Source organism: Physcomitrium patens, chromosome 1, assembly GCF_059467195.1.
Source record: "Physcomitrium patens ecotype Gransden chromosome 1, ASM5946719v1, whole genome shotgun sequence".
NCBI lineage: Eukaryota > Viridiplantae > Streptophyta > Bryopsida > Funariales > Funariaceae > Physcomitrium > Physcomitrium patens.
In genome coordinates, this window is record NC_143410.1 from 15,568,607 (window position 1) to 15,640,695 (window position 72,089).

Below are 72,089 nucleotides of genomic sequence, written 5' to 3' on the forward strand. Positions count from 1 at the left end.
ATCACCAGATGTGGGGCAAAGTATAAGATTAACATTACCCACCAATCAGCATGGAAGGAGGCCCTTACTTGTAGAGAATACAGAGGAGCAATCGATGTACAACATCTATGAATGGGCAATCTTGAATGCAACAGAATTTCGATCCTTTTTACAGTGCCGAATCCTCCCACAACGAACTTTGAAGCTCAGAATCTCGTAGCTGCTTAACAACACTCGCTAGAGTTTTGTCATCTTCGCAAATGACCAGTTATGGTGAGTTTATTGCCAGGTTGCGGGCTTCCCCAGAACAGTCTAACGTCAAATCCTAAATCTCAAGCATGAAGCTCATACAGAGTGATGGAGATGATAGCTTTACTTAAGCATGGCGGACCCTAATTCGAGAAGAATGCTCTATTGCCGAAAATACATACACAAAATATAGATATCGTTTTTAAAGGACTTGAAACGATATATCTGAAATAGAAATGGCACGCCAGAGGCCCGCGAGGTAGACTGAGTCCGAGGATGTGACGCTCGAAACTTTGCGTCAGGGATCCCGTACCCTTCTCCCATTATAACACGCACGCTCTCATTACCCCACTGCGACTCCCAGCCCATGAGCAACGCCTGGCTTGCTGGTACTCCCTCGCGCTCTCTCTCTCTCTCTCTCGCCAACTCTGTAGCCCCATGGCATAGCAATGATGGTGCTCTCGTACGAATACTACGTCAATCCTCGCACAGTACAGTGACTCAGAAGAGTGAGAAAGAAGTAACGCACCACCGGCAGCGAAATGCACGGCCCCACCTGCACTAGCACCCCCTCCCTTGGCTTCCCGAACACAGAGAAAGAGTCAGAGACAGACACGGGCTGCGGAGTCGATGATGATGGGGGGGGGGGAGGGGGTTGCGAAGGAATTGAGGGAGGAGGGGGGATGGACTGACTGCACGAGGTCTTCTTCTGCCACACTCTGACTGACTGACTGCAGTAGTATTAATAGTAGTAGTACTGCCACTACTACTACTAAGTTACTTACTGCCCTGGAAGTGTGCGATCAATCCCTCCGGCTCTGTCTGTCCGTCTGTTTGTCCTGTCCTGCCCCACCCTCTGCTGCTGCTGTTGCTGGTTGCTGGCTGCACCATGGCTGTCCTCCCTGGCCCAGCTCTGACTGCTCCGTGAAACCCAACTCCCCTCGCGGAGCTCCATCGCCGGGGCTGCGCTGCAATTAGGGTTTTGCCGTGTGTGTGTGTGTCTGTATGAGACGTGGCATGGAGTGCTTCAATGCATGCTGGAATAGAGCCTGCCTGCGTGGATTTTGGCTGCCACTACCCCCTCCTTCGTCTTCTTCTTTCTTCTAAGCAAAATCACAATAACATTCATGTATTATATATATATATATATATATATATATATTTATTTAGTTCCATTAACGCACCATTATAATCCACTGAAATCTTTCATGCGTAATTATAACTTCTTTCTTATGCTTGGATTTTTTTAATTTTTTTGGGAAGAGCTGGATTGGATTTGTGTTGGTGTGGTTTTGAACTGTATTTTGTGACTTGATATTTAATATTGGGTTTTGAATGATGTGATGATTTTTGTTGTGTTTAGTTATAGTACTTTAATTATTTTATTTATTTATTTATGTATGTGTGTAGAAACTGGATGAATTTATTTGTACCATTTTTATACAAAAATATTCATACGTAAAACACTTGTGCTGTTCAAGCATGTAACATGAATGGTGATGGTTTGTTAGCCAATAGACTGATGAAGCACATTATCTATTTTCTGACACATTACTTTTAATGAACAAGAGTAAACCTTCTTTTCTAATTGTTGCAGTGTTTTTTTTTTTTTTTTTTTTTTTTAATAAATGAAAAACTGTAATATAATATAACATGATAATCACCCTTTTTCAGACCCGAGAATATGGTATCCCAAAAATTAGATAATATCTTATGACTATAAAAATGGTTAGAGCAGTAAAAATGCTCTAGTTATTTGCAGCAGTTTAAAGTTTAAGATATCTGGGATAAAACGATTATGAAAACAGAGTATCAACACATATCATGAAGTAAACTAGAAAAGTAACAAAACAAATTTGGGGTTTGAATTTTGAAACTTTTCAAAGACATTATGTACCTTTGATTTAAGAAGTACAGTGTAAAAAGATTTAAAACCAAATAAAAACTAAGTTAAAAGAAATTTGTGATACACTATATTTATGGTGATGTTTTCATCTTCATTATTTTTAGGATGTAAGTTCTTGATCATATTTGGAGAAAATGGAATTTGTGCCATTGATCACAAAAAAAAAAAAAAAAAATGTTTGTATATTCTTGAGAGTTTCTATGGATTCATGTATGTTCTTATGAATTCCTTAGGTTCCTATGCATTCCATGAATTCTAGTAGATTCTTATGCATTTCTTGAGTTCTTATTAAATATAATCATTTTTTTTAAAACTTTTGGTGTTGTAATTGATTATGCTTATAAAACATGTATTATTAATAATTTATTGTTTAAAATCAATGTATTTATTAATTTATTGTTCAAAATTAGTCTTATCATTAATTCAATGTTCAAAATTAAGTAGAATTTATTTGTTAGGTTTATATAATCCTTAGTTGTTACATCTAAAAGATTTTTTTTTATAAATAACATCTCCATAAGACAATAAATAACCATCTATTACTTCTACATACAAAAGTTTGATTTTCTTGACTAAGAATAATTCATATTTTTTGATAACATTTAGGTCTATAAAATAGGCTAAGGCTTCTAAATCTAATAAGACAAAGATTTTGTGATTTTTTGGTCTTAAACAAAAATCTATTGTAAAACAAGGTGAATGATCTAAAGAGAGAATAAAACCTTTATTAGGTATTGCACTAGATTCTAGCTACATAGTCCTTATTGTAGTTGAAGAAACTTGTTCTTTGACATATTACCTTCTTTGGCATATGTGTTTTTTTTTTTTTTTTTTTTTTTTTTTGTAATTATATTTTTTTTTTGAATAATGTTAGCCAATATGCTTGGATTTTTCACAATATAAGTAGAAACTTTCTTGACAATATTAAGTCTTTTTTTCCTCAATAAGAAGTTTGAAACATATTGTATCAATTTGCATAGGCTTTGGTCTAAATGAATAAGCTTCCAAAACTTTAGAAGATATCACCATGACTTTACTTGCACTTCTCCAACCAAATCTTTGTTCTTAACATCTTTCAAAGAATCAATTGTTGTACGCAATCACTTAAACAATAAACTACTCCAATGAATCTATTCTTGGCGTTGTCAATAATAAATCTTTGACATTATCTTTCAATCTATATTCAAATTCATTGAAAATGACTTTGTCATTCCAATCTATCTTGCTAGTAAGGCTTTAGAATTCAACAACATATATGGTGGTTGAATTTGATCTTTCTTGTAAAAATACAAGTTTAGTCTCTATTACATTTTTTTTATTTTTTTCTTTGAATGTATTCAAAAGCACTTCTAATAATGAATTTATACTATTAAAAAGTAGTGAATTATTTTCCATCAATGATACAAATCAAGAAAGAGTACTTTGAAATAGAAATGTATATATAAATCTGACTTGAATAAATTCATTAGAATATTATAATTGATGCAAATTTAGATAAAGCTTCATTTGTTGTAGAAACCCTTGAAACTTTGATTTTATTCCATCAAACTTCTTTTAGACATATTTATCTTTACCTCCATTATACTTGAAGTAACAAAACATCTTAGATTTTATTCTAAACTTGATTTACTTGTTTTTCTTAATTGCACAACTTCTTAGAATAGACTTTGAATTTTATTGTTGACTTCTTCCATGGACATAGGAATAGTACCTCTATGATTCATATTAGAAAAACTTGAGATTTTTAGTCCAAAAATATTAAAAAGTTTGTAAAGATTTGCTATAGTTGCAAATCTATTTTCACTTTTGCAAAGAGTAATATCTATAATTTTTTTCTTCTATAGACAATTCAAACAAATTTAGAAGTCAAATTCGAAGAAAATAATTTGGAGCCTTGAATATTAAATTAAATTTCTACAAAGAGGAATAATCTTCTCTTTTTAAGAAAAAAATCAGCATTAGAAAATTAAATGTTAGTTTATAGGTAGATAGTCTACAACCTTCAAAAACACAACAATAGAAGTGGGATAACTCATTCACTTTTAAAACAAAACAAAAACAATGAATTAACACTCTTGTCAAATTATCAAGGATATGAATCTTAAAGAACTAAAATATTAATACATTCTTTTGTGATACAAAAAGACTAAATAATCACTCAAAGATGATATGATATTAAACTAGAATGACTATTGGCAAAGACAAAAAAATTGGAAAGTCTTGAAACAAAACTGAGGACTAAACAGGCATAGATAAGAGTGAAGAAGGTTTTATTCTTGCCTCCATATATACTATCTAATTAAAAGTTATGTGACAATGTTTCATAGGTTCTCTAACACATATCCAACTTACAAGACACGTGTCTTAGCTTGGAAGGCAAGTTTTCTATATGTGCATCATATAATTAATGAGTACCACAAGCTACTAATACATGCAACACATGATTAATTTATTGGCTAAGTTTCCAACCTATCAATTAATTATAAACATATATAAAATCAGAGTTGCATTTATGAAGCTTTTAAGAAGCTTTTCTATAAGAAATTATCAAATTTATCTACTTTAATCTACTTCTATCTATTCATATTATCTAGGTAATTATTGGAGTAAATATGTATGTCCATGATATCTATATATACAAAGTACTTCATTGCGTATCTATATTATGTAGTATGCTAGATATGGTTTAGGCAAAATTTGTTTGAAAGTATTTTTTTTCTTGTTATTGTAAATGCATTGATGTTGTTAAATTGAGGTATATGATAGAACATATGTATTGAAGTTGAAGAATTGTGAACTATGGATGTTTTTGGATTAAAGATTTCTTGAATGAGTTTGATAATGTATGTACATTATGATTTGAATGAGCTATATATGTATTATGAATTAATTACATACCAATACAAAGTCAAATAATTCTATCTATCTATCTATTAGGAGGTGTTTGTTTATCTCATGGTGTCTTGGCTTCTACTTAGATTTTTTTCAATACAAACATATCTATTAAGGATGCATCTAATGAAGAACTATAATATAAAATTGTAGTAACCTAGACATAAGGAACTTATAATAGTAGGCCAAGCGGAGCTAGAAAGACTTTAGAATGTTGAAATTGAAAGTTTATTGATATTATAAATATCATCGACATGGATATATAAAATAAAAAATATATTTATTTTTAAAATAATAATTTAAATAGTATTTTTATGATTAGGTTTATTTTTGTCATTATTTTAAATATATGATATCAAAGAAAATATTACATTAAATTTCTATAACATAAAATAATATTGTATGATGAATTGATATATTTTATTTTATTCTTTTTATATATTTGATGCTTAAATTTTTTTAAAAATACAATGATTATAATCTTTAAAAAATATTAAAAATTTTAAATACATTAAGTTTATTTTTTAATAGAATTATTTATTTTTTAATTTTTTAATTCATATATATAGCTTATTTTAAATATTTTATTTTATTTTTGTTTTTTAGAATTTATTTTAAAATAAAAAAAAACATACCAAATTATTAGCTATAGCAAATAATAATTTCAATTCTTTTTATTGAAGATCCTACAATCTACAAGTCTAATTGGATTTTTCATCTTGTCTTACAAGAAGAATCATCAAAATAAACTATATACTTTGCAATTATGGACAAAATCTACAAAATTCATCATAATACTTTTCTTGCTATAGCTAGCTTGATTATCAATGTTATATAGTGCACGAATAATAAACCAATTAAGCTTCAATGTCCTTGACCTTACAAACTCTTTTCATGTATGTTATAAAAATAGGGTCATCTTTTACAATATACACCATATCTATTTTTGATGGTAAAAAAATTACAAGATATATTTTTAGTTAATATCAAGATTATCAAGATATTTTCTAAAAATAAATAGAGATATTCTTCTAGAGCATCATTCTTATGAATTTTTTATTTACCTTTAAAAAAGAGCTCAACCACCATTTGGACCAATTTATAATTTATTGTAGAATAAGTTGGCTGCATTCAAGAAATATATTGACAAGAACTTGCTAAAAACTTCACACAACATTTTAAATCTCTAGTTGGAGCTCCTATTTTATTTTTAAAGAAAAAAGACAGATTATTTTGAATATTTATAGATTATTGAAGACTCAACAAAATTATTTTAAAAAATAAATATCATTTATCTCTAATTTTAAGTTTTTTTAATCAATTCAATGAAACAAAGGTCTATAGAAAAATAAATATACAAGGAGCATACAACCTAACATGTATTAAAAAAAGAGATGAATGAAAGATTACATTTTGAATTATGTATGGATATTTCAAATATATTTTCATGTCTTTTGGACTCACAAATGTACAAATTTCTTTTCAACATCTAATGAATGGTATTTTTCAAGAGTTTTTTTTGATGATTTTATTGCTATTATCTAGACAACATTTTAATTTATTTTAAAAATATGGAAAAAAATAAATTTTATATTTATTATGTGTTACAAAAAATAAGAGATGCAAGATTATATTGTAAGATAGAAAAGTGTGTATTTTATACTACTCAAGTTGACTATTTAGGATACATCATTTCAAATAATAGTCTTATGATGGATCTTGAAAAAATTTAGACTATTATAGATTGAAAGATTTCAAAAATAATAAGAGATGTGTAATATTTTTTGAGATTTTTTAATAATTATTGGATCTTTATTAATATTTTTTTTTCAAATTTTAGCTCTTCTTATACATCTAGTATGTAAAAACAAACTTAAGTAGAGTAAAGAAGCTAAAACAACTTTTGAAGCTTTAAAAACAACATTTATTTTTGCACTAATCTTATATCTCATTGACTTTTATAAGGCATTTTTTATAGAAACAAATCCATTAATTTTTGCCATGGATGCAATGTTGTCACAAATGGAAGCAGATGACAAATTCCACCTAATAGCTTTTGATTTTAGAAAATTTTATATATTCTTTAAGCTCATTGAAACTTTCTAATAATTAGATATTTTGATTACAATAAGATTTTGAAGCTAATACCAAGAAATTTTTGGTGGCTTCAAATGTAAAAAGTAATCAAAAACTTTTTACAATCATATAATATTTGTTTAAAATAAAAAATTCCTTATCATTAACCTTATAGACTTCTTCAACCATTACCTATTTCAAAACAGTTATAGTTTTTTGTTTCTATAAATTGTATCTTGGATCTTCTCATTTCAATTTTTTATGATTTTATAATTTAAGATCATAGATCAATTCATCAAAATGATACATTTTGTACTATGTACAAAATCTATGACATGTAAAAAAACAACTAAGTTTTTCTTTGACAACATTTATTGCTATTGTAGATTCTTTAAGATATTGTATCAAATTGAGGGACTCAATTTGTATCAAGATTTTTAAGAATTCATTTTATAATTCTAAAAATAGATATAAAACTATCTTTGGATTTTTATCTTCAAATTAATGAATAAATAGAGGACATAAATCAAGTTTTGAAGTAATATTTAAGCTGTATCATCAATTACTAATAAGATGATTGGATAATTTTTTTGACATTAATAGATTTTAAAAATAATAATATATTATATTTTTATATATAATGAATAATTTTTTTATTAATTATAGCTATCATCTATAATTTGATGCTTTTGACTTTTCAAAAATTAATAATCTTATGGCTGAAGATTTAGCAATTTTTTTATCTAAACTACATACAATCATAAAGGCACAATTAAAAGAAACTCAAGAATAATAAAAAATTAATACAAATGTCTATTATAAGGAGCAATCTCAATTCCATATTAGCAATAAGGTATAGTCATTTTGTCATAATATCAAGATTAATCACTCTTGTGATAAGTTAGATTAATATAAGCTTTGACATTTATTATTTATAAACAAATCAAGTCAATTGCTTATTAATTATATCTACTAATGTTGTGTTGTAATACAACTATATGATAAAAATATAATCAAAAATAAAATTTTAATTAATATTTAATAATTATAATTTAATAATAATTCAAGATATTTAAATATGGCTTTTATAAAAGCATCTTAGTTTTATTTTTTTTTATTTTTTTTATCTTAATAGCTAATAGATTAAAAATTGATTAATAATTTTATCTTCTAAATTATAGGAATTCTTTTATTGCCTTAAAAATATCATAAATTAATAAAATTAGATTAAAAAGAATAAATAATTAGTATGGTTGATACTAAGATTAAGTTGAGGATAGGGTTGGACTAAAAAATTCCTAAGATAAGTTAGATTGATACTTATGGGTCGACTATTTGTAGGATTAGGTCAAAATCAGACCTCCACCTACTAAAACGACCGCCTAGGGCATAATAGGGGAGCATTCAGAGATCAACAATTAGAGTTTGTGAACTAGCTTTAAGTTAATTCCAAAGTTATAAGGCTTATATTCAGAAGGCTTGAAATGACTTTGTAATTGTTGTTCAAAGTCAAGGTTTGTATCAGTGATTTGGAATTTATGTACTACAATTAGGGCTAGCACTCTTAACTAGTTCTTACAATTGGTATTACATCTATATTTCAAAATTTGATAATACTTGGTTGATTGAATGTACTAAGTATGTGTAATTTTTTTTGTTAATCTAACGATGTAATTGAGAGATATCTGGATTTTGATATAAGAAGATATTAAAAATTAGCAGTTTGGATTAGTTAGGATTTCTATGATATGTGAAGATCTACTAGGTGGATCAAGAGGAAAATTTGGCATGGTAGTGGAGGACTTCAAGATCAAGCTAAAAATTAATTTTGACTTGAAGTCAACAGTTGAAGAAGGAGAAATTGCTACTGGAATATCTGCACCAACTTTTAAATTGGCAGCCAAATAATGTCAATGCAGTTTTTGGACTTTTTCTCAAAATTTGTAAGTTAGTTTGGACTAATTTTTTTAGAGCATTTAAAAGACTTGTAGTTGCATTTGTATGCAAAATTTTGGACTAAGTGGATAATTAGATTAGGAATTACAACTTACCAAAGTTCATTAATTATGATTAGGACTTGCAAAGAAAAATCAAAATTACCTAATTATGAAAGTAATAAGGCAATTGGAATTTATGTATGATTGAGGTTTTTAAGAAGAGTATTTTTGAGCACTTTGTACTAGCTTTAAGCACTTTTGAATTAAAATTAAAATTGCATTCTTCTTATATGGGCATAATCTATTAAGATTTCTTGGATATTTATAAAAATACAACTTCACCTTCCACAACCAGGTACCCAATGCATTTCCAAACAAGACAACATGTATTGCAACACTAAAGTTTATAAAGATTCATCTTAGATTCTATATATCTCTTTTTTAAGCCATATAAGATAGTAAATATCTCAAAAAGAAGAAAAATGCTACTCTCTCATAGAAAAGTAAATAACAATCACGAATTTGAGGTAGAAGAAGTCTAAGATTCAAAGAGGTGCCAAAGCTTAGAATATCTTCTTCATTAACACACATACAATATTAATAAATACACATAAAAGTCAACTAAAAATCTTACAAATATAAAAAAAGAATGTTGATACTTTTTATTGATGACATCTATCAAAACTAATATAAATAATATGAAATATTTTCTATAAAAGTAACAAGTTCTAAAAAAGATTGCATTCTACCTTCTATCTTTGTTTGTAGTTTTTATGTATTTATAATAGTAATGTAATAAAAAAGAAAAAATAACACATTCCACACATGAACTATTATTTGTTAACCTATTAGATAAGACATTGCAATTGATATAGCCTTGAAGACAATGTAGTAGAGATGAAGATCTTCAAGAATATATTCTCCTTCAAATAAATAGCAAGATATAATATATTTGGCATCATAATCTTAGAAGAAATTTTCAATATTTGGTGATTTTATTGGAGATAGAAACAACTCATCGTGCTGTTACAAATATTTTGTTTAGAAGAAGTTACAAAGGCTTCAACAACAATCAAATAACTCGGTGGTCTTCTTGCCCTAAAATGAGATATTATTAAAAGCTAAGATGACATATGAACTATCTTTAAAGAAAAAAAGATCAGAGTATATAACAAATATATTCTGTCACATCTTAGACTTCATCAACATGTAATTATTGTTATGTGTGGAATCCATCTCTAAAAAAAGAAATATTTTTATAAATATATATATATTCAAATAATTATTTGGATAATATGAATAGATAGAAATAAATTAAAATAAATAAATTTGATAATTACTTATAGAATAGCTTTTTAAAAGCTTTATAGATGTGACTTTGATTTTACACATATTTGTAATTAATTGATAGGTTAGAAACTTGACTAATAAGTTAGTTATGTATTGGCAGCTTGTGATATAAGCAAACTATGTGGCATACATAAATAAAACTTGCCTTCTAAGTTAAGTCATGTGTTTTGCAAGTTAAACATATGTTGGAGGTCCTATAGAACATTACTACATAGCTCCTAGTTAAATAATATATGTGAAAGCAAGAGTAAAGCATTCTTCATTCTTCTTAACACCTTTTTAATTTTTAGTCTTTTTTAAGATTTTTTAATCTTTTGTCTTTGGCAACAATCAATTCAGTTTAATATAATATCATCTTTGAGTGATTATCTAGTTTATAACAGAGTATAGATAAGATATTTAGGACAGTTATCTAAGAAGGATCCATTATTTAAGAATATTTTAGAAAGTCCAAGGTGATTGGCTAGGGCTTTTCGGGCATTTAATCAAATATAGCTTTGGATCTTTTTTCTTAGTAAAATTTGGATTTACATCTTCTTGTTCAATTTTGTTCTATTCTATTTTCGTTTGCTCAATTTTGTCTTTTGTGTCGTATTCTATTTAGCTTTGTTTAATTTTATTCTAGTCTATTTTGTCTTACTTTATGATGAGGTTTTATATTGCTATGGATTAGAAGGGCGTTAGACTCTTAAGATATATTAGTCCTATTTTATAGACGTTTTATGTCGTACAAGAGTACAATGATCTTTTAATTGTTTGAGATTCATGACCTTGATAATAGATTGCTATCACAAAGAACTTCACTATTTTCAACATCTTTAAATCATATTTTTCGATTCTTTTTTTGCTCCCATTTTCACTCTTTAATTTCTCTACTATAATATCATAATTTTTCTATAGTAATAATTCTTTGTTGAAGAACCAATATCACCAAATAATTATAAAGCCACTATGTTTTTTTGCAAATGGTTTTAAATTAATCAAAATAAAAAAAACTAATATAATCAATAACTTTAATAAGATAAAGATGTCATCTACACATTAGAATATTAAATTTTAAAAAACTTTTAGATAAAGTGGATTATAACCTAAACATCATTACTCTTAAGATATCATAATTTTTTACTTACATAAAAAGTCTCAAATTTTAGCATTTCACATTCTATATTGAATTATTCTTTCATCTTTTTAGTGATAAACATAAGATATTCAACTTATCTAACCATGTATTTTTTGTTATTTATTAAAAAATCCACTTTGGTCTATAAAAAAGTCATATTTCATCTTTTATACATGCTTATATATTAATAAACAACTTTTCTTTCATAAGCTCCTTTATCTTCTCTTCTAATATTATTTGCACTTAGTAGTATTAGAAGATCATTCAATCGCTCTTAACTTTGTAGTAGTGAAAAACATATGGAACATAATTCTAATGTGATCTTATAATACAACACAATGATTATATATTTTGTAGTCATTTCTAAATCAAAAAATAACATCCATTGCAACATTACAAATATATGTTCTTTCTCTTCATACAAGAGCTTTTTAATGTCTAATGTGAATTCTATGAATTTTTTTTTGAATATATTTTTAACACCATAATTTGCACAATTTGTCTAATTTGTTTCCTTCACTTTCTCTAGATCCTTCATTAAACAATCAATCCAATTTTGTTACCTCTTGCCCTTAACCTCAATCTAAATCTTCACACTTTCTATAGATCCTTTCAATTCCTCAAGCACTATTTGTAAGTCTACAATTTTTGCATTGTTTGCATTGTGATGTATATTTTGTAAAATATGTATTTATTTGTACTAAAAAATGACATCATATAATTTTAAGGTATTTCAATATAATTATTTAAGAAAACTATGAAATTACTTGGATTTAAAATATATATTAAGAATTGGTTTATTAAATAATAATCATATGTATCAAAATCTGATAATTGATCAAGTTTAGTTATCAAAATAGTTGTCATCCTTTGCATTTGCTTTAAAAATATTATACATGCAATCTAAAATGTAGACTTAAGAGTTGCTTCTAATTAATATGTTTTAAAATATATTTTAGAGTTACTATTGTATACAATTTGAATCAATAATTGATGTTATAAAAAGCATTAAATATAAAGTTATTCTTTTTTCCAAATTGTAATACAATTGTGATATTCTAAATGTATTTGTCTATGATTGTTTATACGACGTCTGTTTTCTACATCCAAGTGTGTTATTATTGAGCGAACTTCCGAAAGAATAGAAAAGAACTAAAAAAATAAAAAAAATAAAAAAATGACCGGGAGTTAATCAGCGTCACATTACACATCGTTTAGGTATCCTCCAAGGGCAGAAGCAGGCGGATGAACGAATGGATGGATGAAAACCCACAACAGTTCATCCTAATATGAATGCATGGCATTATACACTTCACATCTGTCACCTCCCCTTTCTCTTCCATTTTTTACACATTTGTGGATGTGAGGGGAAAAGAGGCTTTTCTAAAGTCCACATGGACAGGAAAAAAGACGGGTGATAAGCTGGAAAGTGCCAATGTGCAATAGGTGAATCCAGGTTCAAACTTATCTGTTCACCTTTCACGAACTTTCATCCATAGTCCGACGCCTACGCTCTTTGAATTTAGCTCGTTTACATCAAACGAATGAATGATCATCCATCACCCCCATCACCGCCCTGGATTTGATTTGCATGTCCCAGTTTGGGAACGAAGGGTTGGGAACGAGAATGTTAAGGATTGGGAACGAAAGGTTGTGAACGAGAATGCTCAAATAAAGGGTGGGGATCAAACACTACCCTCCAAAATCCACGTGGACGTCCACGTAGACCGTGTTAGGAGCGTGCCCCATCTCTCTATTCTGGGACATGCGCACGCTCTTCGGATTTGCTTGGGAGCGTGCGCTGTTGCTCCGAGTTCCCGTGTGCGCACGATTTGTGCCCGCCTCCATGCCCAGAATAGGTGAATATTAGGGTTAGGGTTTGCAGTCCGAAGCGATAATCTGAAGACTGGATGAGGTGTACTTTTAGTTTTATGACAGCGGGGACATATTCACAACTGTTGTTTTTGTTTTTGTTTTTTTTGTTAAACCGGGTTTCTCCTGTTGAAAGACCATTTAAATTTCCCACTTCGAGGAAGCAGTTTGTTGTTTATTGTTCCCTCTCTAGAAACTTCCCTCGTTGTTTTCATGGAGGCTGAAGAATTGGGCGCAGAATTTTGTACCTGTGATGACACTAGCTTGCGTGGTTTATTCGAACATTTGTTAGTTTATTTTGCGTGCTTATTTTGCAGTGTAGTACTAATCCTCCTAAGTTTATATCCCAATCGTGCAGCCGCCTGGAATATAGAGGGAGCCCTAAGAATGACGATTATAGATGAACGTGACACAACTGATGATTTCCGTTCTCCGAACACTGCAAGGAAGCACTTCACAATAGACACACCAATTTGGGGCTCTCCTATTTCCGACCCTACATTCTTTCCATTTCTGCCCTGGTTGAGTCATCGAGTGGTGGGTTGACAGCTCCAGCCCGAGTTAGCTTTCTCGCTTTGTCAAAGAGAGCTCTGTCTCTTTTGGTTTTTTTTGGGGGCCTGCCCGGGATGAGTGGATAACACAGAGGCAGGCGAATGTGGGCCTCATTACTTGCCTCTCAGACTGGGAGTCCAACCATAAAGCAACTGTCAGTGAGGTCTAGATACAAACAATATGCTTTTTATCATTTGTTCTCAGCAGAACGCACCCCCAGGGGCTGGGGGGTAAAGCAGATAAAAAAAAAGGGGGGACGGGAACCGGTGGGGAACGGTGCTTTTGTTCTCTCACCGCGGACGGGCATCGGCTGGATGACCGGATACTGCCGGTGACCCGTTCTGCTGGGGCATATAGACACCTGCACTGTGAGGAGGGGTGAAGGCTGGATGAGAGTAGGAGTGCCCATCTTCGAGTTGCCAATTCCTCTTCTCGCCTCCACTTCTTTGCCCATCGTCGTTTCGCTCTTGCCTCTGGTGATTCTCGCACGTTCTCGGCGTTGTAGGGGAAATGGTGCTCTGTTTCAGGTGGTTTGAATGGCTTTGGTTTCGATTGATTTGGTGGAAAATGGGGGCGTTGCGAGGAATTTCAGTTGTGGACTAACCCTTGAGTATCGGTTTGCAGAGAGGTAAAGTAGCCGGTCAGGCGTCGTGGTTTGTTGGAGGCTTGAAGGAATTGGTCAATTCTTAGAAGAGCTTCGAAAATCAACGTTGATCGGCTTAGCTTGTTGTGAAGAGGGCCTTTTTCTACGGCCTTCGCGTATTCTTTCCTCTCATATTTTCGGTTGCAAAGGTAAGCGTGTTCCCATGAAGGCTACGATCGATTTGTGCTTGTCGCTGACATTTGTGCTTCAGTGCCGACACGGTTGATGATGAGCGTGTTCAGTTTGATCAGTCCATGTATGCGAAGTTTTGCTGGTGACTATTTTCGCGGAGACTTTAACCGTACAGATTTGAGAGATGCTTTAGTTTCTTAATTGGTGAGGTGATCGGTGAGGATAACTTTGGCTTGCTTAAGCCGCTTGCTGATGGCCGTTACTTGTGTTACTGTCTTTGTCCGATCTGAATTTGATTAGTGGGTGAAACATGCAGGTGATTTTATTGCACCTCAGGAATTTGCATCTCTATCAACGGAAGGTTTTGTTGACGCTGCCGTGAGAGTCGATATAGTGAGCACAGTTTGGTGGCTTGAGTCCACTAAGAAGAGGATGACATTGCTTGAGCAGATGCACATCGTTTCAGGCGTTCCTGTAGAGATTTTTGCATGCAGAGAGGGACGGGCCCCTGTGCGATTAATCTACCCATTTAAACTGATTCTGTGAGCAGTGGGTTTCTCTTTTTTCCTTCACCTTTTCTGTACTATTTTGTACATTTAGGGGCTGTGCAATATATTGTAAAGAAGTTCTCGAAGTGTGAACGAAAAGGGGGTTGGAACACATCAGAAAACTTTTAAGGCTAGCCTGATCCCCGAGACACATTCATTTTTTGTGTTTGTGGGGGGGGGGTGGCAGTCGATGTAGAGAGCACACTCCTATAGAGGTGACATCTGAGCATGCGAGAGGATGTCCTCCGGGAATTACAGCAGACCGGAGTAACATTTGCGTTGTAAAAAAAAAGAAAAGAAAAAGAAGAGTCGGAACCTATTACTTTCAGGGCTGTCTGAAGGAGAATCACCAACCAATTGACTGAGATCCTGAAGGTAGTTCAAGAAGTTTCCGAGAGAGCATCTATTGGGAAGTTATTTCCAGCTAAGAGCAGTGGCACACAGGGCGGAAGTCAGTAATACGAAACAAGACGCTGCGCTTGGGATGTCTCTTCAGCAACAGCATCGGCAACATGCTCCCGAGATACGGCTCCCTGCAGATGTGGACTGGCATATGCTTGACAAGTCCAAGTTTTTCGTGTTGGGAGCTGCACTTTTCTCCGGAGTCTCGGCCACACTTTATCCGGTTGTGGTTCTTAAAACTCGACAACAGGTTATGGCCGTGAACCAGTCTTGCACAATCATGGGCTTGAACATACTGAGAACACAGGGTATCCCTGGTCTTTACAAAGGTTTCACCACCTCTCTCATGGGAACCATCCCGGCTCGTGCGCTGTACATGTCAACTCTGGAAATTACAAAAACAAATGTGACTACTCTCGCTACGAAATTTGGAGGAATGTCCGAGCCTACTGCAGCGGCTGTGGCCAATGCTGCAGCAGGCTTGACGGCCTCTGCTGCTGCCCAGCTTGTATGGACTCCTATCGATGTGGTCACTCAGAGACTCATGGTACAAGGTGGCCAAGGGGGACTTGCAGTAAAGTACAAAAGTGGTTTTGATGCGTTTCGGACCATCATGAGACAGGGCGGTGTGCGGGGTCTGTACAGAGGGTTGGGCATGTCGGTATTGACATATGCTCCATCTAATGCACTTTGGTGGGCCTCCTATTGTGTCACTCAGAGGTCTATTTGGATGTCCCTAGGATATCGCGGGAAAGATGGCGAGCTTTGTGTGCCCAGTTCAGCCATGCTTGTCGGTGTGCAGGGATTCAGTGCAGCCTGTGCTGGGGGTTTTGCAGCGGTTGTCACGACCCCATTTGATACTGTGAAAACCCGAATTCAGGTTTTAGAAAATGAGGCTGGTAAGCGTGCGACTGTCGGACAGACTTTGAAAACTCTTGTTAAAGACGGTGGTTGGAAAGCACTTTACAGGGGCTTTGGCCCACGGTGGGCTAGCATGTCAATGTCTGCTACTACCATGATTACAACTTACGAATTTCTTAAGCGCTTATCTGCCAAACCACAAGAGTGAAGCAGTGACGTGACCAGGTACGTTTAGATATCTTGTACTGTATTGTTCATCGTTTGCTGCTAAATCATCGTATAGATCATTTGCATGTAATTATGTGCGATTTAAAAATAAATAAATCTTTTGGAATAAAAACCTCCCGAATTTACCTGAAAATATATGTATACTGGATTGTCAAGTCGAATGTTTCTAACGAATGAAATGAATCTGAGGCAAGTATGGTTTATGGTTTTTTCAGGGTGAAGCCGGTAAATTAGGAGCGGCGAGCTTGAGATTAAGCACAGGAATTTGCTGCCCTTCGACTCTTTAAATGGGAGTTATTAGGGAAGTAATTTGTTAGGGCATTCGCTCGAGTTGAATGTATAGGAACTCTTGAATTTTTCTTTCTGGAGTGGTGATAGGGGATTTGTTGTAGAGCTTGCTTGAGCAGACCAGGAAATTGATTGGCAGGATAGAATGGGTGTGAAAATGGTCAGTTGATATCTGGGGTACTTCTTGAGGGTGTGCGTGTGTGAGAGCTAAAGTGCTACATATTTAATTGTATATTAATCACAGGTTAGGGTGAGAAGGGTGCATTCAGCATTATAGAATGTATTATGTCAATGATGGTACTCACACAGACATGGACTGCCTCTCCAGGTAGTTGGCTGTAAAGTTTATCTCCTGCAATGTATACTACGATCATATGGATGAGAAGTTGTAATTTTTAAAAACATTGAAGAATACTATATTCTCCAATGTATCTCTTGTATTCGTACCTATGATGCAGTGATTATAATTGGCTTTTCGAAGTCTATCAAGGAAGTCCTGGTGCTCATGAGTGAATCTCTCATGCTGCTTGAGTTCCCCACTGTGTATATCTGGCAATTTGGCTAGATACTCGTTAATTGTGGACGGTGTGCAATTTATTTGCTGGAAATGTTGAACATGACATCCTTCCAGGGTCGTGAGATTCTGATTTTGTGACTGAGATAATGTAGTGCAGGCTGTTGCAGTTTTTTTCTTCAAAGACATCTAGCTCTTTCTGATCACCAGTGTGAAGTATTCATTCTGTTCAAGCAATCTAGCAAAAGAAAGGAGTCTTAAGTACTAACTTCCAGCACTTGTTAGTACTCTTCCATCTTCTAAGCATGGAACACCAATGGGACATAATTCCATGTTGGCACTACGTGTATCTGTCAATCTGTACAAGGGACAACAGAGATGTAATGGAACACCTTCATCGTGTCACGCAGCACGCAGTGATCATCGACACAAACGTATTCTACTCTAAACGATGCACAACACGCACAAACTCCAAGTCAAAAGGGACACAACTCCCGTTGTCCAAGAGAATTGGTGTGAAGCATGCAACACACCGACTGCAAATTGTTACCCGAAAGATGCATCATTCGAGTGATCCCACAACAAAAATAGGCTACTGATTCTGATTTCACCCACCCCAACCAACAAAACTGCTTCGAAATTAACAACTCTTCCTCCTCAGATCACGACCTGCTTCCAAATCCACAATCGTCGACGGCCAGTTCTGCTCAACAAACCCAACACTGGGTGTTGTCTACAGAGAAGCAATCCTAGTCTACAATTTCCACACCCTTTTGGAACATATGAGAAAATTTGGGATATTTCGGAACGAAAAAGCAATTGACGAAAAAGGAGGCCTCTTGTCTCCTTCTTGTCTCCGTCTTCTCGACCATTTTCATTCCTTGTTCGGGATGTAGGAAACATTGAAAATCCATCAGGGAACGATGAGGAACTTGTGTGGAATTAAAAGCGAACAAGAGGAAACAGAGTTAGGGTTACGTAGGGAACGAGCCGGTGCGCGCGGTGTCGGCAACCGGCGATGGAGAGTGGCCCCTCGCCGCCCCGGCAAGCATCCTAGATACAAGTGTCGTCGCCACCAGCTCGCGCACGGTCCCACTCTCGACACCTCCCCACTCTTCTTCTTCCTCCTCAGATCGCAAGCTACTCATAATATCCATCCCCCCGCTGCCATCACCCAACTTTCCCTTGCTTCTCTTTCGATCTCCAGCTCTTCGGAAGCGCTCTTCGGGTGCGCCATTGAGTCGCATTGTCTCTGCTGCGTTTGCTGTGAGTACATTCGCCTTGTGGGTCTGTGAGTCATTCCGCTCTTGTTTAATTCCCCCTCTTACCGGTCGGTTCCTTTGCGCTCAAACTGCCCATTGTGTGTAGCTTTTCTTTTTTCTACAGTCAAGAGGTGGCCATGGTGTTATGTGGTGTGGGGCCGAGTGTTGCGTTGTGGTTGTTGGTCGCTTTTTCTGCGCGAGAGGTTTCTTGGGGTGTCAGGGTTAATGGAGGACTGGAGTGCTGTCGCCACAGGGTGTGCGTTGTTACGGGATCTTTGTGGAAGGTCTCTATTATTTGTCAATTCTGGAAGCATTTGTTAATTTTCGCGGAGTGGATCTGGTTTCTGCTCTGGTGTGGCTCTGCTGGCTTGTTTATGAATTAAGCGATGTTTTGCAAGACAGAGAAAGGTTTCTTTCTTTGTTTCTTCTGTGAGTTGGATGTGCTGCGAATCAGACACGATGCGCTGATTTGTAAATCACGGGTTGGGTCCTCGTGTCGTGTGTATAGATCATGCGAGAATAGGATTTGTTGAACGTAATCGGCTTATCTGGACTTGTCAACTTCGTGTTTTATAGCGCGGATCAGTGTTCCATATTTCTTTCTTGCCTTTGGGGTCTCAATCGAGCCTTCTTTGCAGAATTCTCCTCTATGCCCTGCAGACTATGTTTCTGCTCGTCCTTTTTCTTCTTCTTACGCGCACGCTTACACTTACCAATAACATTGCGTCTCCTCATTTTCTTTTACTCATTTTTACATGGGTATTGAGAAACTTAACTTGGGCCACATTTGTCCTGGTACCTAATCGCAACAATCGCCCAAGGGTAATTGTGCTTACGTTTCTACAGTTCAAATTTGTTCAAGCTTCTGACCTATCCTAGTAGCAATGTCTTAACTTCTTGACATTCTTTAAAACCTTGCTTTGAAAAATGGTCAAAAATATTATCGTACCCTGATATTGATCTCAATGCAGCATCGATTTGTTTTTGAATTTGATAAGTTTGTGCAATATATTGTGAATAAGTTGTCGAATTTTGTACGAGGGAGGATTTGGAACATTGCTGAGAGTTCCTAATGTCAGCTTGATCCCTCCGAGACGCATCCATTTTGTGTTATGTACGTGGATACATCTTCCCACGAAGTACAAACTAAGAGGGATATGCATGCCATTTTCTGAATGTATGTATAATGTAGGAGCATTTCAGAGTAGTACGTTTGTTCCAAGGAAACCTTCATCAGGGAGAGATATTGTCAACAGTTCTGATTTTGGGCAGATCATGCTGGGAGGGTTTTTCTTTTCTTTTCCAATAGAAGTGATATCTGAGAATGCTTAAGGACACATTCTACATTCGGTGTAGAAGAGCGGAGTAGTATTGCATTGGTTTGATTAGTCGTAACCCATCACTTTCGAAGGTGACCGGTGGGAGGACTTCGTAGTTAATTGTCTGGGATTTCGAAGTTAGTTCAGAGTTTCGTGGGATAGTTTCTCAAGGCTCCAGTTGATGAGTGTGCGACACATGTCGCTTCCGAACATCCGGTTTAGGAGTTTTGGAGTGTCTATGTAGAAAAATGACATTTTCCTCGCGTTTAGTTATGCATATATCTTCGTTTATCTTTTGTTGATATCGTCATTCACGGAATCTGTGAAGTGCACAAGTTATATTTGGTTGTCACGAAATCTGGAAATTTATTTATCTATTTTGTTTTGGTTGTTTTTTTTTTTTTTTTTTGAATCACATCCTCAAATTTTTCGGAACCACCATAGCCAGCTGCTAATTGGCCTGAGTTGGTTCGTGACAGGTCTAAAACAGTCAGCGAGGGCGGCATTAAGAAGAGGATACGAGGATGACATTACTTGAGCATATGCACATCGTTTCCGGCGTGCCTGTGAAGCTCTTTGGGTATACGGAAGGCAGAGCCCCTGTGCGGTTGGGGATTCTGTTTACTTAATCTTATTAAAAAGATTCCCTTGTCGAATGTTATGCTGCTCTACCCCATTCCGATCCGTTGAGATCCAAATTAAAGTGAAGTCTTTAAACCTGGACCTGCTCGGCGGCATCACTGACTCGGTGTTGGTAACCTCCTGCGAAACTAACATCTGTACCGCTTGTCAGCGGGAGAGCTGAATGGACCGCTTGTAACCGAAGTATTAGCAAATTAAGTTAATTTCATTTAACTTAATGTTTCTTGTAAGTAATGCGAAGCAGCCCTTGGTTTTGATGAATGGCGTAGAATGAAGTGATTTAGGAGCTGGCAACTGGAATTTATATGAGGCGTGAATCAAACAAGGCTGCTCCAAGGAAGTATCACTGAGAAAAAAGAAAAGAAAAGAAAAAGAAAAGGTGGAACTTAGTCCTCGCTGAAAGCAGATTGTTGAGGTCGGTATATTTGTAGACTAGAATTGAAACATCCAGGTTTCGATTCAGTAAACCAGGTTCTTTAACCGGGTATGTCTCTTAATCAGCAATCTCATCAACATGCCGACAATGTTCGGCTTCCTGCGGATGTGGATTGGAACATGCTCGATAAGTCCAAATTTCTTGTGCTTGGAGCTGCGCTTTTTTCTGGCGTTTCAGCGACCCAATATCCAGCTGTGGTTCTCAAAACTCGACAGCAGGTCATGGCTGTGAACCAGTCGTGTACATCTCTGGGTTTGAGCCTCCTGAAAACTCACGGTCTTCCGGGTCTCTACAAAGGTTTTACCACTTCCCTCATCGGAACTATCCCCGCCCGTTCAATTTACATGACTACATTGGAGTTTACAAAGTGTCACGTCACTACTCTTGCCAAAATCTTTGGAGGAATGTCTGATCCGGCTGCTGCGGCGGTGGCCAACGCTGCCGCTGGATTGACGGCCTCATTCGCTGCCCAGTTTGTGTGGACTCCTATTGATGTTGTCACTCAGAGACTTATGGTGCAGGGAGGTCGTGGGGGTCTTTCAACTGATTACAGAGGTGGGATTGATGCATTTCGGACCATTCTGAAGCAGGAGGGGGTGCAAGGGTTGTATCGTGGGTTCTCTCTTTCTGTAGCAACCTGTGCTCCATCGAATGCTCTGTGGTGGGCGTCTTATTGTGTTACTCAAAGGTCACTGTGGATGTCGATCTGTAATCAGAGAAACCAGGAGGAAGGTTATGAGCCTAGCTCACTTACGATCATTGGTGTCCAAGGTCTCAGTGCGTCGTTGGCGAGTGGTGTGTCGGCAGTATTAACGACCCCATTGGATACAATCAAAACCCGGCTTCAGGTTCTGAAGGGTGAGTGTGGCAGGCGTCCTAGTGTTAGATGGACTCTGAAAACTCTTATCGCCGAAGGAGGATGGAAGGCATTTTATCGAGGCATCGGTCCTCGTTGGTGTAGCATGTCCATTTCCGCTACAACCATGATCGTAACTTACGAATTCCTGAAGCGGATGTCTGCTAAGGCCGAGGTAAGAATCAGCGGCTGCAGCAACTTTTCCAGTAAATTTATCTCTCTAAGCACGTCTGACTTTTCCGCTTCACGTCTGGCTTATGTTGGGTTTTGATGAGTAGTCAAGCTTTCGATACTACCTTCAGGCTATTTCAAATGGTCCACTGCGTAGAAGACTGGGAAGCAAGTTTTCCAAGACATATGATGGTGTTCTTTGTGATGTTGATATCTATTTTGCAACTCTTATCCTTCGCAGGATTGAAGCAGACTGCCTTCAGGAAGAGCCATTTCGAAGAAATGCATCCTATCAACCCAGCTTACTTTCAGTTATGGAGAAACATGGTGCTGTAACTGGAGAGCACTTTCCTTTCCTATCTAGAGTGTAGAGGGATTTTTCAATGAAGTTGTCGCCGAAGAGTTTGGCCCTTGAGGCGATCTGTTGAGAACTATCTCTTTGTTTGCTCATGTGGTCACAGGAAAAAAGTCCTTCTATGTCCGAATGGCGACGCAGATGCGGATGTAGCTACTGCACGTTTGCATACTGTACGCTTTCATGCATGAGATCCTTGACTTTTTGTACAGTATCCAGATGTAGGTAGAGACAAAACAGGCAGCAGCTAGGCTGCGTTCCATTGACGAAGCAGGAAAGTTTTTTCTCCGTGTCTTTGCTCAAGATAGTTAGCTGCTGTATATTTTTTTCGTGTAATGTATGATAAAATTTCGTAAACTTGGACACCACCTGTTGCGGAGGAAGCTAACATTCTTTTATCGAGTCTGTCTATAAATATTCAGGTATTTCTTAGTATATCAACTTGGAAAACCTCCCGTCTTATCGGTACAGACCTACGCACAGGGGTGAGTTTCCATAATCTACGAGAAAAGCAAAACAGTTGCGTTATGAATCACAAGAATGATCAATGCCAGAATTTCTTTGGTTTCCTTCGAAAGGCTACGAAAGTAGAGTTTCGTTGCAGAGGGGTATGCGAACCCCCAAAAGTTTCTGTTCATCTCCGCGCATTTTCGGATTCAATTCATAATTTAGTCGAAATTTGTGAGTAGGTTGACTGGCGAGCTCACGCAATTGACGTTTCGTATCTGAATGCCGTTCTGTCCCTGCTTGTGGGGAGATGCAGTTCTAACTGAGTGGTCACGTAGGTGGGTTCCCTTGGATCGGCTGAAGGGATTGGTAGAGATTGGAATTACCGAAGTTGACGAGATTGGAATTTGGGAGTTTCAGCAGAGGGAAGTGAAGATATTCTGGTGAATGCAATCCTGGTTGTTCTCAACAAAAAGTCCTAATACTGAGACCTAGTCGGTTAGATAGTCTGGAGGGGCAATTTGAAGAGGAAGTTTTAATGAGAAAGTGATGCAATGCCGAGAGGAAAGATGAGTACATTGAACGGGCAGAGTTTTACCTCGGAAGGAAGAGCAGCGAAAGGTCAATATATAGTGGCGCTTCGGCATTAGAGTGCTCCAGAATCTGCTGTTGGCTATGCCCAACCTGCATCCCTCGTCGATTCACCACATCACTTACCACTACCTCCACGACTGCATGCTCTATACAGACTCTTCGCTTTCCATCCAGGACGACCGCTGAGTCACCTGAGTCACCTTTCAACCTCCACCTCACAAGCGCTCATGAATCATCATCGCTTGTTCCACATCAGCCGTGTAGTCACTTCTCCTTTTACTTAGGGTTAGACCCTCTGTAATGCGACTTGGTTAACACAACTGTATAAAACAATTTTGTTGTTAATGGAAAGTAACATTTGAGTGCTATTTGCAACATGGTATTAGAGCAATATTAGGATAGTCTTTTCTGTCCAGTGAGTGCTGCTCCTTCAATGTATTTCTCATCCCAAGTTAGGAAGGAGAAGATAGAAAGTAATAGGAGAGATGGTAGAAGAGAGATCCACAAGTTGGTAGAGTCAAACAAACTAGTTGGAGTTCAAAACTACTTTGTTTGGGAGTTGAAAATGTTTGCAATCCTAAAGAGAGAATTTGTGGAGCATTGTAGAAACAAAGAAGTTAGTTTCATTGTTTTGTGCCACTATATTAAGGAAGTCTTATATTGAAACACAGTTAGTAAAGAGCCCAAATAGGCCTTACCATGACAGTTGCAGCTAGCTTGATAGGCACAATGTTGCAACATAATGATCCCACAAATTCATGGGACATGTTTAGGAGAATATTTCTTGTTAATGTTCACAATAAATTATGTTATTGATCGACAAATTCAACAAGATGATAATGAAAGAAGGAAGTGATATCAACACTTATCTGATAGAGGTAATAGACATGAAGAACTAGCTGAAGGCATTTAGTAAAGACATCATAGACAAGACACTCATAAATATAGTCCTCAATGGACTACCACAAAGCTATGAAATAGTGATTTAAAGCATCACCTTCATGACACAACCAACATTTGAAGATGTTATAGATAAATTCTTCATTGAAACTCATTGCATGGTAGTAAGGAAACAAAAGTTGGGACAAGAAGAAGCTTTAACATTATAATTTCAATGAACACATCTTAGAGGACGTGGATACAATCACTTTATGTAAGGAAGAGGAGGTCAAAAAGGAAGAAACTTATCTTAAGGAATACCATAATACTTTGGAAGACTATAACTTCATATGAACAATTAATAGCTTCAAAACAAGCTTGGAGGCTTATGGGGTTTTCTTGGAGCATGACTACAACCTTCTACATCTCGATTTGGACAATATGAAAGTGCAAGATTGTTTTAATGCTATGCATGCGGAAGACCTAATTGTATAGCTCAAAATTGCTTGCAAATTCAATACAATAATTCCAATATAAATTATACAAAAGAGAGTACTTATAGAAGTTTTAGGAATAACACAAGCAAAACTAATCTTGTTGGCTATCAAAACAGGAACTAATATATTGATTCAAGAGCCAATAATCATTTTATTGGAGAAATCTCAAGTCTTTAGCTATTAGATGTACAAACCCCAAGTAGAGCAATAAGAACTGTAAATGGAAAATCTAATAGGGTTGAAGCTTTTTCTTTTGCCAATATAAATTTAGCATTTGTTGCAATAAATCTATACAATGTTTTGTACATTTTAGCTTTGGATCACAATTTAATTTCAATAAGAACATTAGTAGACCACAAACATTGTTTGATATTAGAACAAAATAAAAATTCTGACACCTAGTGGAATAAAAAACAACCAAAATGGACTCTATCAATTTTATAATAAAACTCCAAAACCAAACACCATTGAAGTAAACTTAGTAAAGAAAGAAGACAATGTTAGACTATGTCATAAAAGGTTTGGACACTTATATTACGTTGTACTACAACACTTGATAAGAGCTTGTTGAGTACAAGGATTGCTATTTTTCCATACACTTCAAGAGACATGCAAGGACTATCTTGCAAAACAACAACGTTAAGGAAGATTCTTAAAGAATTGACCTCACTATCCTAAAATGGTATTCTAATTTATACATTTTGACCTAATAGGATCTATGAGAATACTATCTTTGGGATGCACCAATTATTTTGTAGTATTCACATATGATCACTTCCAAAAGAATTGGATATATTTCTTGCAAAGCAAGAATAAAATATTTAGAAAATTTAAAAAATTCAAAACTTAATTAAAAAAAGAAATAAGAAAGAAAATATCATGCCTAAGAACAAATAGAGAGGGAGAATATTTATTAGAAGAATTTAATGCATTCTTAATACTACATGGAATAGAGAAATAATTTACCAAAGGATATACTTTGTAGTAGAATGGAGTTAAAAAATAAAATAAAATAAATGATAGTCAAAAGGGTATGCTCAATATTGATTGCATGCCAATTTCCAACCTACCAATGGACTGAAGCTATCTACTATGCTAATTACCTAGTGAATATTAGTTTTATTATAGCAAATCAAAGTATAACTCCAAAGCAACTCTATAGCAAAATCAAACCGCATTTAAATCACCTAAAAGTCTTTGGATCAATTGCCTACCTTCACATCCTAAAAAAATAGAATTAAATTAAAAAAAAAAATAATGAAATATATACTTAAAGGATATGATAATTAAACAAAAGCCTATAGAATATTTGACTCTATACTCTACAAGACCTATATTAGCATAGACATAATATTTGATGAGATCTTAATAGATTTTAACCATATATAAAAGATTGACTTATCAACCTAAGATATATTTGATACACAAATTAATAAGTGAATCACTAATGGAAAACTTAAGAAAGAAGTATAAATTATATTACTTCTTAGATTTAAAAAAAAAAAAAAAAAAAAAGATTGAAGAAAAAGTTTACAAGCTTGAATAAGCCATGTATAGATCACGTCAGGCTCCTAGAGCTTGATATAGTTCAATTTACAACTATTGACAAGACCAAAACTTCTAAAAAAATAATAAAGATTCAAAGTAGAAACTATATAATAGTATTATTCTATGTGGACAATATCATTGTTATATGGAATGATATAATTCATATTTAAGTATTTACAAAGATATTAAAGAACACCTTTGAAATGACAAACTTAAGAGATACAAAACTTTACTTAGGAGTTGAATTGAAGCATATTCTTAAAAGAATTTACTTTCACCAATGATGCTACATTTAAATACTACTAGAAAAGTTTGAACTAACACATTGCAAACCCTTATTAGTACCAATGGATGTAAAATCAAAATTAAAAAAAAAAAAAAAAAAAAATCATAATTAACAATAAGCTATAGCAAAGTTTTGTAGGAGGATTACTCTATGCTACTATTAGTCATTGGGACATTTAGTTTGCAACAAGAATGGTATTAAGGTACATAATTTATAACTCACTCATCTAATTGGAATAAAAAAATACTACAATACCTCAAAGATACCATAGATTATAGAATATTTTATCCCTCTAACAACAAAGAGAATTCCTTACATTTGCTAATACAAATTGTACTAGAGATATTGATTCCTACAAATTAATATCAAACATACTATACAAAATGGGATCAACACTTGTAATATAGTCAAGCAAGCTTCAATGGTTGATTACACTTTTATCAATAGAAACAAAATATTGTATTCTATCAAAAGTTGCTCACAATATCATGTATTTTTAGAGGTTGCCCAAAAAATTCTACATAGATGATAAGAATCCCACACCATTGTTATGTGACAATGTAAGCAGCATGAGACTGGTTAGAAATCTAATCATGCACCAAAGAACAAAGCATATAGAGCTAAATCATCATTACATTAAGATAGAACAATCAAAATAAAATATACTTTTACATACTTGCAACAAGTTGATATCCTTACAAAGGCTTTAGAACCAATTGAATGTATTGAAAACAAAAAATCTATTAGACTATAAGCAATACCAATATAGTTATACAAAAGAAGGCTTAATCCTAACTAATTCAACTTAGCTTTTAAGTCAAATGTACTTCTTTGCATCTTTACAAGTTTTGAATTTCTTGAAATCTATTCTCCAATACCCTTGAATTCTTGCAAAGATGTAAAAATTCCTATATTATAACTACAACATTCAACATATAACCTTTGAGCACTATCTTTTGACAAAATTTCAGCTCTTGATAATTAAGTCAAATGCATTCCCAAGAAAGGAATATTAACAATCAAAAAACAATCAATGACTCCCTCATTGCTTGACCATGATACAAACATTAGTAACCAAGAAAGTAGTAGACTGAAGATTGACATAGAAACTTGTTGAAGAATCAATACTACAATCCAGACCACAAGTACAACTTGGAATTTAATAAAGCAAGTCAACAAAATATCAATTGCTTGCACAAGACAAAGGTGAACCAAAAAAGCAGAGAAACAAACCAAATGTGAATGTCTCACCAGTGGGAGATCATCCACTATATATTTGAATGACTCACCAGTGGGAGATCATCCACTATGTATTGAGCTGCTCAATGGCATCAGCTGGAGGGAAATAAAAACGTGCCATTCAAAAAACAAATTATGGATCCAAGCAGAGGGGTGATATCCAACCTGCATCCCTTGTCGATTGATCAAGTCACTTTGCACTACCTCCACAACTGCATGCTCAATGCAGTCTCTTTGCATGCCATCCACTACCTCCACGTCACAAGCTAATGAATCATCATCTCTTGTTCCACATCAACCTTGAAGTCACTTATTCTTTAACTTTGTATTAGGAAAATCCTGAACGCCGCATAATACGGCTAGTTTAACTCCAGTGTATAAAACAATTTTGTTGTTAATGGAACGTAACACTCGAGTGCTTTTGGCAACATCTGTCTACAATATTACTCTGACTATACGTATGAGTTTTCATCGTTTCAGATACTCGGAGGTAGATTTTTACTTGTTGACAGCTGATTTGAGGAAATGTTTTCAGAGATAGTCAACGCTCGTGGATATGGTTTGGAGATTTCGATGATATTGAGTTTGGTCTTGGTCAATATCACACGACGAATGTGATATCGGGATTGAATCGATGTGGTAATTGGCAACTGTAAAAAGTGGAACTAGTAGTGTACAATCTCTATCTCGGGCGTAGTACACACCGACATGGAGTTTTTCAGAATTATTTTTTGACTCTGCCGACGTTGGGAGAGCCTCATTCTTCTAACAGGCTACTCAGATCTCGTCAACATTCCAAGTACGATCGCTGCGAAAGAGAGAATGAGTCCGAGGAGATGGAGACGTCTCGTTTAATATGGCAGAAAGAAGCCAGTGGAAGTGCTAAAATGAGTGGAGAATGGTCAACGGTGAATGAATAAGGCGGGATTGAATAATAGATATGCCTATGCTTCAGATGAACAACCTGGAATAGCAGAAGACAGAGTTTGAAATACTAACAGAATTCAGATATCTCGGCTTCCTCCGAGGAGCAGATATTCGTTTACTGAGATATCTTTTTACGTACAATGCGATTATGAAGTCAGTAAGGAACCTCTTACTCTCTGCCCTGACTGCTTCCATTAACACATGAGAGAGGGTACCGCTGTACACAAGCTCGAGAGGAGTGAGGTAAAGGTCAGTTTCAGCTAGAACTGCAATTAATTATCATGACAGTTAAATTCTTTAGTATACATGATACATGGGCCAGTGGGACCTCTTTACAATTCCTCTTCGTCTTAAAGAACAGAGGTATCCGTAATCTTCAGCACGAAAATCAGTCGTACCTCATACATGACTCAAAACACTAAAGTATACCTGAAGCAGTGTAAAGAAGAGCTCAAGGTTTCGCCAGGTGCTAAAAGTTAAGCAGAGCTGACAGACCATTCCATCCGAACATGCTTGGTCTCTCAACATGGTTTGGAGGAGCGAAGTTGAGCGCAAACATCTCTTTGGGGGCAGATCCCGGGTTGACAACACCCACAATCCTCGCTACTACTTCCGCACTGGCTTGCACATGGCCGAGATTATGGGGGTCCATCCACAGCTTGTAGATGAGCTGGAGCCTCCTTTGCTTCCCGTCAAGAGGAACGCCCCATCTCTTGTACAGGTCTTCCCTTTCTTCAGTCGTCATTCTTCGCGCCATTTGCTTCGCTAGAAGTTCCCTCTCTTTCTTCAGAGATTTGACACTGCACAATACAAATTGTTTCAATTAGCATATGTCTATGTAAAACTGAGGGGATTTTTTTCCTAAAAGTACATTGTTCAAGCTCGAGATAGTCTGTTGTAGATCAGCTCTACAAATAACGTTTCATGGAGGCAGATGTTTTAATGTCTAAGACCTGTGTGGGAAACAAGTATATGTAAGAATTTTTTTGAAGTGCGGAAAATTAACCTGTTGGAGAAGTTGGGGCTGCCAGGTATTAGTTGCTCTTCCATAGTGTTATCATTGCATTCGTTGGATTGAGATTCGGCGTTGTAATTCTCTAGCAGCCAGGTCAAGCGGCGCAACTCCACTTCCATGTAAATGGCGTCACAAGCGTCTCCCTTAAATAGAAGGAAGAATTGAGTTCTATGAATGATGGAAACATTGCAAATATCCCATAACTCTACGATGTGTGCTCGTAGCTGCTCAAATTGCAATGTCCAACTGCCAGGTGATTTTACAGCCTCCAGGCCTAGTTCACCATCGTTGAGATCATCTTCCTCTTCTTCCTCCTCGTGGGTCCCACTGGCTTCCAGTTCAAGAACCTGTTCTCAACGAACAATCACGAGTAAAACATTTGCACGAAATTTCAGAGCTTAATCAGACTATCATTGTGGGAACCGGACCGAACGAACATTCCTTAATGAGTTATCAGGAGTCAGAAGGAACAATCATACTGGAACGCATCGTGTACCTGGCAAACAAGAAGTTGTTTCTGATACTGAAGTTTCGCTACACGTTCCTTCAATTCCGTGACATAGGAACGGATGCTTTTTATGTTGTCCTCGGCAGCAGTCTTAAATAAATTATTCATTTTAATGATGTCCACCGAATTGGACCTCTTTTGTGCACCGCCAGGGCTTCCTTTGGACTGGCTAGTGTTTAGTTCAGACGACGCGGGAGAAGCTACTTGCTTGTGATGTCCATTTCCTCGAGGGGTTCCATGATCTCCACGCTGAGGAATATTCTCACGCGGCGTTCGCGGGGGGGCATTTTCGTTGTTTTCAGCATTACTGTATCTTAGGCTCCTCCGGGCAGCTGGGGAGCAAGTAGTGTCAGGGGTAAGGCGCTGCCTTGCAATGCCGGCAGATGGGGTCAAAGGCACATCAGTCTTGCGAGAAGGGGTCCCGGGTGGATCTCCTGGTTCCTGAACACAACACATTGAATAGGTCAAAGACAGGTTCAGAAGTAGAAACGGTCTCTACTGCTACTTGTGACTGCTTAGGTTGCATCAGCAATCGACACTCCAAACACATAAACAAAATTTTGACCATTAAGCTGCGATGCTAAGTTCATAAAACTAAGGAAAAATCAATATGTTAAACAAGGGAATGCCAGATACTCCTTCAACCGTGAACAATGGACTGGTTGTCTGGTTCGCTATCTATCAATAAGATTATTTAGAATGTCGAGGTTGAAGAACGAAAATTACCTTAGGTGACTCGGATTCATTGGCAAGGATCAATTTATCTAAAGACCTCTGAACACTCTCCAGTTGCTTCTCAAGGGTTGCTATGGCAGCATTAGCGTCTGCTTTATCTTTTTCTCCCAGTCTAGAGAGCTCTTGCCGCAGTGTTGCAGGGTTCAAGCTAATGGACTGGCGGAGACTGGCTACATCTTCCTTGTTCTCAAAGCTTTTAAATCTCGAGGCTGTGGCACGAAGGTTGTGCATAGTTTGAATCTCGTCCTGAAGTTTCTTAACTGTAGAGGTGGCGTCATGGTTCATGCCAGCCTGGGCTAACCTTAGACACTCCACTTCCTTCTGAAGAGCCTCAAGAGCTCGATTGGCATCCTCTCCCAATTCATCCTGCAGGTTTTCAAGCTTGCGAATCTCTTGTACGAGCAAAACCGAAGCGGCAGTAGATTGCCTGACAGACATGTTTGGTCGTTTGGGCCGGATAGTGCTCGGAGGAGACCGAGTTTGCTGGTTTTCTACTTCCAGTTTTCGGATAAGATAATCACCCGAATCAGACCACCTTCTCCGATTCGTACATATGGAAAGAGGAGTGCGGAGATTAGGTTGAGGTCCAGGAGTGGATGGCTGTTATTGTGCACACCACGAGAATGGGGTTAGTCAATAGGTCAGTGTTTAATGTGAAGGATAGAAGGACGAAATCGTAATCGATTACATTACGTCCAGCTGTCCCACTCTGAATCGAGATTAAGAAGTTCTGTGACAGGGGACATCAAAGCTTACAGTTCTCTTGGCTGCCTCTTCTGCGAACTTCTTGGCTGCCTCTTCCGCTTGTTTCTTGGCCAGCTCTTCCGCTTCCAGCTTCCTACTGACCTCGTCAAGTCGAGACTGAGCAGCATCACGCTGGAGTTGCAATTCCCTAAGCTCCTCTTCCATCTGTGGCATTTGCAGGCTCAGCACAGATTTCCAACGGACATAGCCAAGTATTTTTAAATTTAACAAGATTTATTAAATACTAGGACACATGTATACCTTGCGAATTTGGAGATCTTTAGCTTGAAGAAGTGCTTCAGATGATGAAATGTCAGCTGTGACTACGTCAGGCACTTTCAGCTCAGCCTCAAGCCTTGCCACCTCTTTCTGTAGCTGCTTAACCAGTACCTTGTCGGACACAACCTGACAGAGGATGGGTTCTCAATGTCAGGTACATGTGATTCATGGTGCACGTATTCGGAAGCTATAATGAGGAATGGAGCAGGATACCAAGTGATTACGCGGATCAAACTTAGTATCCACATTTAAGATTGATGAAAGTGGCAGAATAGGAAAGATACTACGCATGCAGAGGAATCTTACCATGTTGATTTGTGTGGTGTTTGTTACTTCCTTCGCCCTCGTTGCAAATGCAAGGGTGTTACGTGATTGCTCTACATGACTGTGAGCGGGGCTCATAGTGCAGATAATAGCAGTCCTCGCATTCCCCCCCAACGAGTGCTGAAGAATCCTCGTTAGCTTAGAATCTCTGTAGGGTATATGTCCCCCTTTGGTCTTGCTCCCTCCGCTGATAATCATACATACAGATACAAGGTTGAGCTCCCTATGATAGTAGAGGATGCAGGAGCAATCCTCTCGAGTAAGCAAGATTGGGATGCTGAATGAGTTGGTTGAAGGATGCGTGTACCTTAGCTTACGAATGCAAGTGCTTAGAGTTAATAAGCTGCGGTTAATGTGAGCTCCTTCCTTCAGCCTGGCTCCATCAGCATTAGTTTGTGATGCCCTCTCGCTTCCAGCCAGATCCACAAAATTCTGTGTCACAATGAAGAGAGAGGAGAGCTTTATATTAGAGTCTGCAGGGGGTACAAGATATGGAGAAAGTCTGTTTCCATCACGATGATCTATTCTTATCCCAGAAATAGCATGCTCTAGTACTGAAGATCAGAAGAGAGTAGTGAACATAGCAATTACCAGGCTTGCGAGTAATGAAGTTGCTGGACTCCCTCGAGCAACTCCATATGGGTGACTCTCTACTGTCTGCACAGGAAAGTAATCCATTCATGTCGAACGGTGAACATGATAGTAACCAAGCCCGATAAGATACCATCACGAAGGGCATACATCTCAAATGTACAAGACCGACGTGCTAGGCCAGGCACGACAAGTTAAAGCGAAATTTGATGAGTTTCCACGAAATGATTGAAACTCACCAATCGAATGATTTGATGCGATCTAGAGGACACGTCATTAAGGCTTGTCTCTCCAACTTGCCTCTGGGCTGCAGGGATCAGACACCGATGGGGAACAGTGATTACAATACCCATGTATAAGGGACTATGATCTAGATTGCTTAAGTTGCTCCTACTAGGTCCATGCTTAAGTTCTCCTAGTAGCTTCATCAAGATCTGTGATCAAAGATGCAACAGTTGCGAGAAAACCGGGAAGAGTTGAGGGAGGTGGGGAATTTAGTGTTAATACGGTTCCTGTACCTTCGCAAATCTTGAGCACCTGCTGCAGGTGACTAACGTCACGGACAACCTCTTCTTTCAACTTGTCCACAACAGTACCCTTCTGCAATAAGAAATCGTCTAGTCAGAGGTAGTAAATCTAGCTGCACATAAATAGGACTGAACGCAACATCCAGAAGCTTAAAAACACAGGGAAAAGGACACGAAATCATTCAAATAAAGTGACAAGACTCACTTCTTTGTCATCAAGCAGCCTTAGAGGAGCATTGTCAGAGGCTAATAGGTCCTTCACAACCTCATTGTAGATTTCAAGACCTGAAACCTTCAGAACAAACTCTCTCTCGGAGTCCTGCAAAGTTAAGTACAGTTAGAGCAACCTCATGCCTCGCGGCCATCTGTCACTCTGTGCCTTTCGTGAAAGGGAAATCCGTTAATTGTATCCAGGAGAACTAAATAGCAAATTGAAGGACCCTTCAGCCTGCCAAACGTTGCAATTACAGGGCCGATTATAAACATAAGCGAGCTTGAACTGTAATGAAATAATCAACAACTCAATGATACGCGTATATTTACAACACCTAACCAGTGTATAACAAAGGCGAGGTATCGTTCGAAGAGTGCACAGAATTAAAATAAACGATGGATGGAAAAAAAATCTTATATCAGGTGGAGGTCGAGCACATACTCGTTGAATATACTCAAAGATATCAGCAATCGCACTCTCGGTGACTCCTCTCATTGTGAACGTTTTGCCGCTGCTGGTTTGGCCGTATGCAAAGATCGTAGCTGCATGAACTCATGTCAGAAATCCCCAATAAAAATATCACAGAGGAGCTAAGGTATATTGAGATAAGTTAGGGGGTGTGAGTGTAAGGAAAGTTCAGAGACAATGGCCTAGGCAACTCTTACAGTTGAGTCCAGCGAGGACTGAGAGAGCCACATCTTTAGCGCCTTCTTCGTACACCCTCTGTGTTCGACTGCCAGGTCCAAAGACACGATCTGCAAGCAAAAGCTACCTGGTCAATGACGACTCTTCCTCTAATACAGGGTCTTCTCTGCTCCTGATGGACACTGTAGTGCTTCAGGGGCATTCTAGATCGACAATTGCACGACAGTCGATGAGCTTACGAGCATCCGCCTCAAATGTATCTAATCATTGGCAAACGTTGAGCTTATGACGCTGGGCTAGCATTCTCGAATCAATCAATCAGCAGCCGTCATGAGCTTGTGCTGCGAGCTCTAGTGAGTGATCTCTATGAGCTCAAATCAGGAAAGACATCATGGAGAATGTCTGGTAGAAAATTAGACCGAATTGACTTCAATCTACGCCACGCTTGATCACTCAGACGAACAGCAAAGAGTATTTCTGTGACTAGTTTGTGTGGTATGGAATAGTGGAAGCGACCAGAAACCTGCACTGCAAAAGCAGACAATACTCGAATGCAATGCAAGAGAGGTTGAAAGCGAATCCATAAAAAAAAAACCAAGTTGCAACATCATTCATTTAGAGAAATTACTGTCATTCTTGAGTAATCCCGCTACACTGCAAAACACGAAACTTCACGTTATTTTCCAACGTATAATTCAGAATTACTCACCAAATGAGTATGCGGCAGGGAATGGTGACCGCTCGGGGAGCGCATGTTCGAATGCTATTGTGTTGTCAGTAGTGCACACCCAGTCACAAACGTCACCGCGGGCAGCCTCCTTCGCGCTGAGAGGTCTCACTCGTACCGTGACAAAGATCTTCTCCTCTCTACCCCTAACGCGCGTAAGCTGAGCTCCTCCGCCTCTCTCAATGGCCACAGTCATGGCTGACAATAGAGGCCTCTTATGTCTACTAAATTCCTACGCCCCTCCTCTCGATCATGCGCTTCTCCCTCTCATACACAAAGCGCGGAGGCTCAACTGCTACTTCAGCAGAGCACAACAATGCAATTCCCAAGAAACACGCGCGTGCACTCTTCGAACCAGAATTTCCAAATTTCCCGGACGCTTCTCCTCCGGATCTGATCACTCCGTCGACGAAACTCACCTACGGGCATGTGAGCTCAACAAACAAAGTACGTATAAACTGCTGCACGAGGGGGACTCTGTGAAATCAACCAAACGGTAACAAAAACGTGTGAATTTCAAGGCTATCCTTGGACTAATAGTTTCAATTCCGGTCCGACATCAAAATCTTTAACGAAAGGGTAGAACTAGTTCGCGCGAGCGACGATCCGAAGGAAAGGAGGGAGTAAGGTTCGTGTCCAAAAGGGACAAAGAAGGCGAGAAGATGAAGCATGGTGAACGGAAATTGGGGGGGCGATTGGCTGCAACGGTCACAAAGCTCGCAGAGATCAACAGAGCAAACTGCGCAGGACATCGAACATGAAGCAAAGGCTCAAGCAAAGGCAGGGAAGGAAACAAAGCACCCTCCACAACGGTCATGCACATGCAGAATTTGACTGAACTCCATTCCGAGGCCGGTTCCGAGCGGAATCGATCTTCCGTACTGTCAGAACATGCGTCCTCTCGGGTGCATGCTTGATGCACAGCGAAATCTGAGTTAACTGTCACTCGCTACAAACCCGGTTGGCCGCGTGTACTCCTAAGACGACCGTTCTGTAATGGAATCTGCGACCACTGGAGCTATGATGAGTCGGGACATGGTTGGAAAGCGAAAGTTAAAAGCTAAGTTTAGATTAAAGTTACAGGTTGGTGGGATGGACACCGTGTGATAAGGGCCCAGTCGAGCTTCCTTTTCATTTACAAAATGCACACATACTATTCCAAGCCATTGTGCATTAAATGTAATGATTTTTTGTTTAAATGTTGCATGATGTTTTTAGATTTGGGGGCACAACACAAAGATTATAAGATTTTTATTATGATTATTAATTTGATTAATACGTGACATTTATTAATTTTTAAAAAGAACTTAATCTTATTATGTTGTAAAATTCACAAATCAATATTTTTAGAGTTTTTAATGATTTTATATTAAATGCAATGTCATTTTTCATTAAATATAAAATTAAAAAATCTAAAGCATATTAAAATAAATGATAAAAAAATGTTATTTTCTAATACACATAATGTGTTAGATTTAAGTAGGATTTATTTTAATTTTACACTATATCTATATATATATATATATATATATATATATATTAACTTATTAGATATCAAACAACTTGAAGCTGTATTGTTTAGTTGTGTGTTTATGAATATATATATATATATATATATATATATTGAAGTAATAGTTTGAAAGTTGTTTAGAATTGCATGCATATAAATAAAAATTGATTAATTTTGTGTTTATGAATATATAGATAAATATAAAGAATCTTTTGTATTGTTTAGTTTTGTGTTTATGAATATATAGATAAATATAAATCTTAGTAACACAATATTTTTAGTAACCTTAGTATTCTTTTTTATATTTATCTATATATTCATAAACACAAAAAAGAGACTGTGTTACTAAGATTTATATTTATCCATATATTCATATTCACAAAAAAAGTGTTAATAAGGTTGGTAATGCCATTAGTTTTACTTCTAAATATTAGCTAATAAGAATGCTATATAAAAGCTTTGTAAAGACCTTGTGGCTTATAAGACAAGTATCTAAGTTGCATATTCTTTTAAAATAATTTTCTAAATCTAAAAAACCCATAAGAGAGCCTTCTACAAATATACACTATAGCTAATGATAATTATAGGTCCAATATATGCCTAAAATACTTACACAATATTTTACAATAAGTTATTATTTATTTTACATATTTCCACTTCTATTTAATTTTACTTCTTTTGAGTAATATAAATGAGTGAAATGTAATCTATTATCTTTGTCTTTTTCCATTTTTTTAAAGAATAAATTTAATAAGAATAAATAAAATATGATATGTTTTATAAGTCAATAAAGTTTAAAATATGTCAAATAATATGTCCTGTAAATTTAAAATTTTGTGATGTACAAAAGTGATATATCTATAATTTAAGCCATTAATATATTACATACCTAGATTAAAAAATCACTTTATTATTTTTAAAACTTTTATAAATCTCTATAAATTAAGATATTTAAAATGATATTAAATGTGATACTCTTATCCATAAAGATTACTAAACCTATAAAAATTCCTAAACATTAAGAAATTTCTTCTCCTGCAATGATACAAAATGCATCTTACCTTACCATCTATATAAGAGATAATAAAGTTTTTTTAACAGTGTTCATTTGAATTTTAAAATTCACATATTGGAACTAAAGTGCATTTTTAATTTAGAAGTAACTTACAAGAAAAATTAATAATTATTATTAAAAATTAAAATTTATTTAATAACTTATAAAATATTAATATGTTTATGATTTTAAATAATTTTAGGTTTTTTATAATTTTTAGAATTTTATCACTTTAAATAATTTATTCTAAAAATTCTACTTAAATTGTAAAAACAAAAACATAATTCTCTTTCTTTACATACAACCTTTCATTTATAATCTATATTACAATTTATTTTTTTAGAATTTATGGAATTTTTTCTTTACATTCTAAAGAATCTAAATAATTTATCTAAAATCATCTAAAACTGTAAAGAAATATTTTTAATTTATGTTGAAAAATGCATATATATTTTTTTCTAAAACATTTATGTGTTTTTTAAAATATTCTTAATTATTTTAAAATATCATATTTTAATTATCATTATTTAAAATGTAAACCAAATTTTGTAATTTTAAAAGATGTATCACAGTATAGATCTTACTTTGATTGATTTTTTTTTTTTTTTAATTCAAATTTTAAAAGAAAATGATAGTAATTTTAATAATTTATTATTTTAAATAAATAATAGTTTCTAGAGATATAGAATAATAGATTATTTTTCTTCACCAAAAGATTTTTTAGTATACTTACAAAGAATTTTTCATATCAACTAGATTTAATTTTTTATTTTTAAATTTATACTTAATAAAAGATGCAATGTCTTTGAATAGATTGTAGATTAATAAGAATAGAAATTAAGTTCTATTTTAAAGGTTAAATGTACAAATATAAAGATTTCTTTTTGAAATATATATATATATATATATATATATATGTATATATATAAATTAAGAAAAAATAAGACAAAAAATATCAATTTATTAAACTATTATATATTTTATTATATAAAAAAATTAAAAAATTCATATTATGAATAAAATTGTATTAAAAATAATATTAAAAAAATATTTTTTTACTAAGAATATATTTTTTAGGATAAAATATTGTAAATATCATTTATAAAACACAAATTAATCATCAATGGTAATTTAATTTTTTTATTAAATTTTTTTAATAACTTTGATAAAAAAATTTAATCAAAATAACAAGATTAATATATATATATATATATATATATATATATATGATTTTAAGTCTTAAACCTACTTATACTCTATAATTGTCATGAACTTAAATAATTCCAAATATAAGAAATATTAAATAGAAGGTAAAACTAGGTAGATTTGATAGTATTGCAAGTTGGACACATGTTGGAAGTCCTATAGAATGTTGGCATGTAGTTCTTAGTTAGATAATATATTTAGAGGCAAGTATAAAACCCTCTTCATTCTTGTCAATGCTTTTCTTGTTCTTAGTCTTCTTTAATGAGTTTCTAGTTCTTTAATCTTTGGCAATAGTCATTTTAGTCTTAATATTATATTATCTTTGAGTAATTATCTATTCTATGTATGAGTGTAAAATTCCACCCCTCAACCCAAATTACAAGATGGCCTCAATTAAGAGTTGCTTGTAATGGGTTGTGTGAAGTGGAAGTAAAAAACAACAAGAACTAAAGAAGAATAACACAAAACAAGTGAAACAAGTGCAATCAAGCAATTGTACACTACAAAACGAGTCACAGTCTGTTCACTGGATTCTCACCCAATAAAAAGTAAAAAATAAAAATAAAAATTATATTTTTATAAAGTTAATTTTTTATCTTTGAAATGATGTAAAAAACATATAAATCCGAGTTATTATGAGTAAGTTATGAAGGATTGAAAATAATAAGTAACAAATAGAAAGTTAAGTGAAAAATATTTTACCTCAAGGATAACTTGTTAATAGATCAAGGGTTCGAACCTCACCAAGGCTCACATGTAGTGTATATGGATTTTCTAAAGAGGTCTTGAGGCCTTAGTTTTATCTTCCTACCTACATCCAAGGTGCTACAACCCACATGGGACTTGCGCACCTCCCTTCTTACAAGGACTATAATAGTTGTTGGTCCTTCTATTTTCTACTAGTAGAATTAATATTTTGTATTTTTGACTTCATCATGGTGTTCAAAAACACCCAATTAGTTTAGAAACATTGTGTGGCATTCAAACCTTGCTCCATGTCTTCATAATGGCTCCCCAAGTGGTAAAACTCAATTTTACCAAGGTCTTAAAAATTACCCTAAACATTCATAGAAAATTCTAAATAAATTCTAAAAATTCCTATAATATTTCTATAATTATAATATCCATTTAAAGATATAATTTCCTATATTGATGATTTTTTATAGTAATAAAAATCAATTTGAATCTACTAAAAATTCTAAATAAATTCTAAATAAATTCTAAAAATTCCTATAATGTTTCTATGATGCTAATAGCAATTTAAGGATATAATTTTCTATATTATTGATTTTTTATAGGTAATGGAATCAATTTAAATCTACTATAAATTCTACTTTCTATATAAATAACTAAAAAGACATGAGGTTCTTTCTCATGCTTCTTTTAACTACTAACTAACATTTATAGTTTTTTTTATAAGTAATACATATAGATATAAGATTAATATAAATATTGATTTTAGTAACTAATCCTTACTCCTCAATAATAAGTAAAAATACTAAACCAACTAAAATAATTTCCTCCAAGACTTACTAAGACTCCATTTCTTCTCCACTAATACTATTCTTCTTTCTTTAACATCTTTTATGGATATCTTTACCTAATAATTGTAATTTTGGCATTCTAAATGCATACTTTTGTCCTAAAATAATTAGTGAGTCAATATGATGACTCACACTTTGTTAGTAAAACAAAAGTATATTAATCATTAGATTCATGTGAAACATGTCCTTGATACTTGATAAGAGTACTAACTCGGTATTTTTATTTTGTTTTAAAAGTGAGTGAATTACCTTACTTTTTATGTTATGTTTTAAATTTTAGAAACTTTCCACTTTTTAACTAATCATTTTTATCTTCAAAAATTGATTCTTTTTTTTAAAAAAATGGAGTATTTCTCTTACTACAATTTTTTATTTGAAATTATAGATTTTGGATTATTCTACTCTAATTAGACTTATGGATTTGTTAAAGTTATTTTTTATAGATGTAAAAGAAAAGTTATGGATATTAAACTTAAAGAAGTAAGAATATATTTGTAATTATTATATATCTTTATAAGCTTACCAATACTTTTAAAGTAAAAATCTCACATATTGCTAACATTAGCTATAGAAATAATATTCCTAAACCTATAGAAGAAGTTCATAATGAAGTATAAAGTGTATACTAAAAAGTTTTGTAATTAAGAGGAGTAAGTAGATCAACCTTATAATTTACTTTGAAAAGTCTCGGTACTATAAATATAAGAGATATAAGGATAAGTATGATGGAGAAGTTTGATATAATAAAATCAAAATTTTGAGGATTTTTACCATAAGTCAAGCTTCCTCTAATATTCCATCTTTCCAAATATTCTAATAGATTTATTCAAGTTGGATTTATATGCATACTTCTTTATCAAAATATTCTCTTTTGATTTACACCATTGATGGAAAATGATTTACAACTTTTCAATGATTTAAATTCATTATTGGAAGTACTCATGAATACATTTGTAGAAAGGGACTGAAAAAAAATAGCTAAGACAAATTTTTTTTTTTTACAATAATAATCATATTTAATTATTATATATGTTGTTGAATTCTAAAACCTTCCTTATAGCATGGATTGGAATGACAAAGCCTTTAGTAATTAATTTTGAAATGAATTAAATAATAATATCAAAACTTTATTATTAATAATATTATAAATAGACTTGTTAAAAGGATTAATTGTTTAAGCCATTCCATGTAATAATTAACTTTTTGAAAGACTCTAAGCACAAAGATTTGGAAAGAAAAAAATAATTTAAGTTTCAAAAAAAAATTTACAAGATTTCAAAAAATTATTCATCAAGGCCTAAATCTATACAAATTAATATGATATATTTGAAATATCTGAATGAGCAAAAAAAGATTCAACTTCATTAAGAAGAATTGAACTTATATTGTGAAGAATCTAGCATATTATTCAATATGTTTGAAAAATTAAAGTAATCCCAAAATGAAGATTATGGCTGCTAAAAAAGACACTATGTTGGAGAATAAGTTTGTTTTACTATAAAAGAGATTGTGTGGCTAAAATCTTATGCAATATCTAATAAAAGTCATACATTATTTTTAAATCCTTCACTTTACTTTATAATAGATATTTATTTGGAAAAAAAAATATTTCAAAGTTTCTATCTTGTTAAGTTTAGAAGCCTCAATTTGTTTTATAGACAAGGACTTTGTTAAAAATCAACAAATATCTTTGATGAAGAAAACTAAGCATGTGCATGTAGAAGTCATAGAAGGTTGTTGTTGTCTTCTAAAGATGTTACTAATAATACAATTCTTTTAAATATAATAATTAATAATTATTATAGTTTAATAATATTTAATTTTATTATATATATTTTAAATATATTATATTAGGTTTATTTTGACTAAAAAAATATAAATTTTAAATAGATTAGATTTTTTGTAATCTTGATTTTTTCCATAGCCTAAGCTATACTTTTATAGAAATTTATAAGTCCAATATTATCAAATTCTTATTGGTAGGTACAAGAACTTTCATATATATTGCAAAAAAAATGTTAATTTTTATTATTTGTACTGTATCTATTTCTTGTGGAAGAAAGACTTTAAGATACTTTTAATTTAGTCACTATATATACAAATCACAAGAACCTCAAGTATTTAATGTCAACACATATTTTAAATTATTGCTAAACATATATGATCATGTTTTTATTAAGATTTGATTTTAAGGTTATTTATCAACTAAAAAAATTACACAATTAATCAAATATCTTTTTTAGAAATTCTTATCTTCTATCAAAAGAAAAAGATGTAATTTTTAATCAACAAAAAATAATTCTTTTGAAACCAAATCAATTTTAACTTTGAGCAATAAATTCAATATTAACTATTGATTCAACTGTTTTTAAGCAAGTTCAATTAAGTATGTCCTTAGATCTTTCTATTCATTATATTAAGAATAATCTATCTAAATCTTATGATACTTCAAAGTTCAAATTCAAGAATAATCTATTGTATTTTGAAAGACACTATATGTTATTGAAGATAAAGCATGATAATGTCTTCTTTACGCTTGTCATGACTTCCTAATTCTAAGATATTTTTGATTCAACAAGACTTAAGAACTTATAATTAAGAGATTTTTTATAGCATCAAATGTAAAAGGCAATTAAGAACTTTGTACAGTCATGAGATATTTTCTCAAGATTAAAACCTCCTTGTTATTGACTTTACAAAATTTTTTAGCCATTACCTATTTCAAAACAATTATAGTCTTTTATTTTTATAGATCTTCAAATTTAAAGATCACATAATTCTATATTTGTGATAGTAGATTATTTTGCTAAGATGGTATATTTTTTACCATATACAAAATCTGTCACAAGTGAAGAACCATCTAAACTTTTCCTTAACAACATCTATTGTTGTCACAGATTATCAAAGAATATTAAATTAAATAAAAAAATATAATATGTATCAAGATTTTAAAGTATATTTTTTAATATTCTAAAAATAAATATAAAATTATCTTTGACTTTCTATTCTCAAATTAATGGATAAATAAAATAGATAAATCAAGCGTTAGAGCAATATCTAACATGTTCAACTAACTACTATTAAGATGTTTAAATAATTCTTATATTATTAGTTGAATTTTTCTATAATAATATAAATAATTTTTTATTCAATAGATACTTTTTTATATTAATTATGGTTATCATCTTTAATTTGAAATTTTTGATTTTTCAAAAGTTAATAATCTTATGGCAAAAGATTTAAAAAATTAATCATTATAGTTATATGTAAAAATAGAAGCACAATTAAAGAAAGTTCAAGAACAAAAAATTAATACAAATGCCTATCTATCAAGGATATGAATTATAATAAATAAAACCTTAATATTTCTTGTATCATTTAAATAGAATAGATATTTACTTTAAAATTTTATAATATTAAAATTTAAATAGCTTTTGCCAAAGATACAAAGACTAGAGATTCTTGAAATAAAACTAAATGCTAGATTGGCATTAATAAGAGTAAAAAAGGTTGCACTCTTGTGTCTATAAATACTATCTAACTAGGTGCTACATAACAATGATCTATAGGACCTTTGATACATGTCCAAATTGTTAGTCATGTATGAAATTTACAAGAAAAATTTACCATAAACAAGATTATTATCTCTCAAATATTTAAATATTATCAATTAATCTATATCCAAATTACTAAATATTTTGAAATAAATATTAAATAAGAAAAATAATAAAAAATTATACAATCATAAATATAGATTAAAATTTTAAATATAAATAAATTTACTCTTTAAATAAGATAATTTTATTAGAAATAAATAAATATTTTTTTTATAAAAATATAAAAATAAATTTAATATATATATATATATTTAAAAATACTAAATATAGATATAACTTTGTATATACAAAAGATAAAAGTTTAGAATAAATGTTTTAGTTATTTGCTACATAAGCTTATAATTTATTTTAATTTCATATTTAAAACTATCTTATCAGTTAAGATAATATTTTTTGACTAAGTTATCAAAGAATGCTTCTAAAAAAAGCTTTATAAGAATAATTGGCTTTTAATTTTATTATTAGAAGACTAAAGGAAAGTTTTATAAAAAATAAAAAATAAAATTAAAAGGATTTGGAAGATTTGGAGGTCTAATTCTTTTTCAAGGTCTTGGAGGTCTTGGAAGTCTGATATTTTTTTATTATTTTTTTGAGAATATATTTGAATAAAGGAAAAATAAACTTATTACTTTATTATAAATCATGTATTGGTTTTTTTTTGCATGCAAAATATTTTAATAACTTCTAAAATAATTTATAATTTCCTATATCCAATAAAAACAATAAAATCCGTAGGCTTAAGTGTTATATATAAATGTTTTTATTTTTATTTTTATTTTTTATTACTGCTTACATATTAAGATAATTTTAAATATAAAAAACTTGTAAATTAAGTTGATTTTAAATAATACCCATAGGCTTAACTTATAAAAGCTTTTATGTATTTAATTTTTTTTTTATGCTTTTATAAGTGCTTTAAAATTTTATAAGTTTGATTTTTATATTTAAATATCTTAAAAATAAAACTATCTAAAACTATCACGAATCTAAATAAATTTAAAAATAAAGAATATAAAAAAGTAAAAAGAACTCCACAAACTACAATAATAAGTTTTTATGTAGTTGAATTTCAGATTTGTTTCCAATGACATTTTTATAAATTCAAGTGAGGTTTATTTATTCTATTTTTTTCTTTTATGTATATATATATATATATATATATATTACATGTAAACTTTTAATTTTATTTGTGTATATTATTTCTTAATACATTTGTATTTTTTTTAAAGTATTTTATTTAATTTGCCTTTGGTGAAAATAAAACATCATTCTGCAACTCTAAGTTTAGTTTAGTTTATTCTGTTATCTTTTTATTTATTTTTCTTTATATACCATTATTGTATTTCATATTATTATATATCAAGAAAATGTTACTTCAAAAGTAAAGATCCTAATGCTACCTTTATTCATGATTGATGCAAGAATATTCAAAATCTAAATATATAAATATGTTATGCTATTTTTTTTAAATTTTTTATCATATAATATTAGAAATTTTATTTTAATTATGTATTTTAAAAAAAGATGTGCATGAAAATAATTTACATATAACTGATTCATGTAAAATCTATATTATGTTTTTGTTACACAATTTCTTCATAATAACTTTTACCACCTAATTATATTCAATTTGGTTTTAATTGCACAGATCAAAAAATCTGAAAGGATATGCCAAAAGTAATTTTAATCAATTTATTATTAACTAATAACAACCACTTTTAGCTTATTCTTGACTTAATGCTTTTTATGTTTATCATGAACAAGATTATTATCTCTCAAATATTTAAATATTGTCAATTCAACAATATCCAACTTACTGAATATTTTTAAATAGAAAATCAGCAATAAAGACAATACAAAATTACATTATCATGAATAGAGATTAAAAGTTAAATTATAAATGATTCTAAATTTTAAAGAAAATAATTATACTAGAAATAATAATTAAAGTGTTATTTGAAGAATATAAAATTAATTTTAGTTTTAAAAATGAATAATAAATTTAAAAAATATTGAAAGACTAATTATATATATATATATATATATATGTCTGAGCCATTGAATTGACTTACTCTGATATTTAATAGAAAAATGCACTTATTATGCTTAAAACATAAATTTTATGAGTTAATATTAGAATTTTAGGAAAAAATAGAAAATAGATTGCTAGTAGTGGATATGCAATTTAAGATAGAGTTTAGTAAGAAGAAACTATAAAGACAATATTTTTCTAGTTAGCTAGTAGTAGAGGAATTACAAGGAAGTAGTCTTGGTGTCAAAAAAAAAAAAGAAAAGAAAAAAATATATATATATAATGAGATTTAATTATGATGGGTTTGAAGATGTTTTTCAAATTCAACAAATCCAAGCAGCAAACTGATTCTTCAAATTTATGGAAGCCTTCATATACAATGGAGGCATCAAATGCACCATGTGGAGTGAAGAAAACAAGATCAACACCCTTTCCTTCAAAGTACAAGTAGAGAAATGAAATTCTCATTTTTTGAAGAATTTTACAAATATTACCTAAATCCTTGTAAGTAAAAAAATCTTCATAAAAGTTGCAAAGGAGCATAGATTGATGTATATGAGTAGTCAATCTTAGCATATAAAGGTGTTTTAAACACAATGATTAAGTTAGATTTACCAAAAAACGTTTTTTTTTTTTTTTTTTCCACTTACAAGAGCCATCAGCCTTGGTCACAAAATTAGCTTCTTGATGAAAAAAGACTATAGATCTATATTAGGGATCTTAGAGGTCAAGGGTGGAGATGTGGCCGCCCTTCCACAAGCCACCACTCAATTGTATAATAGTGGTTTGGTTTCCCAAGCCTCTCTCTCTCTCTTTCCTTTTTGATGAAAGGGAAGCTATGTCAAAGTGTGGTCTCAACCCTAACCCTAATCTTAATTTTTTTTACTTCTTTCTTAATCTTAGATCTCATTGTGAACTTTGGGAACATATGAGCATTGATTTTGTGTCGTGGGTGGTGCTTGTTGTGGTTTAAATGGCTCCCCTTTGCAATTAGTGGTCACTAACCATTTCCATAGTCAAAAGGGTTTGAGGGGCCTCTGATTTTCCTCAATCAGTCTGTGATTTTTTATGATTTGTAAGTGAATATTTTTTTCATCACATAGCCATTGTAATTAGCTTTCCAAAAAGCTAAGGCCTTCTCAATTTGGAGTTGAACCAAAATTTTGGTGAATTTTTGAGTGCAAGGGGGTAGCTGCCTTGGCAGTTTCAATAATCCAATTTTGAAAAAGCATTCTTCAGTGCCAATTAATGGGATCATTTTGAAAATTTGGAAATACAAGAATCTTCAAGCTGAGCTTCCATTGGTATAAATTTCATTAAATTTGAAGCAAATTCGAATTTTTAACGAAGTTTTGAGTGAAGGGGGGTCGGCTGCAGTGGCATGCCCAATGACCCAACTTTGAAGAAGCATTTCTCGCAGCTCAAGTAATATAATGCCACGAAAATTTTGGAGCAGGAGCGCCTTAAAGTTGAATTTCCAAAACAAGTTTTTTTTTTAAAACTTGGAGTTAATTTGGATTTTTGGCGAATTTTGAAGTAAAGGGGGTGCTTTCCTCAATCCTTAGGCGTTGTCAAGGTGCTTCCGCTTGTACCTCTCTTTATTTATTTTTTTCTTTTCTTTTCTTTTATTTTATTTTTTTCAGTAACTTGTAACTTCTACATTCACTTTTGGATTTAATTTTTAACTTTTAATCTCCTTCTTTTTTTTATTTTTTTTATTTTTAACCTTTACTTTATTTTTTCTTTTTAATTTATTTTTGTTTTAAATTTTACTTTTACTTTTTAAACTTTACTTTTAACTTTTAACTTTTGATTTTAACCCAAACTTAAAAAAAATTTACAATTACTATGGATTAAGGATAATAATTTAAGTAATTACTTTTACCATCAATTAATTATGAAGTAAAAATTTATACATTTTTAAAAATATGATAAAATAATAAAATAATAAAAATGTAATAAAAATGACCTAATAAAATAAAATAATAATAATAATAAAATTTAATTAAATAAAAGATTAAATCAAATTATCTAATTAGAAGTAGAAGAAGGAATTGTTTTGCATGAAGTTAAGGAGTGAATCATCATTGTGAATGTGAGTAATGTTAGAGGATTTGATTAATAACTTGGTGTTTTAAGAAGGACAAGTAATAAGTGGATTAGAATTTAAATAATAGCTTTATGTTAAATTCATATAGTTAATTCACTTATTGTGAGTTAGAATAAACTTCCAATTAGTTGAGGTTTATTTTAGCTCTCAATATGTGTGTGTGTGTGTAAATATGTATATATATATATATATATATGTATGGAGAGAGAGATGATAAAGCAATCCAAAAATTTACTAAATCAATCCACATGTCATGTTCCTAGCCGTTCTCCTATTCTTAGCCGTTTTCTTGTTTCCAATTGTTGTCTCTATTCCCAGCCCCATGTCCCCTACCCCCCTACCATATTTAGTAATAATTGGGAATGAGGAATGGCTAGGGACAAGGATGGGAGTTCCAAGGGTGCAATGATGCTTAAGATAAAGTGAGTCGCTTTATTATTCCTTTATATATATATATATATATATATATATACATATACATATATAAAAGATAGAAGCTTAAAGTCAAAAAAATTAGTATCTTGCTACTTAAGCTAATAAATTATTTTAATTTTAAATTTAAAACTATCTTATCAATTGAGGAATTCAAAAAATATTGTAATAATATTTTTTGATTAAGTTATTAAAGAATGCTTCTAAAAAAAGCTTTATAAGATTAATTTCTCCCAATTTGATTATTGGAAGACTAAAGGATTTTTTTATAAAGATTCATAAATATAAAAGGATTTGAGAGATCTGGGGGTCTAATATTTGTGATATTACTTCATTTTATTTTAAAAAATAATCAAATAAAGAAAAAATAAATGTATCACTTCATCATAAATCATGTATGGTTTTTTTTTTCTAAATAATATATATTTTAATAATTTAAAAATTAATTTATAAATCCTCATATTTAATAATAATTAAAAAAACACAATCTTAACCATTTATAAATTTAATTTGTGTCCATACTTTTATAAGTGGTATTGGCCTTGCAGATAGAAAATGAGAACTTGGGGTGAAGCAATAACGCAGCTGTGGTGGGGAACACAGGGAACGCATGGAACGCAATCAAGTTACAGAAGAGGGGAACGAGGAAACGGATGGAGGCGAGGGGCGCAGATTCCCTCTGGGGGGTGGGCATACGGAGGGAGCTTTTTCGTGCGAGTATCGAAGGACATCATTGCCCTCGTTGTAGCAGCGTCCGTGTGTTATCTGGCCCATCGCCTCCTGCGTTTCCTCACACCCCACCCCCGTTGCTGCCCGTGTTTGTTCTATCTATCTCATTCCTGTCAGCCATGGCGGGCTATGGCGGGCTCGACGATTTGGAGCTTATCCTGGACCGCAACCTCCATCGCGCTCTGGCTGCATCCCGAACGAATGCACCGGCTCCTCCCTGGACGAATTCCGGTGCTGCCGCTACTGGCGCCGAAGTCGAAGATGACGAAGAGGAAGCTGTCGCCAGCAAGGAGGAGGTTGCAGGTGTGTTAGCGTAGAGGATTCGCGGTTTGTTTTTTTGTCATCTTGGCACTAAAGTGGCCAGGCTGTGAGCTATTTTTGTGAAGGTGTACGGAATTTTGGAGGTTCGGGTGTTGTTCTTGGTCGTGGGAGTCTTGGTGAGGTGCAGTGTGCGTTCGGCTGTGAGAGGCGATTGTAGAAGTCGTGGTTGCTTCTTACTTCTTGGTTCAATTGCGATCCGATTTAAGTCTTTTTCTTCCATGTTTTCAGTTTTTTGTATGTTCGCATTGCCTGCCGTTCTTGTATGTGATGAATTGAAATTGAGGAATGCTTTGCTTGATTTTTTGTAAAGGTGAAGCAATGTGCATTAAGTAATTTATGCCTATGAGGTGGCAGAGAGGATTTTCACATTCTGCCCACCGGTCGACGTGGTAGTCTTGCATCTCAGGAGAGCAGCTTGCCATCTCGTGAATGCTACAGCTCTCGCAATACTTGTAGGTGAAGAGTAGTTCATTTAGTTGTCTTTTTAGGGTTACTATTATCACACATGCTGTATAGATTCTTGAGGATGGGTTCTGAATGTATCGGGCTTTGCACATGACTTGTTATCGCCTATTTGCGAGCGAGGATGACTTCCTTTGAGTAAATATCAAAGTAAAAGAGCTGGTAATTTCTAGGAGGATTCATAATCATTTGCTATTTGCAATCGTCTAGAAAAATTCTCATCAGCTGATGTTTTGCATCTGTCACTTGTATCTATCGGTCATGCTGATGGGAAGGAAGTGTAGAATTACAGTCAATTTTCATTTTTTTTTTTTTTTTTTTTTTTTTTTTTTTTTTTTTTGTTCTAAGAGATTCAGCGATCCTGTTGATTCAGATGATTGCATTTCCTTGCCGCGTTTTTGTTAAATTTTGTAAAGTTTAAAATTTGTGTAATCCTCAATTTTTCTATATCGCGTTTATGTACTGGCATTGTTTTCAATCCTTGGCACTCTTTTTCCTGCCGTGAGCTTATGTTGATGTGTTAGAAGTTACTTTCTACTGCTCTAACCTTTCCAGGCGATTGTTATGTGGCCTAGATGCAGCGTCTTTTGGGAATCCACTCCCTTCAGCTGCTTCCCTGTCCCTTGCTCTCAACTCCGTACTTACTTCCAGCCTAATTTTATCTAAGAACAATGTGGTACCACAAGCGTCACAGCGTGGTGGAGTTGGTCCAGCCATATCAGGAGCAGTTCCTTCACAAAAGAAAAGCCATAGCCCCGTGCCTGTGATGGCATCTTCTAAGGTTCAGGTTAGTGAATTAGAATCCTGTAGCAGGGCAAAAAAAGATTTAAAACAGTTCATTACAGCCCTGTTAGCTGCAATCATGATGTAATGTCTCTGATACTTATGACTTTTTTCTCAGGTGGCTCTTGACATTCCTGTAGCAACTCCAATCACCGTTTCAAAGAAGTCAGCAAATTATGTCTCAGCCTTTCCAGAGTATGAAAAACTTCGTGGCCCTGACTTCAAGGATCCTGCGAACGGCTGTGGTTTACGCAGAGCTTCAATCGTCTGGTTCAGAAATGATCTGCGTGTGCATGATAATGAGGCCCTGGTCTCAGCTAATAGGGATTCCCTCTCTATCCTACCAGTGTACTGCTTTGATCCAAAAGACTATGGAAAGTCATCTTCAGGGTTTGATAAGACCGGTCCCTATCGGGCGAATTTCCTCTTGGAATGTGTTGCGAACCTGCGATCAAGTTTGAGGGAAAGAGGCTCAGATTTAATTGTTAGGGTTGGTAGTCCAGAAGCAGTTCTAGTGGATCTGGCCAAAAGCGTGGGAGCTGAGGCTCTTTATGTTCATCAAGAAGTCACTTATGAAGAGCTTCAGGTGCAGTAACTTTGTTCTCAGTGTGCAGGAAAGCAGTTAGATGTTAAGGTGTGGATGATCTTTAGAAGAGGAATGCGCATTAGTACAAGTAGCTCTTTACGGCTGGTTTATTCAACTCTAACTTGTGGCAACTTGGTGTTTAAGAACCCTAAGAGTACGGAATAATCTTAGATGCATGGCTGTTTCAAATGTGTCAGTTTGCAAACAAGCTATGTATCGGGAAATTGCAGTGCTGTTAGAATGAGTCTAGTTTGAAGCACTCTGAGCAGGTAATTGTTTTGCGAGTGCTTCGGCTCTTTATACCCTCTCCGCAAGGCCTCGCGAAACATGACTAGCGGTCTCGTGTATATTAGTTGTAGAACCTTGTCTGACCCGCCATCTGGGTAAAGGACATCGTTTTGGCAGTGATAACGCATACTAACCAATGAAGTGTTTTCTTTATGATGTAAGATATATTGTATTGTGGATGAAATTTAGGGTTGATGTTTGGAATGAAATGTATGTTCAGGCAGAAGAGAAAGTGGCCGCGGCTTTGCAAGAGAAAGGGATCGAGACGAAGTACTTTTGGGGTAGCACCTTATTTCATCTTGAGGACCTACCATTCAAGCTTCAGGACATGCCCTCCAATTACGGTGGATTCAGGGAGAAGGTGCAGAACGTAGCTATCAGGGATACAATTGAAGCACCGCAGCAGCTGAAGGGCTTGCCAGCATGTGGAAATGTCAAGCCTGGATCCATTCCTTCTATTGAAGTACTTGGCTTGAATCCTGCTACGAACTTACGAAAGGTCCGTTGTACCGTCTGAGCTGCTCATATTTATAGATGGGTCAAGGATCAGGGATGTAATTTTTCTTGGTTCAGGGATTGCTATCTTATTGTGATTTTGATCTTTTCACCTGAATGAAAAGAAAAACTTTGGTTGAGCTGGAGCAGGGTCTTCACCGTCTCATATCGAATGTAAAACTGGATAGATTTTCTTCTGCATTTTTAATTGTATTACGTGTGGACTAACCTTTCTGAACTGTTGATGTAGTTCCTTGGGTCCAAGCCCGGCGTAAACTTTTCCTGAAAATGTTTTTGTACTGAGGACTAACACGAAACTTGCTTATGTAGCAGGGAAGTGTAACAGTGGGTGGAGATGGACTATTGGGAGGTGAAGAGGAGGCTCTTCAGAGGCTGCAGAAGTTTGCTTTAGAGGCGCGGAGTCAAACAAGCAACTTAAAAGCTAGCAAGAGTCAGTCGGAATCCAGTGGTGATAGTTTGTATGGTGCTAACTTCTCCTGCAAAATATCCCCCTGGCTGACCATGGGTTGTCTCTCGCCACGCAGAATGTTCGAGGATCTGAAAAAGAGTGCCTCAAGGTTTGCTCCATGTCCACTTCTTGCTGCTCACGAACTTGCTCATTTCTTTCTCGTTAATGATCAGGCATATGGTGGCATGATTAAGTTGTGCGACTGCTGCATCCAAAAATGTCTTATCAAAAGCATCATATTTGATTAGAAATATTGTTGTATTCAGCGAGGTTACTAAATAAGTCACTGATACCCTATGCCACTGTAGTTGCATCTCGTGCCCATTGACTTCTGGAATGGGTTGGTAGTATTCTTGAAAGTATTTGGTGAGATTTATTTTGTTCTCTCTTAAAAAACGGGAGTTAAAGTTAAACTGCAAATGTAACCCACATTTGTGATGAATGGACAGTGCTAGTGCTGGAGCAATGTCGGCCTTAGCTGTGAAGGCTTCAGGAGCTGGAAGTGACGATAATGGACTTAACTGGCTTGTCTTCGAGTTGTTGTGGCGGGATTTTTTCAGGTGCACATTCTTCTGTCAATGCCTGAATACTTGTTACCGGATCAGATTGTCACTTACGTATTTTGTCTAAATTATATCTCGATTTCCTCTTGCGGGTAGTATTTCAGTGCTACAGTTTTTGTTTCCCTGTTTCTATTTCCTTTTTTATCAAAGCAGTATGTGGCTTTCAGGTTTATTACCAAGAAATATGGTACTGGAAAAAGACTGTCAGAGGCTACTCCTGCCACAGCTAGCACTGCATCTCTTGTTGCGGCCTAATCAACTCATAGAAGGGAACATGGTGTACATGGAAAAAATTGACCATGTCAAAATATGGTGTAGGTGAAGTTCATTTCTAGCCCCTGGAGTCTAATTCTGACTCGGACAACTGGATTTAGATGCAAGCTGATCTTGCAAAATCCTATGAGCTTTCGAATAAGCTGGTTGTGCACAGACTTCTTCAGAATGGTGAATACTGGGATAAGAAAATTTTGAAGTGTACAATATATGCATTTACAATTTGCAACATTCAATTGTTTGGTTTCGTGAATGTGAAGAATCAATAGCAGAAGAGAGTCGTCCAGAATGGGACCAATGATATTATAAGCGAATATTCAATTACCTCATGGAAAATCATGTGAAAAGTCTTTTTTAGTAGAAAAGTTCACTTATTAGTGCTTTTGGACATGTTTCGTCTATTGCATGGATGGAAACGAATTTATATGCATTCCATTCATATTTCTTTTTACTGACTTTTAATCAATTTTCTGGGAAGGCTTTTGATTTTATAATAGTAGAGATTTCAATTATAATATATGTGTATAAATTTACAAGCAATTGAATAGCTATTAATATTTAGATAATTTAAAAAAAACTCGAATGTAAATAAAACGTTGTCATGTATATTTGTTTTGACAAATTCGATATTTTGGATTTCATATGTAGCTGGAAATAACCAAGAGTTTTAAAGTTAAGGATTTACAGTACTACTATTGTCCTCCAAAACTTTAACCAAGCTAAGGCAACTCCAATGTTTTCATCTTAACTTTATAGCTTAAAAATATTCAAAATATCTCAGATGCCATTACATACCTGTGCAAAAGAATAATTACAATGCAAGCAAACTCATATTCACTGTCCATTAAATTTAAACGTCTCAATCAATTTGAAATTCTCATGATAAAAAATATAATTTGACATGTAGTATTGATCTTGCTTTTTTGAAAATGAAATTAAAAATATTGTTGGTGTTTTTTTTTTCCTTTTCTTTCTATATTTATTTATTAATGTTTTATTCTAGAAATAAGATTAATTTGTAATATTATGTGTTGTCATTGTAGTTAAAACTTTTGATGAATATGAATACAAAGTTTTTTCTTGTGCTCATGCAAAAATTTATATTTAAATTTAAACACTTTTAATAATTTTTTGAAAAGTATTTATAACAAGACAAGATATAGAGTAATCTTTTATCATACAAAACTTCATCAAAGGCTTTCTTTAATATGGTTCTATTTACAGCTTTTGATTATATTTCATTATAACATATATATATAGGGCCATAGATGAGCCAAATCAAAGTAGATGAGATAATTGATTGATATAGGGATTTTTAGGCGAGAATTAAGAATAGGGTTTAGCAAAAATTACCTCAAAATACCAAGAATTGATACCTAGATAGGAGTGGTTGTGAATCAAGGTCAGAATTAGATCTTTAAGCACAAAACTGCACACCAATGATAATTTCGAGATTCTTTAGATGATTGGAGAGTAGACATTGAAAGAAGACTTATAAAGATTTTTTAGGAGTTAATTTCATGTGATTTGAAAGCACATTGAGTTTTTAAGAGCTTTTTAAAGTCAAAGATGTATTTAGTAGTTTTGGATTTTAAAAAATAAAATAAAGTTTATAAATAGAAGTAGGTAAAAATAGATTTATTTCATAACATTTTCTAGAGAAGCTTCCCAGAAGCTACATAGATGTTACTTTGACTTTACATGTGTTTGTAATTGATTGGTAGGTTAGAAACTTGGTCAATAAGATAACTATGTATTGATAGCTTGTGGAATAAGCTAACTATATGGTGCACATATAAAAAAAATTGACTTACAAATTAAGATAAGTGTCTTGCAAAGTCAATACGTTTAGGAGGTCCAATAGGACATTACTACATAGATTTTAGTTATATATATATATATATATATAGAGGCAAGAGTGAAGTCTTCTTCATTCTTGTCAATGTCTTTTTAGTCTTTAGTCTTGTCTCAAGACTTTTTAGTCTTCTTGTCTTTAGCAATAGGCATTCTAGTTTAATACTATATCATTTTTGAGTGATTTTTTTTAGCCTTTTTAAGTGACACAAGAGTATATTGACATTTTAATTCCGTAAATTTCATGTCCTTGATAATTTAATAAGAGTATTAATTTATTGTTTTTGTCTTGTTTTAGAAGTAAGTAGATTATCTTACTTCTATTGTTGTATTTTGAAGGTTGTGGATTATCCACCTTTAAACAAATTGTTTAGTTTTCTAATATTATTTATTTTTTTAAAGACAAAAGATTATCCTTCTTTGTGAAAATTTTCATTTGTATTAGAGGTTGCAGATTATCCTCCTCTAATTTGATTTGTGGATTTATCAAGTTATTTGAAATGAAAGAAAAAATTATAGATGCTACACTTGGCAGAAGTGAGAATAGATTTGCTACTATTGCAAATCTTTACAAACTTGTCAACACTCTCAAGATAGAAATTCCACACATGACCAACATCAACCAATGAAATATTAATTCTATGCCTATAGAAGCAATTTAGAGTCTGCATTAAGAAGTTGTGCAGTTGAAGGAAGCAAATAGATCAACCTCACAAATAAATCTAGGAAGTTTTCCTTTAATAAGTACAATGGAGACAAAGATTAATATGCCTAAGAAGTTTGATGGAACAAGATCAAAATTTCAAGGATTTTTGTAATAAGTCAAGCTCTATCCAAGATTACATCCCTTCCAATACAGTGATGGATTTACTCAAGTTGGATTCATGGGTGCAGTTCTATTTGGAAGTGCTCTCTCTTGATTTGCATCTCTGATGGAAAAAGATTCACAATTCTTTTATGATTTGAATTCATTTCTAAAAGTATTTACAACCACATTCAAAGAAACTGATCAAAAAAGAGTAACAAAGACTAAACTCTTATCTTCATGATGTCGTGATATAATACAATTATATGGTAAAAATATAATAAAAAATAAAATTTTAATTAATATCTAATTATCTTGGTTCAATAATAAATCAAGATATTTAAACATGGCTTTTATAAAAGCCTCTTAGTTTATTTTCTTGTCTTAGTAGTTAGTAGGTTAAAGGTTGGTTAGTAATTTTACCTTCTAGGCTATAAAGACTCTTTTACTACCTTAGAAAGACCATAAATTGATAAAATCAGATTAGAAGAGATTAACATGGTTGATGCTAAGATTATGTTGAAGGTAGGCTTGGGCTAAAAAATCCCTAGGATAGATTTGATATCCGGAGATCAACTATTTGTGAAACAAGGTCAAAATCAAACCTCTAGCCATTAAAATGATGACCTAAGGCAAAATAGGATTTCATTCAAAGATTGGCAATTAGAATTCAAGAACTAGCTTAGAGCTTGTTTCAAAGACATAAAGCTTGTTTTTGTAGGATTTTTTGGAACTTAACAATTATTGTTCAAATTCAAGGATTATATTAGTAACTTAGAATTTATGTAATACAATTAGGGCTAGCACTCTCGATTAGTTTGTGAAATTGGTGTCACATCCATAGTTTAAAATTTGACAATACTTGTTTAATTAGATGTACTAAGTGTATGTGAACATTTGTAAAAATCTAATAGTGCAGTTGAAAGATATCAAGATTTTGGTACAAGAAGGGATCAAAAGTTGGCAGTTTGGAGTTGGATAGGATTTTTGTGATATCTAAAGATTTACTTGTTGAAACAAAGTGAAATTTGGCATGATGTTAGAAGACTTGAAGATCAAGCTACACACCAATTTTGAGTTGAAGTTAATAATTCAAAAATGAAAAATTACTATAGGAACATTTGTATCAACTTTCAAGTTGGCAGCAAAGTAATATCAGTGTGGTTTTTGGGTATTTTTTCATGATCTGTAAGTTGAATTGGAGTGAATTTTTTTTTAACTATATAAAAGATTTATAGTGGAATTTTTGTGAATATTTTTTGGTCTAAGTGGATAGTTAGATTAAGAGCTACATCTTACTAAAACTTATTAATTAGGATTAATGTTTACAAAGAAAATTTAAAATTGCCTAATTAGGTAAGTAATAAGGCAATTGGAGTTTATGTATGATTGAGATTACTAAGAAGAGTGCTTTCGAGTACTTTGTATTGGATTTAAGTTCTTTTGAATTAAAATTAAAATTATATTCTTCTTATTAGGATGAAACATATTAGGATTTTTGGATACTCATAAAATCCAATTCCACCTTCCACAGCTAGATGTTCGATGCATTCCCAAACAAGATGACACGTAATACAACAACAATAAGAATGAAAATTAGCCTCCATATATATTGCTGAATTCCAAAACCTCACTTGCGATGTAGATTGGAATGACAAAGCTTTTATCAATCAATTTTGATATAGATTGAAGGACAACATTAAAGATTTATTATTGACAATGTCAAAAGTAAAATCTTTAGAACAATTTATTGCTCAAGCCATTGCATGCCACAATCAATTATTTGAAAGACATTATGAACAAAGATTTGGTTGGAGAGTAATAAGTCAAGTAATATTTGCAATTCTTAAGTTTTTTGAATTTTATTTATCAAGGCCAGAACCAATGCAAATTGATATGGTACATTTTAAATCACTTACTGAGCAAGTAAAGACTCCATTGTTATTAAAAAGATTTGTGACTATATTATGGAAAATCCAAGCATATTGTTCAACATTATTCAAAGAAATAATATAATCACAAAATAAGGAGCATATTTGCCAAAGAAGACAATATGTCAAAAAATAAGTCTCTCTAATTACAATAGAAACTATGCAATTGAAATCTCATACTACTCCTAATAAAGGTCCTATTTTCTCTTCAAATCTATCACCTTGTTTTATAATAGAAGTTTGTTTAAGATAAAAAATCACAAAGTCTTAGCTTTGTTGAATTTAAGAGCCTCAGCCTATTTTATAGACAAAGAATTTGTCAAAAAATAAGAGATATTTATAGTTAAGAAAATCAAATCTATGCATGTAGAAATAATAGATGGTCATTTATTATCTTCTAAGGATGTTATACATAAAACTATTCCTATAGAAGTAGCAACTAGTAGTCATAATATTTTATTAATATTTAATGTAATTAGATCTTCTTCTAATCTAATTATTTTAGAATTATCATGGTTAGAAAGATATAACTTTCAAATAGATCATATTTCTTTCAATCTTTATTTTTTCCATACTTTATCCAAAGATTGTGTTAGGCAAGTAGAAATCCATAAAATCAATATATTCAAACCATGATTGATAGGTACAAGAACTTTCATGCATGTTGCAAAAGAAGGATCAAATTTTGTTATATATTCAACACCTATCATTGATGGAAAAAAGATTTTAAGTGGCATTCTAAGCCAATATCAAGATTATCAAGACGAATTGATAAAAAAAAATATAGATATTTTTCTTTATAACATTGTTTTTATAATTGTTCTATGGATCTTTAAAAAAAAGCTCAACCACTATTTGGACCAACTTATATCCTATTACAAAACAAGTTGGCTATACTTAAATAATATATTGATAAAAATTGACTTAAAAATCTTAGTTAGAAATTTAGAATGGCGTAAGAAGTTCTATCTTATTTATGAAGTAAAAAGATAAATCTCTACAAATGTTTATGTACTATCAAGAATTCAACAAGATCACCATTTAGAATAGGAACCATCTACTTTTGATTTCATAAATTTTTAATCAATTGAATCAAACAAAGATCTATACAAAAATAAATCTATAAAAAGTATATAATCTAATATGTATTAAAGAAGGAGATAAATAAAAAATTATATTTTGAACTAAATATAGGTATTTCAAATATAATATCATACCTTAGAAATTCATGAATGCACCAATTGCTTTTCAATATCTAATGAATAATATCTTTCATAAGTTTCTTCATAATTTTGTTATCTATTATTTAGATGACATCTTGATTTATTCTAAGAACATAAAAGAGTATGAAGTTAATATTTGTTATATATTACAAAAACTAAGAGATACAAAATTATATGCTAAGATTAAAAAAAATATATATTTTACACTACTTAAGTTGATTTTTTAAGATACATCATTTCAAACAATGTAATTGACATGAAGATCTTCAAAAATGACATATCTTTCTTTGAATAGATGGCAAAATACAATGTATTTGGTATCACAACCTTGAAAGAGACTTTTGATATTTGGTGATTTTATTAGAGGTAGGAACAATTCCTCATGGTATTTCAAATATTTTATTTGAAGAGAATTATAAAGGCCTCAACAACAATCAAATAACAAGGTAATTTTTCTACTATCATATGGCATGATTTTCTATCAAGTAATATATTGGATACATAGCTATAGAGAGTTTAGCTTTAGTTTATTGGCTAAGCTCTAATAAGTGATTTATTTTTATTATAAAAAATAAATAAATGAAATAATATAGAAAGATATTTTAATAATAAAAATCTTTTATATTTAAGAAGATTTGTACATAAGGCTCTCTAAAGCCTCTACAAATACCCTAAAATCCTCTTTTATACCAAACCATAACTAACTATTTGCCGATAAGTTAGATTTTCTATAAGCTCAAAGAAAATCTATAATCTCTTCATAAAAATCCATCATTATATTTTAATTTTTTTATAGCTCCATATTTCTATCTTTAACATACATACATACACACACACACACACACATATATATATATATATATATATATATATAAAGTCTTGGCTTCCAAAAACCCCGTTACTTTGCATAAAATGCCCAAATTATAGCAAAATCCTTTCAAAACATTTTTTTCTTACAAAAGATTTTTTTCTCCAAATTTTAGAAATTCATATCTCTTGATTAAACTATTCAATTTTTTAAAAATTTCTAGATAATTTAGACTTTTCTTATAAAATTTATTACAAAAAAATGAACCTTAATTCTACTTCCAATCATTTAACATCTTAGAAATCCTAGCAAATATTCTAATTCCTAATCTACAAGCATTTAAAAAATATTTTCTTTATATCTCAAAATTCCAAAATCTAAATCCTAAAAAAATTGTGTATAAACTTTAGTAACATGAATATACACATCTTTGGAAATTTTGAGCTAAAATATTATCAAATTACTTATGATATTATTCAATACACAACTACTAATAAATTACGGCACTTACTGCCCTTAGATTGTAAGTACTCATTTCAACATCGTTTATTTCTTTTAATCAAACTTAGAATTCATCAAAAAATATATAAAAATTATAGTAAAAAAAGTGATCTTTCTCAATTTAGTCCCGGATTCTTTATTGCTTTCTACATGTATGCATTATATCCAAAAGAGTATCAATAGGTAAAAAATCAATACCTTAATTTTAAGTGCCCATGTTTCTTTCATAAAAATTCCAAATCACACAAAATTTGTACCAAAACCATAGCCAAAAACCTAAAATTTTTGATCCTAGCCTTTTAAGTTCAAATGATCTTGAAAGAATAAGTGAAATTCCTAATAAGACCTTAAATAGCCTCCTTGAAGTCCATCGAGTAGGAATTTTGGCCAATAAGAATAGAAATTTTTATTATCCATCTCCATTCATCCATATGATTGGCCTAACTACTCTTTTTTATACAAAAATACTTCTCTAATATTTTTTCTAATAAATTTTGTATAATATGTGTCTTAAATATTAAATAATTTTTTTTTTAAGAATCACAAACGTCTAATAAAGATGGATCTTAATATATAAAAACTATTATCAACATAAAATCAATTCTAATGATAGCTCTTTTAAACTAATTACTTCAAAGTAGTTATTTAATCACATTTTGTAACCAATTAAAATCTAATAACATGACTTTCATTACATTGTATAATAAATTATTTATTAAATATATATGTACATTATTTTCACATGATAGCCAAACCATAACACGACATTATCTTGGTATGGGATACTATCAATGGCTGAGAGAACCTATCAACTATCTTTGATGAGAACAAAGATTAGAATATGTGGCAAATATATTCATTGTATCTTGGATTTCTTCAACATATAATAATTGCTTCTTATAGAACTTATCTTGAGAAGGAAGGATAATATCACAAATAACAAGTTTATTTGTGGGCATTCGAAGGTTATTTGGAATGAATTTGAACTTAGCTTTGTGAAAAAATTCAAGCATATGAAAAATAATGATGATATTATATTGGAGTAGTTAAAAATTAGGCAAGCTAATTACAAGATAGCAAAAGATTATTCAAACCAATTAAGAGATCTTGTAGAAAAACTTGATGTTATTTCAAATAATTCTATTTAAACTTTATAATTCAAATAGGGCTTATTATTAAGTATTTGACAAGGTATGATATAAATATAATCCAAAAATATGAAAGAAATGATTAATGCCACCTTTGATATTAGACACATATTGTCATTTGCTCGAGAACCTAAAAAAAAGAATCTAGATAGAACACTAGCTACGTGTAGATATTACTACAAAATATACTCCAAAGATTGTTAGTAGAATTTTGAAATCTAAAAAATCAGTTGAATAATACTTGAAGAAAGGCAACTACCACAACTATAGAATTAGAAGAAAAAAAATCAAATGTAATATATTCTATCTATAATGTAATGAAAGACCAAGAAATTGGTCCTTATAATCAAATATTTAATTTGAAGGCAAAAAAAAAAACCAAATTAGTAATTGTGCTTATGCACAATAATAATAAAAATATTAAAATCAATATAATCCGCATTATAGTTAGATAACCATCATAAACACCAAAGAATCAAACTTACTAACAATCTCAATGATAGAAGTGTATCATAATAAGTACCTAGGCTAATTGGCACCAATCCAAAGTACCTACAAAAATGGAATAAAAACCTTGCTTCTTGTATATCACAAAATATTTGGAGTGACTTGAGAAGATTTACAAATAAATAAAATAAGAAATATGTACAAACAAGGTCTTAAAGCCAATTGGTACTAATATTAAAGAAATTACAATAAAAGATATATTCAAAAATACTACAATTAAGATTTTTCTTGCTCAGTTATTCAAACTAAACCTCAAGATACTGACAGATCTAAAATACAATATACAACCCAAACCATTATCATAAGTAGTTGCAAACTTAAATATTGTAGCTATAGATCTCAAGGTTGCAGTTATCATGCTTTGTATTGGGAAGCATCAACTAATTAATGTACTTCTGGATTGAAGATTAGGCATTAATTCTATGACAAATCATATCCATAAGTTCTTCAGACTTCTTTATTCCGAAGTTAATTTATTTATACTCCATATAAAAATTGATGCTTCGATTATATTTTTTTTAGATATTACAAAATAAAATTATCACCACTCAAGAAATTTGTATACCAATTACTTTTTTCAATATTTATGATGCTCGATAGAAGTCGCTCCTTAGTCATCTTAAAAAGATCGTAATTACAAGATATGAAAGTGTCTTATAATTGATTCAGTAATAAAATCACTATTCATTATCAATATTAATATGTGTATATTCATATCAATAACTGTATCACTTAAGAAAAAACTTGAATGACTTCACAAATTACATGCAGAAATTAGACCTTCTCATTAAACTTAGATCAAGAGGAGCTTATGTATGCATTCAAACTTAACTTGATTTCTAATGCAAAAATAAACTTTGTGGCCATAACAAATAACAAATAATTAGATATATCTATGAAATTTATTATTAAGTTTTAAGATTGATTTTTCATCAATAAATAATCAATATGAATTAAATTGAAAGGACAAAAAATTATAAGATGGTTGCTTAATGCAAAAAAATAAAATAAAACTTATCAATCCTAGGATACCTTTAAAATCCAAATACATCACAATCTAATACATCTAGCAACATAAAAATCATTGTAATTTTATTGTTATAAAAATATCAAAACATATTTGTTAGTTATGTGAAGATTTAAAAAAAATAATTGTAGTGATGGACAAGCATCAAATCAATCTTGTCTCAAATGCTACGTCAATTCAACAGAAGTAATGTTAAATGAATCCCAATTATATACAAATCATGAAGTATGAGTTGAAAAAACTCCTATAAACTAGATTTATTTTACCTATGGATTTTACTTCATGGATGTCATCCATGGTAATTATCCCAAAAAAATCAAGAGCTCTATAAATTTATGTGGATTTTTGTCGATTAAATGTTGCTACAAAAAATAATCATTTTTCCTTCTTGTATATAGAAGAAATTACCAACAAGATAGCAAGCCATAAGATGCATAGCTTTATCAATTGTTTCTTAAGAAATTACCTAGTGGCTATGGCACCAGAGGATAAAAACAAAGCAACCTTCTCTATAGAATGGAGATTATTCTATTTCAAACAAATGTAGTTTGATGCAAAAAATGTACCCATGATATTCTAATATGTAATAGAATTTTTATTTAAATCATATCTCCAAAAATTCTTTTAAATATACCTTGATGATATAACCATCTATGGATCCAAAAATAAATACATCTACTATTTGCAACAAATCTTGAAGCGTGTTAAAAATATGACATCAGAATTAAAGCAAATAAATATATGTTTTTATTCTTCTCTAGGCTCATACTTGGATATATTATTTATCATTTGGACAAGTTTCTCAATCTTGAGAAAATCAAATAAATATAGAATATACTTATACCTTACAATCATAAAGCCATATAAAATATTTTTGAGATAGCTTAGTTCAACATGACATTTATTAAAATTTTGGCACACATGATCTCACCTATATCCAAATTCAATAAATACAAGTATAAATATGAGCTATATTAGCATACTTCCCTTGCTAAAGCTTTTAAGTGAGTTAAATGCATATATTTGAATTATCCAATATTATTGGTATGTAATTAGTAAGTCTTATTTAATGTATACACCAACATATCTAATGTCTCTATTAGAGAAATGATTGCACAAAACCACACAAAGAAAGTAAATCAACTCGTATTGTATGCAAGCCAAATGTTAAAAATGATAGAACAAAATTATTCAACCTCAAAATGCGAGGTTGTGGCAATAGCATATGCCATGAAAAAATACAAGCATTATTTTTTTAAGAAAAAATTTTAATTTTTTGTTGATCATTACACATTATTCAATCTAATAAATCAACTCATGATTATTGGACGTATAGCTTGATAGATAATGCTACTTATAGAATATGGCTTTTAAATTATTTACATCTTTAAAATACAAAATATTATTGTTGATTATCTCTCAAGAGCTTGTTATACCATATTGGAGTGAAGTATCAACAAATCATTGTGCAATATTTGATAAACCTTTTGTTTATCAAGCATTACACATCTACAACCTATTATCCATAGGACAATGGACTAACCAAATTTACTAAAAAAACTATTATTAATATGTTATGTTGCTTTATACATGAGAATAAAGCCGACTAGAATGAATATTTATTGGCTATCTTTTAGATCCATTGCATAGCTTATAAAATTGCAATGGACCATTCTTTGTTTGAAATTGTATTTGGAATTCAATCCCTACTTCCTATATAATACATTGTGTCTACATTCAATAAATTCTTACTTTTGCAAGACTCGGCTATCAAAGCACTTGTGGCTCATGTAAAAGATTTCAAAAAAATAGACAAATTACACCACTATGCTATAACCATAATTGAATATAGTTAGAAAAAAAATATCCACTATCTATTAAAAATAAGTGTAAACCTCTCAAAATTAATAGAAACAACATGATCATTTGGTGCCCCAAAGACCCAAAAATTCAAAGTATCAAATTCAATGCATTTTGGCATAGATTGTATAGAATTCAGTTTGTGCTGTCCAACTCTATAGTTTTATTAATCAATTAAAAAAATTATAATATACACATCACTATCATAAATACAAATAAAATTTGTCAATATGAATTTACAAGCTCAATTTTTACGTGCCTATATGCTACTTTCCTAAAAGATATTAGTTGAATCGTCAAAAAAAATGACAATTCAGAATCATCATACAATTATAATTCTAAGTTGTATCTAACACATTCTTTTGAGATTGTGGTTTTTCATATTACCACCTCATTATTTAAACATGGTATAATTATAAAGTAGCTTATCTTATTGACAATAAAATTGATGGCCAACATAACAACATTTGAAAACCTTTACATTAATATGGTTTCTTATACAAATACCTCTCAACACTAATTTTCCATCTTAGAATACTTATCTTGCCATCTTTCACTTATACCATCTTGTTTCTTTTCCTTCTTGTTTTTATTTATCTCGATTTCAAGTATTTCCTTCTTTTTTGTAAGCATCTTGATATATATACAATTCTTCACTATATCTAAGATCTAAGCATAGATTGATATATAAGATAATAAGCGGGCCGATAATGTAGGTTTATGAAGTTATTATTGTTAGTTCTTAATTGCCATAAATAAGAAGTGGTATTAAAAATTTGTCCAAAGCATTGCATGATACAAATCATTAGATGACTAGTACTTAGATTTGATCAAAGACAAGGAAATCTTGTGGAATGTAAATTATCTTAAGGTAATGTTTGGATTTGATATTTTGAAAGTCACTAAATATTGACTTGAATATGAGTTGCCATACCTTAAACATAATGACATTACTAATAATAAAATCTATAGAATAAACAAATACAATATGCATATTGTAAAGATCAAATGTAACATTAAGAGGTATATCCATATTTGTGGCATATTGTCTTGAATATTTTTTTGCAAGTAAGTCAACATTATTTCAAATGTCACCACAGACTTATATCTCTTAGTGAAAAATGATAAAAAAATTGACTGAGGCATAATCATCAATAATGCTTGTACACAAAAATTGAGGTATCTTTAAAAAGACTAATATTCTTGTACTACCATTAGTTTCTTCTTTTCAATATATATTATCAAATATTAATATCATATTACCAAATTTAGATGTATATTACGTCAAAGGTTGATCAAGAATATCTATAGAAAGATCAAAGAAGATGTCAAGAGCAAATATTATATGAAAAATTTAATGATGAAGTTGAGCATAAGAAATCTTGGACCAATGTCGATATCTACATCATTGTAATAGATTTATTGCATCTTAGTATGAAGGAAACAAATTAGAAAGCAACAATCTAAGAAACTTGGTTGCAACACAAAATCCTAATGTATATATTACACAAGTTGGTGGTATTGGCTAATGAAGAAACCACAAGGTTATAGCTCCGTGAAGACTATGCCTAAGATATGATCCATAAATATTACAAGTTCAACATAGTATTACAATTGTAGATCAAACAATTGAAACAAGACATAGTCCAACTACATAATGTTTCGTTAACATCCATAGGCATCTAAGATATAGGAAATAAATTGCATAAAATAGAAAACTTGTCGTCTCAATTTAAAAAATATATTGTGTGATTTTTCAATAATAAGACAAACTTATGAAACTCAAGTACAATTATACAATCATAAAAGATGAGTTACAAAAATTACAAGACAAAATTTATGCAACACAATAGAAATAAGATACTCTTAAAGCATTGAAAAATGTCATTCAAATCTAAGTCAAGGAATTGTAAGCTCTTAATGCCAAATTCCAAGAAGCTCAAGTAACATTAGCATTTGTGCTTAGTAGATTGCAATTGCATGTCAAAAGCATGACACAAACAATAAAGATATGAAACAAAGAAGATCTACTCCTACTAGCAGAATAAGATTAGGATACATAAATCTTAACTTAGATCAATTCAAAAATGATAAAAGAATGTGTAGTATAGTATACAATAATAGCCCTTCTAACAATCTCATATCCTAAATAGACACATAAAGATGCAAATTCACCTCACATATCACTTACATGTATAATTGATCAGAAGGACCAATTATAGATCTTGAATATTGTATCAAACTATAAGTTTGATGTACTTATTACTTGTGGCTATCGATTGATATCAAGAATATGTTACATGATATAACTTACTTACTTAATCACAAAGCACAAGCTCAATGACAATGATGTGCATAGTAGTGGCTTAGATGGAGAGATCAATGATGTAGAGGAAGCCTAGTGTATAATATTGAATCATTTTGTCAAACATCTCTATCTTGAAGAAAGATTTTCCATCCACTCTAACATGGTAAATTGCTTGATTTGCTCAAATTCTATATGCAACACAATTTTTGATGTCTATCAACATGGATCAAAAATCTAATATAAGTACTATCATATATACATGGATTTGCCTAAACAATTTTTAAATTGTACAATAGACAGGAACCACCATCCACAGAGTATTCTGAGATGCACAATCCAAATCCAAAAAAATTCTTACTTTTCAAAGATCCTAAGGACAAAATGTGAGATATCTTGATAAAAAAGAAGGAGGTGGCAGAGGGAGGAGGTGAAATATTACTTGCTTAAAGAATCCACATCCAAGTATAAAGATGTTATCTCTCTAAGGAGCATGTATCCACCATACATGATGCCTGCCAAAATACCCTGATGGCACAACATTAGAGGAACAATAAAAGAGAGGATAATACGCCATTATAAGGCCATCAAAATTAATGAGGGACATAGCAAAGTAGAAGAATACGTAAGGGTCAAGGAAAGCACTTAGCTGTCAGTTGAGAAGTAGCACCACAAGTCAAATTACAGTTGGATGAGAGACCATATAATTTTTGACTAAGCAATAAATAAACCTTTGCCTTTTTTGATCATCATATGTATTGAGTCCAATCTTGTAAGGTCATGTCATGTACTTGCTAGTAACCTTGAAAGCCCAAGTAACAATTCCCAATAAAAAGATGCCCTAAATGAAATTAATGATATTTTTCATTTAAAATGTTAAAATTTTTAGAGAGAGAAAAAAATAAAAGTAAAGATAAAAAGTATTGTGTGTATGTAGGGGTGAATGGCATTCAGGATGTCCACCTAATGGTTCACTTAAAAAAGTAAAGAAAAAAATATATATAAATAAACTTTGATTACATCTTTTGTTTCACGTTTTACATCAAATTCATACATAAAAATCGAAAAGGTGTCTGTCTGTCTGTCTGAGTGCATGAATGAAGTTATCTGTCTGAACGGATGAATGAAGTGAAGTTGAAGGGAAGAATTTCATTCGTGTTTCTGGGAAGGACAAACAAAGGTATCAATGGGCGAAGGCCACGAATGCATGCGACTTGGTCTTGTAAAGTCCTCCTGTTGGACCGCAGCATGGCAGTCCAACATAAACAAGTATCGGTGTAAAGCGAGAAACAACAAAACAACTGCATCCCACCAATCTACAGCATCGAGAGCCGTGAACTAGAAGATAAGAAAAAAGAGCACGCTTTAAATGAAATCATAAGGGGACAGATAGCAAGAACTCAACAGAGACTAGGAGAGCTTGCAGTGAAGACAACTGGACCTGAGCACTACTGGTGCAGACATTCTGGCACCTGTATGTATATGACACAGCCCATCAACAGGACCAGTTCTCTGCGCGTGCTTTTTCTTGCTTGCTTGCGTTTATCCTCTTCACTGCCAAAATGCTACCAGTGCTGCTGCTACTGCTTTCACTAGCTTTTGCCTCTTTCAGCAAATGCTGTTACTGTTTGTCTCGTCTCAGGCGGTGAGTTACGGTCTCCTCACGATGCCTTGAGAGTTGGTCCTTACGGGTCATTACTTCTGGTGCGGAACCAGCTCTCATGTCCGTCTCGTATCTTGTGTTGCTGGGATAGCTTATCAAATATCGGTTCTGAAAGCTTATTACATACAGCAGCGGAGTTCAGCTGCGGGTCAGTACAGGCTGGTGAGAGAGGGAAGGTTGCTGGGGCAGAGCTGGCTTGGTGCCGTTCTAGCGACCTGCGTTTTTGTTGATTGAGTGAGTGGGAAGGGTGGTGTGGGTAGATCACTTTTATTGGTTTATTGGCTGATGACTAGATTGGAAGTGGGATGATTGATCGCGTAACGACGTCATGTGAACTGTTTACGTTATGATTCGATGTACACGTTTATGCGTTTGGTTTTCCCTGTTGATGATGGCGACGATATATGGGAGCTGTAACCTCTAAAGAGTGAAGAATGGCCCTACGATTTTAACAACCACCGTTGCCTGGCAGACCTACAGAGACGTAAAGCGGTGTGTGTCCTTTTCAAGTTGGCGATTTCGGTAGAATACCTGGTTGGCGTAATTAGGTGCGCCTAGACTAGGCACTCTTTAGATTGCTCATTTCATCTTGTAATTGAATGCAAGCTGCAATCATTGGGTCCATCTTTCTACATGTACTTCAAAGTATTCTATACATAGTATTCGGTGTGTTGGGTTTTGCTAGTGATTGAAATTCTATGGTTTTTATGCCGTGTTCCATTGTTGCAAATATTTTTGAATCGGAGGGCATGACCCATCCTGCTGCCAATGATCATGTTTTGTAATGAAAACTCATAACTGATGCCGCTTCTTCTTCTTCTTCTTCTTCTCCTTCGTGACAGATTACTTTCAAAATCAATTGTATCGATATCTTTCGAAGGAGTTTTGAAACGGTGTTTTCAGCCATCATGGCAAGCGGCAAGATTTTCTTTTCCGCATTGGTTTTGTTCGTGATTTCGGTGAAGTTGCCGGAAGTCGATGCAGGAATAAAATTCAATGAAGCTTTCATGGATCGCCAGCGCGGCATGCACATCCTTACGTCTATGAAGGAATATGAGAACAAGCAAGGCTTTGAGGCAACCTTAGGCTTCGTTTCTGAATCTGGAAACGACACATACGGTGAAGATATCAATCCATTGCAAGTGACAGTCAGGTAATCAATCAAAACCTCGTCCATTCTTTCCCCTTCTTTCTCCTCCATCTCACTGGTGAATCAATTCTGCGGTAACCAATCCAACAAATGGAATCAGTCGCATCAATTTCCCACTCACAAACTCCTGCACTTAGCTGATCGTATTCAAACCATATTGTGATCTGCTAAAGCTATCTTTAGTCTGATATATTCAGGGTGTGATCCTGATTTAATCCTCTTATTTTACTTCCACTAAAAATCGTCCTGTGTAGGATTGAAAAGAAGACACGATTGCGGGTGTACATTTCAGACTATTCCAATTCTCGATGGGAAGTGCCTCACAGCCTCCTTCCCCGACCCAAACTATCCTCAAAACTAAAGCACGTCTCCTCTCCCCAACTAGCTGTTACCTATACTCGAAAACCATTTGGATTTGCTGTGACAAGGATATCGAACGGGGAGGTGTTATTCAACTCGACACCTCCGACGACAGGCAACAAAAACTTATTGTTCAACTCACTGGTTTTCAAAGACCAATATCTGGAACTGTCTACCCAGTTGCCTTCCACAGCAGCTTTGTTTGGTCTGGGCGAAAGCACACGGCCTGACGGTTTAAAGCTCAACAAGAATCGCACTTTTACGTTGTGGGCTACCGACACCGGATCTATAAGGACCGATGTGGATTTGTATGGATCGTATCCATTTTACCTGGATGGCCGTGAAGGAGGATTGTTTCATGGTGTTTTGCTTCTCAATAGCAACGGCATGGAGGTTGTTTATCAGGAGAATTATTTGACATACAAAGTGCTGGGAGGCGTTTTGGATTTTTACTTCTTTCTAGGTCCAAGTCCACTGGATGTTGTGGATCAATTTACTCAACTTGTTGGGAGACCCGCTCCTCAACCATATTGGTCATTTGGTAAAAGAACTAACAATTGCTGTCTTAGTTGTTACGATAATTTTATTGAGTTATTTGTCTTTGAATCTTGTAGTTTCTTTTTCTTGTGTTTATATATATAAATTTAGTACTAATTCTAACTGTTGTCAAGATACACAAAAATTTATATGTGGAAATGGTTGCAGGATTTCATCAATGTCGTTGGGGTTATAGGAATGTGAGTATGACAAAGGCTGTTGTTGAAAATTTTAGAAAAGCAAAGATTCCTCTCGATACTATGTGGAATGATATTGATTATATGGATAAATATAAAGATTTCACAAATGACAAAGAGAGATTTCCTTTGGAAGAATGGCGAGCATTTGTAGATGAATTGCATGCCAATGGACAACAATATGTTATTATTATTGATCCAGGTAAAATTATATATGATTTGAATATATATGTACTTATTATAAGCTAAAACATGTAAAATATTTATCATAATTTGTAACAATTGTTTGATTTTATTAGAAATATTTTTATTACTACTATTGGTATTATTCTTTATTAAAATGTTTTATATATTTTATATGTTTTTTATAGTATAATTTTGATAAGATTTATAATAGATTGTGTCATTTTTCAGGTATTAGTA

At 32.8% G+C, this 72,089-nt stretch overlaps 5 protein-coding genes across 12 annotated transcripts in view; 4 read left to right on the forward strand and 1 right to left on the reverse strand.

Moving 5' to 3' along the window:
* Positions 1–14,325: 14,325 nt before the first annotated feature.
* LOC112280300 (uncharacterized) lies at positions 14,326–17,414 on the forward strand. 4 transcript variants are annotated; one of them, XM_073534369.2, is made up of 5 exons: positions 14,326–14,460; positions 14,558–14,725; positions 15,025–15,257; positions 15,444–16,744; positions 16,963–17,414. In XM_073534369.2, the coding sequence occupies exon 4, from the start codon at positions 15,741–15,743 to the stop codon at positions 16,725–16,727; it is 987 nt and encodes a 328-aa protein (XP_073390470.1). In that variant the 5' UTR covers positions 14,326–14,460; positions 14,558–14,725; positions 15,025–15,257; positions 15,444–15,740; the 3' UTR covers positions 16,728–16,744; positions 16,963–17,414. The 4 variants fall into 4 exon arrangements, with proteins under 4 accessions (XP_073390470.1, XP_090107114.1, XP_024371403.1 ...); XM_090250988.1 differs by having other exon boundaries at positions 14,326–14,409; XM_024515635.3 differs by having other exon boundaries at positions 15,025–16,744.
* A 1,263-nt stretch (positions 17,415–18,677) lies between these two features.
* On the forward strand, positions 18,678–22,947 carry LOC112280309 (uncharacterized). 2 transcript variants are annotated; one of them, XM_024515658.3, is made up of 3 exons: positions 18,678–18,815; positions 20,610–22,239; positions 22,477–22,947. In XM_024515658.3, the coding sequence occupies exons 2-3, from the start codon at positions 21,259–21,261 to the stop codon at positions 22,480–22,482; spliced, it is 987 nt and encodes a 328-aa protein (XP_024371426.1). In that variant the 5' UTR covers positions 18,678–18,815; positions 20,610–21,258; the 3' UTR covers positions 22,483–22,947. The 2 variants fall into 2 exon arrangements, with proteins under 2 accessions (XP_024371426.1, XP_073390472.1); XM_073534371.1 differs by having other exon boundaries at positions 18,702–18,840.
* A 6,299-nt stretch (positions 22,948–29,246) lies between these two features.
* Positions 29,247–35,729, reverse strand: LOC112291485 (kinesin-like protein NACK1). The gene is made up of 15 exons (XM_024539000.3): positions 35,299–35,729; positions 34,610–34,699; positions 34,386–34,486; positions 33,936–34,049; positions 33,722–33,803; positions 33,443–33,510; positions 33,204–33,269; positions 32,920–33,044; positions 32,595–32,799; positions 32,271–32,414; positions 32,022–32,174; positions 31,257–31,865; positions 30,519–30,971; positions 30,014–30,369; positions 29,247–29,807 (listed from the first exon to the last, which is right to left on the reverse strand). The coding sequence occupies exons 1-15, from the start codon at positions 35,510–35,512 to the stop codon at positions 29,477–29,479; spliced, it is 3,111 nt and encodes a 1,036-aa protein (XP_024394768.1). The 5' UTR covers positions 35,513–35,729; the 3' UTR covers positions 29,247–29,476.
* A 13,729-nt stretch (positions 35,730–49,458) lies between these two features.
* Positions 49,459–54,021, forward strand: LOC112287126 (blue-light photoreceptor PHR2). 4 transcript variants are annotated; one of them, XM_024529849.3, is made up of 7 exons: positions 49,459–49,853; positions 50,909–51,120; positions 51,235–51,702; positions 52,211–52,489; positions 52,816–53,063; positions 53,404–53,514; positions 53,685–54,021. In XM_024529849.3, the coding sequence occupies exons 1-7, from the start codon at positions 49,475–49,477 to the stop codon at positions 53,770–53,772; spliced, it is 1,785 nt and encodes a 594-aa protein (XP_024385617.3). In that variant the 5' UTR covers positions 49,459–49,474; the 3' UTR covers positions 53,773–54,021. The 4 variants fall into 4 exon arrangements, with proteins under 4 accessions (XP_024385617.3, XP_090107124.1, XP_090107130.1 ...); XM_090250998.1 differs by having other exon boundaries at positions 52,819–53,063; XM_090251004.1 differs by having other exon boundaries at positions 50,915–51,120.
* Positions 54,022–69,410: 15,389 nt separating this feature from the next.
* LOC112287321 (alpha-xylosidase 1) overlaps positions 69,411–72,089 on the forward strand; it is a 4,322-nt gene continuing 1,643 nt past the window's right edge. Inside the window, exons 1-6 of the mRNA XM_024530272.2 lie at positions 69,411–69,584; positions 69,895–69,914; positions 70,265–70,575; positions 70,827–71,473; positions 71,638–71,868; positions 72,081–72,089. The exon at positions 72,081–72,089 is cut by the window's right edge and continues 1,643 nt beyond it. Of these exons, the coding sequence (XP_024386040.1) occupies positions 70,331–70,575; positions 70,827–71,473; positions 71,638–71,868; positions 72,081–72,089 (1,132 nt within the window). The 5' untranslated portion in view covers positions 69,411–69,584; positions 69,895–69,914; positions 70,265–70,330. The remainder of the gene's footprint in view (positions 69,585–69,894; positions 69,915–70,264; positions 70,576–70,826; positions 71,474–71,637; positions 71,869–72,080) is intronic.

Coding starts and splice junctions, on each gene's coding strand:
- LOC112280300 (XM_024515635.3), top strand. CDS start 15,741: ATGTCTCTTCAGCAACAGCATCGGCAACATGCTCCCGAGATACGGCTC.
- LOC112280309 (XM_024515658.3), top strand. CDS start 21,259: ATGTCTCTTAATCAGCAATCTCATCAACATGCCGACAATGTTCGGCTT.
- LOC112291485 (XM_024539000.3), bottom strand. CDS start 35,512: ATGACTGTGGCCATTGAGAGAGGCGGAGGAGCTCAGCTTACGCGCGTT. Junction 33,804..33,935: donor GGCTGCTTGATGACAAAGAA/GTGAGTCTTGTC, acceptor TTCTTATTGCAG/AAGGGTACTGTTGTGGACAA. Junction 30,370..30,518: donor AACAACTTCTTGTTTGCCAG/GTACACGATGCG, acceptor CGTTGAGAACAG/GTTCTTGAACTGGAAGCCAG.
- LOC112287126 (XM_024529849.3), top strand. CDS start 49,475: ATGGAGGCGAGGGGCGCAGATTCCCTCTGGGGGGTGGGCATACGGAGG. Junction 53,064..53,403: donor CTGAAAAAGAGTGCCTCAAG/GTTTGCTCCATG, acceptor ATGAATGGACAG/TGCTAGTGCTGGAGCAATGT. Junction 53,515..53,684: donor TTGTGGCGGGATTTTTTCAG/GTGCACATTCTT, acceptor TGTGGCTTTCAG/GTTTATTACCAAGAAATATG.